This window comes from Nomascus leucogenys, chromosome 21, assembly GCF_006542625.1.
Source record: "Nomascus leucogenys isolate Asia chromosome 21, Asia_NLE_v1, whole genome shotgun sequence".
Lineage (NCBI taxonomy): Eukaryota > Metazoa > Chordata > Mammalia > Primates > Hylobatidae > Nomascus > Nomascus leucogenys.
In genome coordinates this window covers 8859559-8912551 of record NC_044401.1, presented here as the reverse complement: position 1 = coordinate 8912551, position 52993 = coordinate 8859559, and the positions used below count along the sequence as shown (strand labels likewise).

Below are 52993 nucleotides of genomic sequence, written 5' to 3'. Positions count from 1 at the left end.
CACTGGGAAACATATTAAAATTGGTTGGCATGTCTTTTAAAGATGACTATTAAAGAGCCATTTTCTAGACCTCCTGAATCAGAATTTCTTAGTGCTGCAAGTTAATAGTCTGCAGTTTAGCAAGTTATTCGGGTCGCTTTTATTTGTCAGGGGGTTTAAGAATCAATATTCATGTCCACACATTTTGGGGTACAAAAGCAGATGCCAAATTAATTTCAAATAAGTTTTAATAACTTTACCTTCTTATTGAGCACAATCAACAAGCTTAAAATTTGTGAAAAACCATTAAATTATCTACATATTCTTTTTCTCAAACCATCTATAAATTAATGAAATAAGCCATGTAAATAATAGTGAAATAGATTCATTTGGGAAAATGCATCTATGTCTCTGACACCATTTTGAAAAGGAATAAAAACATAATTGATTTGTGATTTTGGCAAACAGTACAAATATATTAATACATCTTAGAGATGAAATCATTATCAGCATTATCTTTACTATAAGACGTACTAAGAATATTCTAAATAAGACGGAAATATTTTGCTTTTAAGTTTGAGAGAATCATCAAGGAACTGTTCAACTTGTGTGTTCATCTGATAAGAGGACAGCTAAATGTATCCTCCCCATATTTCCTGTTTCTATTTTTAAGAATACCACAAGCAGCTATTCTAACATGTCTTTCTTACATAAGTTGTCCACAAATGCAGCCTGGCTAAAGCAGCCTATCTCGAATTGGTTGCTTAAAATTCTAGATGTAATTGGCAAAATAACAGTGACTCAAAAGAATATCTGCACCCCCAAATCTAAGGAGCTAAAACTTAATGCCAGTGTTACTTAAGAAAATCTCTCCACCACAAAACCTCAGTTTTGTCTTTTTGTATATATACCCCACTTGTACTCTAAACTCCATAATTTCACATATTATTTTCTTTAATGACTCATTTACTCTAGTATTTTGAGCTTCATAAGCAAACTGAAAATATAATGTCAATTTGATCAGTTTCTCGTGTACCATTTCTGTTGTTACCCACCCCACCTAACACACACACACACACACACACACACACACACACACACACACAGATCACATTCATTTGTGCAGCAGCTCAGCTCACATATTTGTTCAAATGGATTTTAACCTTTGCTATCCACTTTGTATGAAGACTATTACATTATTCAGTAGCAGTACCTGAGAATTCTAATAGCCTCAAACTGTTGAATAAAATTATAGGCTATTTTTGAAATAGTTTAACTCAAGTACTTTGGAAAGTCCAAAAATCTGAATCCATCTTTTGCTATACTCTTAAGTGGCTGCAACCTCAGTATTTTAAAATAAATGATTAGCAAACTAAAATATGTCACTACAGATGATTTGCCCTGATTCCTTAGTAAGAAGAACAGCAAGATGCAGATGTGGTGAATGAAAGCAAATTGACCCCTAAAGACCAATTAAATATTCTGGGTTTTCCTCCATTCCATTAATTGCACTTTAACTTGCTATCAAGTCAAGCATGAAGCAGTTTGAGCTATCTTCACTTGCCCAATGATACCTATTCTGACTAACTTTTAAACTATTCAGATGCCCATAAGTATGTTAATTCAGCAGCATTATGTCACATTCCTATCCATTAGTCTATGTGACCCAAACAGTGAGTCTCTACTTTGCTCATAAATGTGCTATACCTTGACTGCTCCATTAATACCTATATTTGCTTATCAATCTAACAGAGTAGATATAAGCATTTGTTTGCCAGGTATGTGGAACATCTACCCTATATCCAATTGGTATATTCTATATTTTTATTGCACCATTTATTATTTTCATTTTCTTACATCAAGCCTAAAATGATTTCTCCTTTGCATTTAAGAAGCATCATTCTTAGACTGACACAGGAAAAATTTCTTATTATGGAAGACTGACTTGAAATATACAATCATTACTGTATTTATGGTTGGTTAGTCAAATTGGGACATTTTGTTTTCAAGAGTGTGTAGTGAACTGATCCAGATAACACAAACCTCTTTTCCCTACAAGTGTTTCCAATAGCTTCAAAGGCAAGATCGAGTTTGTATATTGGGTAAAATGTAGCTAAGTTTAAATGTTCTACTATTCTGCTACTCATGATGTCAATCAGTTTTGGAGAGATTTTGTTATTCAAGGCTATAATATAAAAAGCTCCCAAATAAGTTTCTGAGAGAAATTTTAATCATTTGTCCTATGGACCCTTAAGACCCAAGCACTAACATGAACATTTCTAAAGTAAAAATTCTCAAATTGAGAAATATTATTTGACGTCCTGTTGGGCCCAGACAATGATGTCAACATGCTGATCATTCAATGGTCCCTGTTGGAGTCAGAAACAGACTTAACTCCTCACACATATGGATGCATATTCTGTTGGTGCTTCTTTTACATTTCTTGCCAGTCTTGAGTTTGGTCCAATGACAGAATGGTTCAGGGAAGCATAAACAATGCCCGGTTTGTTTTCTTCCAGGCATGGATTAGAATAAACTTCAGACCCTTCCTGCATCCTGAAACAAAGGTCAGGGTCATTATCATAAATTCCAGTTTCTGATAGCAGTACTTGGGAATTTTGCCTGGTGCTTGCATCTGTTTGCTCACTCTTAAAGGGAGCATCAACCTATAATAGAAAAAAAGATGGTTTTAAGTGACACTTACGGCCATGGTAGTGCATATTCATTAGCAAACTATGAATGAAAGGCTTAAATGGAGTCATGTCCATTGTGAGAAATAATCTACTGTTCCTCACATACTCTGCTGACATCTACATTTTCAGCTAAATCTCAATTATTAAAGGACGAAAGGCTTGAGAATCACTATGTCACCCCTAAATAGTTATTTTGCGCTTTATTACTGGTCATTTTTGAGGTCATAGAACATTTTTTAATCCCTCTTCAAGATAAAAAGCATAGCCCAAATTGATGGAAAAAGCAAAAAAAATCCTACGAAAACTTCAGGCAGTTTATAACATGACGAATAGTATTTAATGCAGTTTAGAATAAAAAGATTAAGGATAAAGCAGAACAGATAACCCCTAAGAGAGCAGAAAGAATAAATATTATGAGTTAGCCAAGATATATTATTACAATTTGAGATGTTAAATTAAAAAATTGATGTCAGTTTTGGAAAGATAAAGCTTAGAAAAAGTTCTAAAACAATATTCCAGTTGTTATTCCAATGAAAAGAAAATTCTTTGTTTTTTTTTTTGAGACGGAGTCTTGCTCTATAGCCCAGGCTGGAGTGCAGTGGCGCGATCTCGGCTCACTGCAAGCTCCGCCTCCCGGCTTCACGCCATTCTCCTGCCTCAGCCTCCCGAGTAGCTGGGACTACAGGCGCCCACCACCCTGCCAGGCTAAATTTTTTGTATTTTTAGTAGAAATGGGGTTTCACCATGTTAGCCAGAATGGTCTCGATCTCCTGACCTCGTGATCCGCCCGCCTCGGCCTCCCACAGTGCTGGGATTATAGGCGTGAGCCACCGCTCCCGGCAAGAAAATTCTTACCGTTTCAAATATAGCCAAATATCTTAGAGCTTCTGAGAAAGAGGTGAATTTGTAAAAACAAAAAGTAAAATTAGTCCTGATGTTTTCTCACTCTTCAGTTATTTATTAGCCACTGCTACCTATACAAAGGTTCACCTGACAAAGAAGATGTGTTCATTCTAGGGGCTATTTCAGTTTTTTAAATTCAAGTTTTGCCCATCAGTTTATGCTCTTGACGTCTGGCCTAACTCCTTTAAGGTATCAGGTCCACAGTCTTTGAAAGTCTACATAATTTATCTGGTCCTTTGTCATCCTCATTGTGATGTGTGCAGTAGGATGTCTATGGCAGATTTCCTTGGCAGAGCTCTATCATGCAAGCATGTCTGGCTTTGCTCTGAGAAGCTAGGTAATACTTACTGATACAGTGCCACCCTCTGATGTGGTGGCTGCCCAGAAATAACAGTAAGGCTGAGCGACTGAAAGGGGAGGAGGTTGTTTGGCTAAGATAAAAAGTACTCCCAACTCCTGGTTGAGGTCAGTAGGTGGCACACTAAAGAAGACTGTCAAGTGAACTGAAAAATAGCCTTTAGTCCTCAGTATATCAACAAGGATCCTGTGATACTTTTCAATCTGTTTAAGCCTGTCAATTCAGTTACCTGTCTCTCATCCCAAGAAATGGCTCATTTCCATGAAAAATTTTGTTAAAATGAATGGAGCAAAAGAAAATATAGTGCTCTGCAGCATCCCTGCTGTGGCACCCCGTCAAAGTGGTTGGGTGTCACAAAGCCAAGGCACCACAATGTGGTGGATAGAGATGATAAAGCCAGAAACAGCAATCCCACCTTACATTCCTATGGCAGGTTACAGTATACAAAGCATTTTAAAATTTGTATTTATAGTATATGTTTAGATATAATTCACATGCCATAAAATTCACCCTTTGAAGTGTACAATTCAGTGGTTTTTATTAGGCAAGCACTTTATACCCTCAAAGGACAGTTTTGGATTAAGATCAGAGCTTTGGCTTTTGTATGTACCTGTTATGTTTGTACCAGTTCCTTTCCTGTCATGTTTATACTAGTTTCTTTCTGTACTTTGATTTCTCCACAGTTCCCAAACTAGTTTTATATTAAGAAATATTTAGCCCCAAGGATCTAATATGGTATTCTTTTGATTATTTTCTGAAATGCTGGACAACTGAAATGGGGCAAAAATCTTCAAATTCCTGCTAATAGCAAAAACACTTTAAAACAAACTTCCCAAACAATTACACATACAGAAAATACCCTTTTAAATTAAGCTTCAAATCATAATTTATCCAGCCTACACAGGAAGAAAAATGTCCACAGCTTAACCAACCTGGGTTTTACTTGCACAGTAAATTATTTAGATTTTTATCTTAAATAATTTCATAGCTCTCTGGCCTTATTGTAATCAAGTGAAATTATTATTATTTACTATAGAAAGAAAATAATATTTAAGAAAATTTCCCTATTTGAGGGAACAAAGTCTTCGTACCCAACACAGTGCCTACTGATGCTCATGAAAACTTAATAGAAGTTTGTCAAGTTGAGTGTATTTGGTTTGGTTTAAAATTAAGCAGCTTGGTGGGGAATGTTGAATGCCATTTAATATTATATATAGAATTATTGGCTGTATTGATTTTGTCTTTTGTGGAATTTTTAAGAGGGTTATTACCTCTTTATCACTATTCTTCCTTACTGAAACACACACACACATCAAGTTCCTTTGCAGTATCTCATTTATGACTGTTTAGTTTTAATTAGAGAGCTTCAGAATGCTTTTCCACAAATATACTGCCTCATCTTGCATTCTTTTTTAGTTCTAATATCTCCATAGCATTCAACTCAAAAGAAAAGCCTACATTTACATTCCAAGCCTTGTAGGAAAGATTGACTCCAAAATTCCCTTCCTTTAGTCTGAGTGGTCCCTTCCTTGATGAGCCCATACACATTGCCAGGGACCTCTGTGTAATAACTAAGCCAAAGATCATGTCTCTGTTTTGCTGCTGCTATTTATGAAGATATCTAATCATTTTATGAGGTTATTTATGGGTTCATTCTTTCATTAGCTCCCTACTCTCTTCCAGACAGACCTTAAGGTGTTTACATAAAAAATAAATGAATAGCCTGAAGCCACGTAACAGGCAAGAGCAGAGTCAAGTGTCAAGTTTGTATGGTTCAGTCTCTGACTTTTCTGTCTTGGATCTAGACTGCCTTCCACAAACTTCCAAAGAACTACTTATTATGAGACTTGTTAACCCTAACGAGTCTTTGCTGCATAGAGAGCAGAACGCGAAATTCACATTTTTAAAAATGGGTCTATGTATGTATGTATATATATATATATATATATATATATATTACATAGAATAATGCCTGTCACATGGTGTTATATAAATTCATTGAATAAATAAATAAACACAGTATAATACAAATTGCATTTGTTTCAACAGATAAATCAAGCTTACCAGAGTAATTTCCCTTCCTGCTGTGTCAGAGAGTTCATTTTGCTTTCCTGGAAGACAAAAAGAAAAAGAGGTAATCAAAAGGAGTAAAGAAAGCAGAAGTAAACCACCTTGCCACCCATGCTTATCCTGTTGAATGCCAGGGATAGTGTTGTTAGTTTTGGCTTGTTAATTTGCTTTGCCTAGCACACACTTGTTTGTGAGAATTCACACTGACCAGCTCTCTCTCTGGTTTACCACTTTTCAATCCACATAGCCCCATGGCATATCTAAGAGGAAGGGGAGGGATCTAGTATATCACTTGGAAGAGACTAGAAGTCCTTGCTCTGGGGACATTCCATACTCAATGCCAGAAATGCTGCTGTCCTGTCACCTATGTAGCCAAGATCTCCGGCTACCTAGTTCACTTTGGATGTGGTAAATCAAAAGATTTATCCCTGATTCCTTTTCTGAAGTTCTGAGAGAGGTTCCAGCAGTCTCAAGAAAGATGATGAAAGATACAGAGAGGCCATAGAAAGAGCCATGGAGTTGCAGATGAAGAATTGGGGTAAGAGAGAATTCTTCAGAATCCAGTGAAGGTTCTGAACTCCAGAAGTTCTCACTCCAAAATACCAGAAGCACTTTTGCCCAGTCAAAGGTTATTCCTGTGTCACACAGAATAAGGGTTGCTCTATCTAGCTCAGTTTCTATAGCTACACTGTAGCTCGTGTTGTGAAAACAGGAACGGGAGAGGATGGAGGAGAAGAAAAAGGAAAGAGAAAACTGAAGTAGTTCAGGCCAAAGCTAGATCAGAATTCTCTATGCTTTCCTCTCTTACTTAACATGTTTGGTCATGACATTGAGGGAGTTCTTGCCAAAGTAGAAAGGAATTATTTTCAAAATATCACACCATTCCCATCATAGCCAAACCCACATTTTTCATATGCATTATTGTTGGGTAAGGATTCAGGTCAAGCATATGTTTATAATGGCAACAGAAAGTACAGACATATTAATTTTCTCTGGGGACATTGGTTCTTCAGTTAGATAAGGGTGTGTGTGGGACTGGCATGATGTGGTGTGGCTGTGAAAAGAGGATAATACAAAATAAATCAGATATCTTGATCTGAGAGATTGTTTCAACTTCCAATCCTGTCAAGGTTTAGAAGAGCTCTTTCTCACACAAACCTAAGATTGATGCAAAGAGAATGATGAAGTCTCAGCAATGTGCTATGCTCGCCACAACTCTAGCTGGAATACTGTGCTATGGTGAGCATGCCTCTCTCACGACTCAAGGGAGCCCCAACTAACCCATTTAGCTTTTTACCACAAGTATGAGTTGTCTTCTAGGAAATCATTATCTGTGGTTTACAGGATTGGGAAAGAAAACAACAGGAAGAAACTAAAAATCCTTTAGCCCCAGAAATAAGAATGGCCCCAAATATGTGGTACTGGGGGCGGAGGGAAAATAGAACCCACCTTTGTGCCTTCTCAGGCAGCAGAACAGGCAGAAACAGGTAGTGATGAGTAGAGGCAATCCCCCCAAAGGAAGTAAACTATACAGGAGCCATGGTCTGCTTGCCATTTCGTCCTTGGAGGGTCGTTCTGAGGCACTTTTTACATCTGGAATGTTAGTAAATGCTAAAAAGAGTTAGGAAATCTGAGATATATTGGGATCAGCGGCACCCCTCTGCATTGTCAGAACTTGAATGAAGGAGATTTCAGGCCAATGCCTCCATTTCCCCAGAGGCATTCCTCAAGAATCCCAGTGCCCTCAGCCACCTCTTGCTTTCTTGCTGAGCAGATGTGGCTCTGCAATAATTTATCTTTTGCAGAAATTCTTTATTCTGATAGAGTTAATCTTCCACAGAACAATCTTCATGATAGCTGTCAGAAGGTACTTCATTAAGCCTTTCTATTTACAGTATCTAACTCTCATATTCATCACTTAAGTAGGAAAACCATTGTCTTTATTTTGTCCCGAGAATTGCTCCAAGTCAGATAGCTAGTGAGTGGCAATGGGAACTCAAGCCAACATGTTTGTAACATGAAATTCAAGTTTCTTCAACACAATGTCCTTTCCTTGTCTCATAACTTATCAGAATCTCCAAATATCAAATACTTTTGATATCCTCAAAAGTGCTCTGCATGGCACACAGCTAATGCGCATTACTATTGATCAATGTTAATATGCACTGAGGCTCTGTTTGTCTGCAGTTGTTCACAGCTCATTAGCAGGTTGTGAAACAATTTAGTAGGTCACAAATAACATTTTAAAAAATGAAACAGAAGAGGATAGAAATCATCAGAATGCATCATACACACTAGAGCAGTGGTTCTCAAGCAGGACAATTTTGGCTCCAGCGAACATGTGACAATGTCTGGAGACATTTTTGGCTGTAACAAGGTGGGGGGAGGGAGGCTGGCAACCAGTGAGTAGAAGCCGGGGATTCTGCTAAACACCCTACACTATACAGGATGCAACCCCCACTTAGTGCAACAAAACATTATCCAGACCAAAATGTCAGTGGAGAAACTCTGTCTTATGGTTAAGTATGACCTTATGAAACTTTTTTATATTTGTGTGCATTATGGGTTGTGATGTAAGATCTAGTTTTTTTTGTTTTGTTTTGTTTTGTTTTAAATTTTGGGTTACTGTTAACACAGTATGAAAAATACTGGAGTAAGATATTCTAAGGTCTGGCCTGGTGGCTCACACCTGTAATCTCAGCACTTTGGGAGGCCGAGGCAGGTGGATCACTTGAGGTCAGGAGTTCGAGAGCAGCATGGCCAAAATGGTGAAACCCAATCTCTCCTAAAAATACAAAAACTAGCTGGGCGTGGTGTGCACCTGTAATCCCAGGTACATGGGAGGCTGAGAGAGCAGAATCGCTTGAACTCGGTAGGTGGAGACTTCAGTGAACCGAGATGGTACCACTGCACTCAGCCTGGGTGACAGAGTAAGACTCCATCTCAAAAAAAAAAAAAAAATTCTATTATAATGTTATTTGGTTTGGCTAGATGCTTGGGTTTGGGGTAAAAATGATTAAAGGCAACTGAAGTTGCACAAAAAGTGGTTTGGTTATTCAGAGTGGTAACAAATGTTGTCTATTGATGCTGCAGCTGATGTTTAGGTTAGCGAGCAGCCAAACCACTGCCAGGAGTGCCAGAAACAGCTGTCTAGGGGAGGGTCTTGGATAGCAATGGGGACTAAGGTTTCTACAACAGATACCCTAATACAAACAAATCTGCTGGATCAAGAAGATCCAACTTCTGTTATTTCTTTAACCACCAAAAAAAAAAACTAATTTCCTTAATTTTACTTGATTAGTTTGATCAAATAAAACTAATTCAGAACAAACTGTTTCTCTATTTCAGAACAAACTCAAAACTCCCCCTAACTTATTTTGAGTTTGTTCTGAAATAGAGAAACAAGATAAATAACTGAAATTGATTGAGAAAATGATGAGGGTGTACACTCACGTGTATCCAAAACCAGAGCTAGCCTTGGGGAGGATTCCAGTGTTTGCACACTGCCGGAGAATCCAACAATCTATCTCAAGATCAGTAAGCACAATTTGTGGAACATCATCCCAAGATCATTGACACAAAGTAAATATCTGGGCTTATTTTGAAGCTCACTGAAAGACTGTAAATACAACACAATCTTCATCTGTCTGCTTTGATCTCCTCTTCCCCATTCCTTAAGCATAAGGACACAGTATAGCCTGCACAATGATATCTCTGGCACCTGGAATAACAAGAGGCACATTCAGCAGGTGCTCCAAATCAGGGTGGAAACCCACAAGGACTTCCTGCCCTCTCACTCCACACCCACTTTCCTGCCACAGATAATGATCACATTTTGGGGAAGTTCTCTTTTCTTTTTTTTTTTTGAGACGGAGTCTCGCTCTATCACCCAGGCTGGAGTGCAGTGGTGCAATGTCGGTTCACTGCAGCCTCCACCTCCTGGGTTCAAGTGATTCTCCTGCTTCAGCCTCCTGAGTAGTTGGGAGTATAGGCGCCTCCCACCATGCCCAGCTAATTTTTTGTATTTTTAGTAGAGATAGGGTTTCACCATGTTGACCAGGTTGATCTCAAACCCCCGACCTCAAGTGATTTGTCCATCTCCGCCTCCCAAAGTGCTAGGATTACAGGTGTGAGCCACCATGCCCAGCCTTGGGGAAGTTCGGAATCAGAAACAGACCAAGGGAAGTTTGGGAAGGGTGAAGTGGCAGGCCAATGGATATTTCAAGGACTATTCCCCAGCTCTGTCAACTTTTCCCCTAGGACTTTGGCTTGTTTTGCAAGGTGCTTTTCTTCATTCTGGGAGAATAGTGCTTTCCTAAGAGCATCTAAGCCCCAACTCTGTCACAGTCCTGTTCTTACATGAACTTTTAACTTGAACATAAACAGCAAAAGAGGGTCACTTATAAAAATAAGAAAATGTCCAAAATCACTTCGGAAATACATTTCACAGAAAAAAATAAAATATTTTTTATCAGACCTCCAAAATTTCTTTATGAAAAGCGTGGTCCTTAAACATATTTCCAAAATATATTTTTCTCCTCACCTTATACTTAGTTCACTGAGCACTTCCAGGTTCAGAAGGAAAAGGAATTGTTGTTTGACCCTTCCTGTTATTTTTGTTTTCACCACTTTACTAAAGAAAAATGCACACCTAGATTAAATTAGTTTTAAATCCGCACAGAGTTTAAATTAAAGTTAATTCCTAAACGATTTACCTTTTGTGAAGGAAGTAGAAAAAAAAAAAGGAAATATTACACAAATTCCGGTCTTCCAGGACTTTATAATCTTTCATGGGACCTAAAAGACATTTCCACACATTACTACAGTGAAAGGAAATGATAAATGAGAGGGACAGACCTTAAATGGCGTAAAAATTGGTGAAAAGGAGTGATCCCTTCCCCTCAGGTGATCATGAAAGGCTTCCTTAAGAACTTGGAAAATGAGCTGAGATTGAAAGGAGGGGTAGAATTTCCACAGGTGGAGACAGATGAATGGGTGCTCTACAAGTGGCAAGAGCAGCATACACAAAGCAATGATGGAGATGTGGTTATGGCAAGTAAGGCCGTTAGGCTACAATCGAGAGGCTCTATATAGAATCCAGAAACAATCTAGAAAGGTGGTGGGATCAAATTGTGGAAGACTTTGAATGCTGGTTAACAAAGATGAGCCCAATATTGTGACCACTGGTGATGCTATGCAAGAGAGTGTTGTTATGAAGGAAGTGTGTGAGGTAAACTAAGTGTATTTGGCTGAAATTGACCAAAATGGGGAAATACTAAAGACAAAGAGTCCAATCAGAATTAATTGGAATTATTTAGAAGGAAGATAATGATGGCACGAGATGCTCATAGAAGCAATTGGAGGAAACACATCACGGAGTGGAATGTTGTGGAGAGACAAGAGTAGGAAGCCAGAGAAAATTCCTGGGATTTTCCATGAGGATCAAGAGCATTAATTAACAAACTGATAAGGAAGGGAGTGATAAGAAGGGTAGGTGAGTAGGAAACTAGGAGAGTAGAAATGTTCGAAAAGAAACTGACAAGGCCCTTCATGTCTCCTATTTAGCTCTTAGACTATCTCTTTCACCACTTCATACTTCACATACTTTGTTCCATAAAACCCCCCAAGGCACAGGATTTAGGAGGGAATGTTATTCCCTTTCACCTAAAGTTGGGTTCTTTCCTCCACAAAATAGATAGATTGTTGATCCTAATCTCAGCCCCAACTTGATCCCTAGAACAGGCACCTTTATGCACTTTACAAACTATAGACTATCTTTAGTCATCATGAATGACCCAAATAAGCGATAGAGCAAAAATTGTAATGCTACTTTTGTGTAATAGACTTTTGTATAACAATTAATTATTAACTTCTGACCTTGCATCTGACCTTGGCTAAATTCATCTCTCATATAGAAGTAGAATAGTTCCCATAAAGAAAGACCAAATTACACAAGGCTTCTCTTCCAAGGAAGGTGGACTCAATGCCTCAAAATTTAATTTTATTATACATTATGTTAATATATAAATTAGCTAATAGCACTTACTAATTCCATAGTATATATCGTTCTAGAATTAACATTTTGCAGATTTTCCTTATTTTTGTAATTTATTTTGCCTGTTTAAAAAATAGTATTTGTTAAAAATTAAATATTTTGTCTCATTAATGTGAATTAATAATGCAATTCTTTCCAGAAAGTATTCATTCCATACATCCTTAATATAGGCTTCTCCAGGTTGATGAAGACAATTTTTGTGCTTTGCATATACTATATTCTTTAATTCATTTACAAAGAAATATTTAGTGAGCCCTTACCATGTGCCAGGTACCCTGCCATCCATCATACAGAGCAAAGATGTTTAAGACACAGTCTCCATCCTGAAAAGGTTTATAAGCCAGTGCATGGATGGTCACAAGTAACTAGCACCGAGCTTGACACTATATTTGCAAAAGCAGAGTGCCTAACTCTGCCATCGATTTCTTCTACATTTCTACATTTCATAATTGAGGGTTGTAGCTACTACTAAAGTGCTATGCATTTTTTCATGGGGCTGCTGTAAGAAATTTTAAACTGACTTAAAGTATTTTAAAAGAATTTCAATGGATTCTTTCATTGGGCTACTTTAAGGGAGTTGAAAGACACTCAAAAGTTGGCCGGGCGCGGTGGCTCACGCTTGTAATCCCAGCACTTTGGGAGGCCGAGGCGGGCGGATCACGAGGTCAGGAGATCGAGACCACAGTGAAACCCTGTCTCTACTAAAAATACAAAAAAATTAGCCAGGCGTGGTGGCGGGCGCCTGTAGTCCCAGCTACTCGGAGAGGCTGAGGCAGGAGAATGGCGTGAACCCGGGAGGAGGAGCTTGCAGTGAGCCGAGATCGGGCCACTGCACTCCAGCCTGGGTGATAGAGCAAGACTCCGTCTCAAAAAAAAAAAAAAAAAAAAAAAAAAAAGACACTCAAAAGTAAGCATATAAAGTAACAAATTAATTTTTAAAAGAACAGTTGTAAAATGTATGCATTCAAGTGAATGATGTCCATAAAGGAACTAAACTGTATGAGGCTGCATCTAGAGTTCAGCCATGCTGCTATTGCAATAACCCTCTTTTGAAATTTCTCCTTCCTAGTAACGTTGAGGTCAATTTATGAGCAACAAAAGAAGCTCCACCTTATTTCTTATAATTAAATGGCGCTCTTCTTTGATCCAAATATATTTTTATTGTGGTAAAATACATATAACATAAAAATTACCAATTTAATCATTTAAAATGTACAATTAAATGGCATTTAAGATATTCACAGCATTGTGCAAACATGACTACAATCTAGATTCAGAACATATTCATCACCCCAAAAGGAAACCCTCTACCTATTAAGTAGATGCCACATTCTTCATTTCTTCAGCCCCTGGCAACCACCAATCTACTTTCTGTCTCTATGGATTTGCCTATTTTGGATATTTCATATAAACAGAATCACATTGTACATAACCTTTTGTGTACATCTTCTTTTACTTAGCATAATGCTTCTGAGGTTCATCAATGTTGTAGCATACATTAGTACTTCATTCCTTTTCATGACTGAATAATATTCCATGTGTGGATAAACTACATTTCCTTTATCCATTCATCAGCTGAACATTTAGGTTGTTACTACCTTTTGGCTATTGTGAATAGTGCTGTGATATACATTCATGCACAAGGTTTTGTGTGAACATATATTTTAATTTCATTTGAGTATTTACCTAGGAATAGAATTACTGGGTACTGTGACAACTAGGTTTTATCTTTTGATTTTGAGGAACTGTTAGACCACTTTCTAAAGTGACTGCACCATTTTACATTCTCATCAGCAATGGATAGTGTTTCTATTTCTTCACATCCTTGCTAACACTTCTTATTTTCTGTGTTTTTTTTTATTCTAGTCATTTGATGGGTGTGAAGTGGGTTTTCATTGTGACTTTGATTTGCATTTCTCCAGTGACTAATGACATTGAGCATTTTTTTCATATGTTTATTGGCCATTTGTATATTTGATGAAATGTCTATTCAAGTCCTTTGCTCATTTTAAAATTAGGTTGCCAGTCTATTTGTTGTTGAATTTTAGTGTCTTTTGATGCACAAAAGTGTTTAATTTTTATGAAGTCCAATTTATCTCTTTTTGGTGTTATTGTTGATTATGCTTTTGTAATCATATCTAAGAAAGCACTACTAAATCCAAGATCAGAAACATTTATCCCTATGTTTTCTCCTAAGAAACCAGAGTTTTATTGTTTTATATAATGTAGTTTTTATAGTTTTAGCTCTTCTACTTAAGTGTCTGACTTATTTTGATTTCTTAAAATATGGTATGAGACGGGGGTTCAAATTCATTCTTTTACATATGAATATCCAGTTATCCCAGCACCATTTATTGAGACTATTCTTTCCCCACTGAGTAATCTTGGTACCCTTATCAAAAATCAATTGACTACAGATGTATGGAGTTTATTTTGGACTCTCAATTCTATTTACATTGATCTCTTTGTCTATCCATATGACAGTACTACTCTTTTTTTTTTTTTTTTAACTGTCATTTTGTAGTAAGTTTTGAAATAGGGAAGTCTTAGCTTCAGTTTTGTTCTTTTTCAAGATTGTTTTGGCAATTCTGGGTCTGTTGCAACTCAATGTGAATTTTAGGATCAGCTTTTTTATTTCTGCAATAGCGACAAAAAGCTGTTAGGATTTTAGTGGAACTGCATTGAATTTGTAGATCACCTTGGGGAATATTGCTATCTTTACAATATTACATCTTTCAGTCCATGAATACAGAATGTCTTTGCATCTATTTACATATTCTTGAATTTCTTTCAGCCATGTTTTCTTTGTTCAGTGTACAACTTTGCCGGTTAAATTTATTCTTAAATATTTTATTCTTTTTGATGTTATTGTAAATGGAACTGTTTCCTTAATTTTCTTTGTGGATTGTTTATTGCTAGTGTATAGAAATATCACTGATTTTTGTGTGTTGATCCTGTATCATGCGGAATTGCTAAGTTCATGTATTAGCTTTAATAGTTTTAAATAAATTTTTAAGAATTTTTCTACACATAAGTTCATGCCATCTGTGAACAAAGTTTTACTTCTTTTTTTCTAAGTTAGATATCTTTTATTTCTTGTATTTGCCTATTTGCTCAGGCTAGAATTTTCAGTTTAATGTTAAATGGAAATGGCAAAAGCAAGGATCCATGTCTTGTTCCTGTTCTTAGGGGGAGCCTTTCACCATTGAATATGATGTTGGCTATAAAATAAACCAAGTATTTTTTACTCTCACCTACTCCCCACTCTATGTATTTTTTCATGTTTAATTCAGCTTGGTTTCCCCGAGCTTAACTTCTATCTGTCCTTCCTCAGTTGTCAAAGCATATTAAAGGCCTCTTCCGGGGAACAGGGGAGAGAGATGAAGTTCTGAATATTCCCAGAAAATCACTAGGAAGTCAGTTAGTTGTTTGCTGTTTTTCCTCTAAACAAACTGTGAACTATTAAGAAGTGTATAATTGCCTAAGCATCACAAACATAACTTCAAGAAATTGTAATGAACAAAAGTAAAGAAGAGAAAAATGGGAAAAAGAGAAAAAAAAAAACCAAACAAGGACAATCACAGAGCTATTCGCAACTATAGGTATTCACTTTATAATTTTTTCAATATTTCAGTGGTTTACTTTTGGAGTTATCAAATAAATTTTATAATCCCTAAAGTCAAAAACAATAATTTTTATTATCTATTTCTCTAATCTCCTCTATCTCACTCACCTCAAACACACACACATGTACACACTGGCACATAATCTGTGAGGTGTAGCAGATTTCAGATGTGCTATAGGAGTTGGCTTTCTAACATAATCACTTGAGAAACTGAACCCCCCTCTTCCTGGAAACATTATGAGAAAAACGTCAGATGATCTAGGTGTTGAGAACTCACCTGTCACATAAAGAGTTGTTGAGTGGCTTTCAATGAGATTAGACTGAAAATTTGCAGAACAGCGGTATGATCCATTGTCATTAGGAAGCACTGGTTCAAAATGTAGAATAAAAAATGAAATGTTCTTCTCTTCTTTCCAACTTGTTTGTCTATCTTCAAGTTTTACACATGTTGTTCCATTGAGCTTGCACCAAGTCACATGAGGCCTGTTGGCACAGTATTTCACAGGGCATTCTAGTTCAAAGGGATCTCCTGCTAAGATGGAGTGTTCAGATTGTCTCTTTATATAAAGCTGTACATCACATGATTCTTTCCCTAAAAGATAAAAACAAAACTAAAATCAAATATGTTCTTCTGGAAGTACCGTATATATGTGACTTCAATAGTTCTCAAGCATTATTATTTGGTAATTTTCAAAAACAACCCCCCAATTGCTAGTAATTAAGCCTCACTAGCAGAATGTCTCATACATATTAGGCACATAATAAATATGTTTAAAAAATGAAATAAATCATTTAATCCTCTGTCTGTCAGGCCTCTGAGCCCAAGCTAAGCCATGATATCCCCAGTGACCTGCAGGTATACATCCAGATGGCCTGAAGCAACTGAAGATCCACAAAAGAAGTGAAAATAGCCTTAACTGATGACATTCCACCATTGTGATTTGTTTCTGCCCCACCCTAACTGATCAATGTACTTTGTAATCTCCCCCACCCTTAAGAAGATTCTTTGTAATTCTCCCCACTCTTGAGAATGTATTTTGTGAGATCCACCCCCTGCCCCCAAAACATTGCTCTTAACTCCACTGCCTATCCCGAAACCTATAAGAACTAATGATAATCCCATCATCATTTGCTGACTCTCTTTTCAGACTCAGCCCGCCTGCACCCAGGTGAAATAAACAGCCTTGTTGCTCACACAAAGCCTGTTTGGTGATCTCTACACGTGGACATGTGAGACACTGTCTTAGTCTGTTTTCTGCTACTATAACAGAATACCTGAGATTGGATAATTTATGAATCATAGAAGTTTTATTTGGCTCATGGCTCTGTAGGCTGGAAAATCCAAGAGCATGGTGCCAGCATCTAGCAAAGGCCTTTGTGCAGCATTATCTCATGGCAGAAAGCAGAAGGTGGAAGGGAGCACACAAGACAGACAAAAGTGGGGGCGAAAATTTATCCTTTTATCAGGCACCCACTCCTGTGATAACTAATCCATTCCTACAATAACGGCATTAATACATTCATAACCTACTGATCTCTTAAAGGTTCCACCTCATAATACTGTTACAATAGCAACAAAATTTCAACATGAATTTTGGAGGGGGCATTCAAACCATAGCATTCTGTCCCTGGTCCCCCAAAACTCATGTTCTTTTCACATACAAAATTTATTCCATCTCAATAGCCCCAAAAGTTTTAATTTATTGCAGAATCAACTCAAAACACCAAATTCAGAGTCTTATCTAAATCAGATATGGGTAAGATTCAAGGCACGATTCATTATGAAGCAAATTCCCTCCAGCTATGATCCTGTAAATCAAAACAAGTTATCTACTTCCAAAATATAGTGGTAAGACAGATATAAGATAGATATTCCCATTCCAAAAGGGAGAAATAGGCAAAAATGAGAAAGTAACAGGTCCTAAGTAAGTCCAAAACCCAACAGAGAAATGAAATGGCATTGCTGGGCTTGGTTGATGCTTCAGCACTCACAAGTTGGAGACTCCTACCTGCAGCTCTCCCAGGCTAATGCTTCAGGCTAATAGCTCCACAGTTCTGGGGTCTCAGTGGCGGTCCACTCCCAAGGCTCCACTAGGCACTGCCATGGGAGCAGACTCTTCCTGGGCCCTCAGGCTGTCCACAACATCCTTTGAAATCTACATGGAGGAAGTTGTGGCCCACGCCTCTTTCATTCTGCTAGCCTGCACACTTAACAAGTGGGCACCACCAAGGCTTACCAATTGCGCCTTATGAAGTGGTGGGTTGAACTGCACCTGGGCTCACTTGAGCCATGGCTGGAGCAGCCAAGGAGCACAGTGCTGGAATTCAGAGAACGGAAACCTGAGGCAGATCTGGGCAGCAAGCCTGTAAAGTGCATTCCAGTTTCCCCTGAAATCAATTTGCCCTCTGAGCTCTGAGCCTATGATGGGAGGGGCAGCCTCAAAGGCTTTGAAATGCCTTCAGGGCCTTTTTCTCAACTTCTTGAATAGTACTTCACTCCCTTCTATCCATATTAATCTCCTTAACAATGGTCGCTAGGCCACACCCTTAGTATTTTCTCCCAAACATGCCTTTTCACTTTTTATATGGCTAGGCAGTGAATTTTCCAAATCTTTCTATTCTGCTTCTCTTTTAATTATAAATTCCATTTTTAAGTCATTTTTTTCCCTCCTGCCTCTTACTGTATGCAGTTAAAAGTAGCTACACAGCAGCCTAAATGCTTTGCGGCTTAGATATTTTTTCCACCAGATATCCTAAATTATTGCTTTTAATTTCTGCTTTCCATAAAGTCGTAAGACATAGATACACTTCCACCAAATTCTTAGCAACTGTATGACAAGGATGGCCTTTACTCCAGTTTCCAATGGCTTGTTTCTCATTTCCCTTTAGTTATGCACTTGGTGTTGATTTGTATTTTTTTATTTTCCAGTAAAGTTAAGGCTAAGCTCATGATCCTAAAAGTATTTTCTTTTAAATTATTTTTTTCTCCACTCTTACAGTTCCTTCTTAGCCTTTCTTTCTGTTTTGAACTACCCGCTCTCTTAGCAATGTCTAATTCATCTCCTTCATTTATTTATTTCACTCATTTTCATGCATTCTTCTGAATAGATGTACAGTATCATACATTATAACGACATAAGCGTAACAGAGATTATAGTCAAAACTCTCTTAAAATACAAAGACAGCTAAAGGCCTTGCCTGTGATCACACAGCTTGTCAGATGTTGAACCAAGGAGCAAATTTTGACCCTGAGCTTCACATACATGTCTATCCAGAACAAGGTTTCACCTTATTTCTACACCCTTGCCAGCATAAATATTCTCATTTTATCTATTTCCTCACACCTAATATACCTTTCACTCACATCCTACTTAAAAACCCTTCCTGCTCACATCTCATTAATCCCTGCTCAGAATAATAGAAACTTGATTGAGTTTCCAGGAATCAGAGTGAGAAAAAGGACCTGCAGAAAACTTTTAGAACCTCTTAATATTTATTTATTTATAACTGCTCTGAGACCTCAAAGAAGTTCACTTTAAGACTTCTTAATTCAGTTGCTTCCAAAAGTTTAGAACTAAAATGAAACCAAACTGAAAGGTAAGTTATAAGGATGAGGTTTTCAAAAAAATGAAGAGAAAGGGTAAAATCTTTTACCAAAAGGAAGTGTACCTGAATGTGGTTAGACTTATGACAAAAAATTAAGAAGGCCAGAGGCAGAAAGTTCAAGTGAAACTCTTGTTTCCAGAAGTCCGTTCCTCTCCCTGAAGTTAATAGACTCCCTCAGCCTCCTAACTTCCCTTTTCATTTTCTTGGATAAGTCAGTAATGGTTTATGGAGCCTATAAGTCTGTGCTAGAATTATGAAAAACAATGAGATAGTTATAGACAAAGATCTTTTACCCTCAAGAGTTTACCATTTAATTGGTAAGGCAGGAGTATCTAACGATGAAGGGCACCTTTCTTTTCTTTCTTTTTTTTCTCTCTCTTTTTTTTTTTTTTTTTTTTTGAGACAAGAGTTTCACTGTTGTTGCACAGGCTGGAATGCAATGGCACAATCCTGGCTCACCGCAACCTCTGCCTCCCGGGTTTAAGCGATTCTCCTGCCTCGGCCTCCCAGGTAACTGGGATTACAGGCGCCCAACACCACGCCCAGCTGATTTTGTATTTTTAGTAAAGAGGGGATTTCTTCATGTTGGTCAGGCTGGTCTTGAACTCCCAACCTCAGGTGATCAGCTCATCTCGGCCTCCCAAAGTGCTGGGATTACAAGCGTGAGCCACCACACCCGGCCAGAGGACACCTTTCTAGAATCAATGTACTATATACCACTCTTTATTTCTTTCAGTTTACTGAGCTGAAAGCAAAGCTTGAGGGACCTTGCATGCTGGTTGTTAGGAAGCCTAGGAATACATCAGATAGGATGTCTGCATTTGTGGAGCTTGCCTTCTAATGGGAAATAAAAATGAATGGCAATTGGAAGAGTGTTATATAACACTGTAAAGAGGTACAAACAAGGCTGGGCATGGTGGCTCATGCCTGTAATCCCAGCACTTTGGGAGGCCGAGGGAGGTGGATCACCTGAGGTCGGGAGTTTAAGACCAGCCTGACCAACATGGTGAAACACCGTCTTTACTAAAAATACAAAAATTAGCCAGGTGTGGTGGTGCCTGCCTGTAATCCCAGCTACTCAAGAGGCTGAGGCAGGAGAATTGCTTGAACCCGGGAGTTGGAGGTTGCAGTGAGCTGAGGTCGTGCCACTGCACTCCAGCCTGGGCAAAAGAGTGAGACTCTGTCTCAAAAAAAAAAAGAAAAGGTACAAACAACTTTGCATGGGTCTGCAGGTTAACTTCAGCCGGGGCAAAGCTTCATGGAAAGGCTATACTTGAGCTGAACCTTGGTGAATGAGTAGCCCTTTGGGAATCAGAGCAGTACATGGGACAGGGGAGGTATTTTAAGATTGAGGAAATGGAACGGAAAAGTCTTAGAGACCAGGAATGTCATGATAGATTTAGATCATTGATACACAACTGGATCATGGTTTTCTGACTTAGTGACATGGAGACCAGTGGTTGTTTCAGAACAAATGGAATAAGCATTAGGCAGGAGTTTAAACTTTGCTTATCCACCATGAGAAAATACAGTGCCTAATTTGGGGGGGATATTTATAAAGGGCATGGAAATAGCTACAAATGAGACTATTCATTTGAACATGTCTGTTTCAAATGCTAACACATTGAGCGAATTTGAGATAGTCCCCCAGTTTTGCTGGTCCTCAGCTTCTTCAAAATAAGATGAAAGGATTGAACTGTAAAAGTAGGAAAGTTCTAACTCACCATCCCCTGACCACACAAACACACACAACTTCACCTTCCTCAATGTGTGACTGAAACTATGAAACCACTTCTGGCCTGCAATTTCTATTTCTATCACAATATATTACCTTTCTATTTAGCCATAGGACTATCACTTGATGTTAGTGGCACAATTAGACATCACTTCAAGTTCTGTCTTTTGTGACTGTATGCTCTGGAGCGGTGTGCAAAGTGGGTTAGGGGTAGAGAAAAGAGCTAGCTTTTTGTGTTGGTGGCATCACTGATTCACAATAGGATTATGGAAACATTGCAGTTCCTAAATATTCTTATCAGCAGGATAATGATCATTCGCAATCACACTGACTGGCACAGGAATTTTTCTTGAATGGAGGAATGAACTGATGATGAATGTCGGCTTGCAAGCAGGCATTAGAAATCAAGAGTACTCCCTCTGTGCACAAACAAGGTATTATAATACTTCCTATCTCTCAGAGGCTAACACTGATGTTTGTAGTGTAAAAATGACCCACTGAGACGAATAGCACAATTCTATTTTTTAAATTTATTTATATTTTTTGAGGTGAAGTCTCACTCTTGTTGCCCAGGCTGGTGTACAGTGATGCAATTTCGGCTCACTGCAGCCTCTGCCTCCCAGGTTCAAGTGATTCTCCTGCCTCAGCCTCCCCGGTGGCTGGGATTACAAGCACCCACAACCATGCCCGGCTAATTTTTGTATTTTTAGTAGAGACGGGGTTTCACCATGTTAGCCAGGCTGGCCTCGGACTCCTGACCTCAAGTGATCCACCCGCCTCTGCCTCACAAAGTGCTGGGATTACAGGCGTGAGCCATCGGCCGGGCCGACAAATAGGACAATTCTAATTGTCCATCTGACAAGCTTGTTAATACCCCTTTTCTGTCTGTTCTGAATTATGCATATCCATCTTATGATACTTAGGACACACAAAGCTATCCCCCAAAAGTTTGTCTTATCAAATAAATATTTCCTGAAGAGGAATAACTATCACAGTTGCTTTTGGCTGTTACTCAACTTCCAACTATCAGTTATTTTATTTCATCTTTTATTTATGTATTTTTTGAAATGGAGTTTTGCTCTTGTTGCCCAGGCTGGAGTGCAATGGAGCAATCTCGGTTCACCACAACCTCCATCTCCCGGGTTCGAGCAATTCTCCTGCCTCGTCCTCCCAAGTAGCCGGAACCATCAGTTATTTTTATTCCTGCTCTTATTATCTCTGCTGTTTTTCTCAAGCATTCATATCTGATGATAGGAAATTTTCAATGCTAAAAATAATTAAAATAAATACATGCAGTAAAAGAATAAAAACTTCTGGCCGGGCACGGTGGCTCACGCCTGTGGTCTCAGCACTTTGGGAGGCCGAGGCGGGCGGATCACGAGGTCAGGAGATCGAGACCATCCTGGCTAACACGGTGAAACCAGGCCGGGCGTGGTGGCTCACGCTTGTAATCCAAGCACTTTGGGAGGCCGAGGCGGGTGGATCACGAAGTCAAGAGATCGAGACCACGGTGAAACCCCGTCTCTACTAAAAAAAAATACAAAAAATTAGCCGGGCGTGGTGGCGGGCGCCTGTAGTCCCAGCTACTTGGAGAGGCTGAGGCAGGAGAATGGCGTGAACCCGGGAGGCGGAGCTTGCAGTGAGCCGAGATCGCGCCACTGCACTCCAGCCTGGGCAACAGAGCGAGACTCCGTCTCCAAAAAAAAAAAAAAAAAACATGGTGAAACCTCGTCTCTACTAAAAATAAAAAAATAAAAAATTAGCAGGGCCTGGTGGTGGGCACCTGTAGTACCAGCTGCTCGGGAGACTGAGGCAGGAGAATGGCATGAACCCAGGAGGCGGAGCTTGCAGTGAGCCAAGATCGCGCCACTGCACTCCAGCCTGGGCGACAGAGCAAGACTCCATCTCAAGGCCGGGCGAGGTGGCTCACGCTTGTAATCCCAGCACTTTGGGAGGCCGAGGCGGGCAGATCACGAGGTCAGGAGATCGAGACCACAGTGAAACCCCGTCTCTACTAAAAATACAAAAAATTAGCTGGGCGTGGTAGGGGGCACCTGTAGTCCCAGCTACTCCGAGAGGCTGAGGCAGGAGAATGGCCTGAACCCAGGAGGCGGAGCTTGCAGTGAGCCGAGATTGCGCCACTGCACTCCAGCCTGGGCGACAGAGCGAGACTCCGTCTCAAAAAAAAAAAAAAAAAAAAAAAAAAGACTCCATCTCAAACAACAAACCAACAAACAAAGAATAAAAACTTCTACTCCACCCAGGCTCTTATATAATGAAATATCCCTTGTTAAGTCACTATAGGTTTAGAAATTCTTCCATTTTTAAAATTTTTATCAAAACTACTAGTGGTATATATATTCCATGATCAGGTGGTACCGATGATATTTTATTTTAGGTCCAGAGTACATCATTTTGAGCAACCTCTTTCTCTATACGTAAAAATATTTTCAGAAATAATCATGAGATGAAACAAGTAATAAAATGGCCAGAAAAGAAATATAGACAATGAATATTTTCTTATGTTGAACTTCATGTATAAAACCATGCAAATTAAAAAATGTTTAAAAAAATATTAAAATACAAAAAAAGGAAAAATGCACAGGTATTTATTCAATCATTTTTATATCCACCTAAACAGTATGAACTTTGATTCTTTAGTTATAGTCTGATATAATAGTTTATGTAAATAATTGCCCAATAACTAATAAATGGATTGTATTAAAACTGAAATTCTGCAAAGATACAATTTAGGTAACTACTAAATTGTAACACTAAAGTTTTATTTTCTAAAGTTAGTTTTAAAACAACATTAAAAAAATTTCAATTGTAAAAATATTAATCAATCTAATATTTCAGGCATGAAATAAAGTTGCCAAGCCAAAAATTTTATACATCACAATTTGTATCCTTTTCACTGTTTTAAATTTTAAACACAAATAAACATTTAAGATGTTTGCACCAAATGACAAAAATGAAACAGCTCCTGTTCTGCTTCTTTGTCTCAGCATTCTCTGTGGTATTATTGTTTATTTAAAATTGAATGTTGAAAGGCCGGAGTATGCAGTACCACAGAGACTGAGGACACAAAGTGTCCCTGGAGGAAACTGGAGTGATCCTGGACATTATAAATTTGCTATCAAAATGAACACAAGTAGCTGAATTGTATATGTCCAAGGCCAGCTCTATAACTGGGAAGTACTGTGAGTTAACTTGCAAGTAGAATGCAATGTTTGTCAAATGACATATACTACAAATGTGCTAATTTGAAGTTTACATATATATCACAAAACTCAACAGTAACCATAGTGTTTAGAACTTAGACCAAAAATATTTTGAAGGATAAATATTTCACCTCTGACATTGTTCATATTTGCTAGTATGTGGTGACAATTAAAAGGAAACCGGCCGGGAGTGGTGGCTCATGCCTGTAATCCCAGCACTTTGGGAGGCCAGGGTGGGCGGATCACCAGAGGTCGGAAGTTTGAGACCAGCCTAACCAACATGGAGAAACCCTGTCTCTATTAAAAAATACAAAATCAGCTGGGCATGGTGGCACATGCCTGTAATCCCAGCTACTCAGGACGTTGAGGCAGGAGAATCGCTTGAACCCAGGAGGCCGAGGTTGCTGTGAGCTGAGATTGCGCCATTGCACTCCAGCCTGGGTAACAAGAGCGAAACTCTGTGTCAAAAAAAAAAAAAAAAGGGAAATCAACTTTTAGTTGTTTTTAAATTCAGTACAGACAATGGACCCACTTGTTCACACCCAGGGGTGTGGATATCCCATTGTCCTTGACACATTAGTAACGAGACAGTTTCTAGCACAAAGAAGAGGCTGAAAGTCTTACACCACTTTTCAATTTTCCCATTAGATTTTTGTTTTATTATTTTGGATATGATATAATCTCTCAGAGCTTTCAGGTCCCTCAAGAGGAAGACAGTCTTTCTGGCTGGGTCAATCAGGAAAGGCTTCATGGGGGAAGATAAATCTCTTTCTTCCTCCAAGCCAACCTCCAGGCAAACTTGGTCCTCCTCTCATTATCACAGTATAATACCATCATCTACCTAATCACATTAGCCAGAACCTGGTGAGCCATCTTATTCTCCTTCCTTGTCACCGTCCCATTCCATCAGCCACGAAGTTCAATTGATTCGGGATGGAAAATGTCTTCCATATTTGTTTCCATGACACTGCCTTAATTTGGATCTCATTCTGTTTCATGTGGATTATTGTCACAGCCTACCAAATGGTCTTCTACATTCCAAACTTGGCCTTGTTTCCCTCTCTCCACCTCAATCCATTCTCCACATCACTGTCACAGTCCATTTTTATTTTTTTTTTTGAGACGGAGTCTCGCTCTGTCGCCCAGGCTGGAGTGCAGTGGCGCAATCTCGGCTCACTGCAAGCTCCACCTCCCGGGTTCACGCCATTCTCTTGCCTCAGCCTCCAAAGTAGCTGGGACTACAGGCGCCCGCCACCACACCCGGCTAATTTTTTGTATTTTTAGTAGAGGCGGGTTTTTACCGGGTTAGCCAGGATGGTCTCAATCTCCTGACCCCTCGTGATCCACCCACCTCAGCCTCCCAAAGTGCTGGGATTACAGGCGTGAGCCACCGCATCGGCCTAGCCCCTGCTTCTTTATGCAAACTCACCATACCCTCATATCCCCACTCCCTAGCAAGTGTCTGATGCTATTTTGTGTGACTTGCATCACTCTTTTTTTTTTTTTTTTTTTTTTTTTTTTTTTTTTTTTTGAGATGGAGTCTCGCTCTGTCACCCAGGCTGGAGTGCAGTGGCGGTATCTTAGCTCACTGCAACCTCCACCCACCGGGTTCAAGCAATTTTCCTGCCTCAGCCTCTGGAGTAGCTGGGATTACAGGTGCCTGCCACTGCGCCTGGGGAATTTTTATATTTTTAGTAGAGATGGGGTTTCACCATGTTGGCCAGGCTGGTCTTGAACTCCTGACCTTGTGATCCACCCTCCTCGGCCTCCCAAAGTGCTAGTATTACAGGCATGAGCCACCGCGCCCAGCCGACATGCATCACTCTTTATAATTACATATGTGTTCATGTTTCTGTCTTCTATCTAGTCTGCTACTTCCTTGATGGTGTGTTACCTGTCTCTACCTGAGGAGTTGGACTTAGAAAAGTATAAAGGTGAGAAAGCATGATGTGCCCTGAGACTGAACAGAAAGACGTTAATGGAGCAAATAATCCCCTGTTCACAGCTCTAATTGTTTCTATGTAGTACTGGCTGCACAGCAGAGTCAGCTAAGCCCTTAGAGAGGTGGGCTAAAAGGCACTGAGGTGAAGAACATATGCAGCTCAACATACCTTACAGCGGTTAACTTGTAACTACTAAAGAAAAGCTAGACTTTACAACTATTCAGTTTGAAAAGGCCTGATTTATGTCCACTCAGGGGTGGATATTAAAAATATTTAACAAGTGACACTCCATGGCCATCCAGCTACACAGACCAGCCGATCAGAAAGGAGTGCCAGCCACAAACAACTGTATAGTCTCGTAACTCCCAGCTGAGGAAGTGTAGTTGCTGAGCTGAAGAGAGTAGGTAATTTTTGAAACCAATTAGCCATTAAAAAAAAAAGAGGGTTATGATTATGAATATTTTGTAACATATCATTATTTCTTATTTTTAAATACCATATGGTTTAATTATAACCATTATCATGAGGAAAATCTCACCTGAGTTTCACTATGTCTCCACTGAAAAATTCTTACAAATTTATGGAAACTTCAAAGTGGTTACAACCATTGAAAGAAATGAATGACTGTAATGAATGCAGATTGCCTTAACTTGAGCTAAGAAAGTATCAGAGTTTAACATAGAAATTAAACAAATGATTTTTTGAGAAACTAAAATGATTACTAACGGTATAATATACCAATAATTTTCTGTGACATCAACCAGGATTTTAGCTTCTATCAGAAGATACTATCACAGACAAACAACAAGCAAACCAAAACTTCAGACACATGCTGGGGAGGCTACAGAAGGAAAGAAGTCTTTACACTCAGTAGCAAAAAGGCCTCCGGATGGTATGTTCTGCCTTACTTTAGAAGGCCGGAATGGTAGAGAGGAGGGGAGAGATGATGGCCACCAGGGAAGGGAAATAATCTGTCTTGCAAATCTTCCCTTGAAATTAGAGTTTAGGGATCCCATAAGGCAATGGTTTGCACATAGTCAGGGCAAATCCACATACAGCAATAGCACCCATGGAACCATACTTCAAAGATCTTGGGAGGACATTGACTTGCATACCTTGGGAAATCACACGGACGACATCAGAAAACCCAGATAGCATACTTTCCCATCATAAACTTGCTGACATACACTCACAAAATCAGAAATGTGGTGACATGAGGTTAGGGTGGGGGAGTTCCACCTCATATAGAAAGTATTCCTTTAATGTATTACGTAATGTCTATTAAATGTATTATGTAATGTCTATTTAACTCTATGGTAAATAAACCACTCCATAAGTCATTTATTCTCAGAAGTACTAGGAATACCTGGAGAAAATTAAATAAGTATGATACACACACACATATATTAAAATCAGAGCTTCTATTATAAAAGTGACTATTGTTACTTTAAGGAAAACCCTGTGATTGTCCTCATGAGTACAATGAAAACTGACTGACCCTCAGTCCCTTATGTAAAATGAAAGTATATTTACATATGTCTTACCTGAAAAACAACACTAAAGATACAGATCACAGACAATACAGATCACAGACAAGGATGTAGTGTGCAATAGTAGATTCAACTTATTCTCTGTGGATATTACCTAATATTGGTCTTTAGACAAGAAAAGCCATTTTCTCCCTGGGTAAACACACACACGCACACACACACACACACACACACACACAATGTAAAATTTCCTTCACAAAAATGGAACTGGAAAGTATTAGTGCCAAGAATACACAGGGCATAAATCTACATTTATGTCCATTATTAAAAAAAAACAAGAACCATGAAACAAGAAAATTGAGAGCATTTTCACAATCATCTTTTATTATTATTTCCTCTTAAAAATCTCCTTCTTATAAAAACATATCTTCTTATATTCATATATGAAACTTTTCCTTAAATTTACTTTCATATGGTATTAGCACACTTTAAAGCAATTTCTTCTACAGTTAGAATTTCTCACTGTTAGTGTAGTATGACTATTTGGCAAGTAAATTTGAAGACTGATCTCTTCAATGCAGTTGTATTGAGCCACTGAAGACTTTAAGCCATATATCTCTTGATTTTATCATGTTTGAAATAATTCTGAACTTGTTTTGTCTAAAATCAGTCATTCTACTGTTTGTCATTGCTTTTTCCGACATTTAGCAAAGCTTACAAAGTCCCCATGTCATTTCCTGTCCTTGAGATATTTAAGAGTAGAACAAGAAGAGATCTTTAGAGGTCATGAGGTCAGGTGCCCAATAGAAAGTTTAAGTTACATTTAGGAGATCACCTCTCGAATCACTGCTACACATTCCTTGCCACTTGCCCACAAGTACCCTCCACCTCACATTATCTATACGCTGTAGACCCAACCTAGATCCATCTTAACAGGAGGAAAAAAAGAATATGACTAATATTTTCAAAGTTCTTATTATGAGGTAGGCACTTTTAGATACCAAACATGTATTGTTTCATTTGACTGTCACAATGATTTTATGAGGGAATTACTATTATGGCCTTTAAGTTGAGGAAACTGGGTATTAGAGAATATAAGCCACTTGCCCAAGGTCACCAGCTGGTAGGAGGAAGAGTCAAGACTAGGACTTTAACCTAGGCCTGGCTAACTCCAAAGCACAAGCTCTTATCCAGTAGGGTTGTTGTGAAAGTAAATGAGAAGATATAGGAAATATTCTTAGCACTATGCTTGGCACATAACAACAACATTAAGTACCAGATATTATTATGTTTTCTGATAGGATGAATTTAGGGAAATCACACAGAAGTTGAGTCATTGTCCTGAGGTGTAAAGCCTATGAATGGTAAAGACAAGATGGAAACACAGAAGGCTCTGCTGTGAAAAATTACTCCCAACAACCATTCTAGGGATCAGCAGTGGTGCATAATAACTAGTATATACACCAGGCAAAAATATATATATATATAATAGAAGAAAGGCAGCACATCCAATATAAGCATGCTCTTCTTTTATGTGGGAGAGGAAATTCTATAGAAATATATTAACCAGCAAGGCTTGCCTTGGTCAAAATTAGAAAATTGAAAAAAAACTTTGTCCTTTGATAATTTTCTAAGCTTGCTTTCAGGACTTCTTCATTACATCTCTGCCAAGTCACAAATGTCCCCTTGCAGTTCTATACCGTATTTGTCACTGACTTTGCTTCTCTAGGCCAGAGGATTCATATGCATTGCACTCCTTAGAGCCCTCTCTACTCTATGTAACAAGGATGAGTTTCTGGTGGTTTTAGTTGGTCAACATGTAATTATCACCCTTGAATAGTAAAAGCTTCTAGTCAACTTAATGAGTCCTAAAGAACAATGATTTATGTTGACAATGTAGAGAATAGCTCTGGTCCAGAGAGATTTTGATTGCCTGTTACACATAGGCCTTGTCCTTCAGAGAGGCTAAGTTTTCCACCTTGGTCACAGGGACTTTAGGAAGAAACACAGGGCAGCAAATGCAGACAGCATACCTGAGAAGCTGTTGACAGTAGCATCAGTGAGCACCTCTGGCATTTGATCAGAAACCAACATGAGTATTTCTAAATATTGACTTCAGTGGAAGGGTGGTTACTTGTGATGTTCAGATTAAGTGTGGCTTATGTATTATGATTGGAAAGGGAAAGTCCATCTCTTCTTTCTTCCCAGATACTTCCTCACATCTCTAATACATCCTACCACAGACATCACACTGAGATTCATTGGCATTTTCAAAGCCCTTGAAGATACTAAACAAACTTATGTGGACAGAATCTGCTAAATGTCTTCCAATATTAATTCTCATCTTCTAATAATACAGAGGAAAATGAAGTGGGGCCATAACCCCCCAGATAAAAATCTCAATGCCCCAGCCTCCCTTGTAGCCAAATACTGGATAATAGGCCATTTGTGATGTGTGTGAGTTCCAGGTTGTGCTTATGAGATGAACATGGTTATCAAGAAGGCAGAAAAGATAAATTAAAGAGCTCTGCCAGCTAAACTTGATGTTTTCCTGGGACTGATCTAACACTCTTCTGGACTCTGTTCTAAGTGAATCTCAAATTGTATGTTTAGATTCTGAGCATATTAAAAATGATATCTCTGCATGCATACACACAGACACATGCAAATAAGCCACTTCTTCCATTGAGATAAACATGTAAATCAGGTTCATAACCATGAGAGTATACTAGAAAGGTACAAAATATTGAGCTTATTTTGAGGTAAGAGAATGGAGAATATTAGAAAAGTGAAGCAAATCGCATATGATACAATTCACTGACACAGTACAATTCAAGCGCATGATTCTCAAACACTATTAGCATTTCTTGGTGACCAAGGATAAGAGCAGATAATGCTTTTGGCATTTTTCTCACAAAGTCTTCATGACAAAAATGCCAAAACAATTGCAACAAACTGAAGAGCTTCTGCACAGCAAAAGAAACTCTCATCAGAGCAAAAAGGCATCCTACAGAATGGGAGAAAATTTTTGCAATCTACCCATCTGAAAAAGGCCTAATATCCAGAATTTACAAGAAACTTAAATAAATTTACAAGAAAAAAACAAACAACCGCATCAAAAAGTGGGCAAAGGATATGAACAGACAGTTCTCTCTCTTTTTTTTTGGAGACAGAGTCTCACTCTGTTACCCAGCTGGAGTGCAGTGGTGCAACCTGGCTCACTGCAACTTCTGTCTCCTGGGTTCAAGCAATTCTGCCTCAGCCTCCCAAGTAGCTGGTCTTACAGGCGTGTCCCACCACGCCCAGCTAATTTTTGTATTTTTAGTAGAGATAGGGTTTCACCATGTTGGCCAGGCTGCTCTTGAACTCCTGATCTCAAATGACCCACCCTCCTCAGTTTCCCAAAGTGCTGGGATTACAGGCAAGAGCCACCACACCCAGCCTAAACAGACACTTCTCAAAAGAAGATACTGGCTGGGTGTGGTGGCTCACGCCTGTAATCCCAGCACTTTGGGAGGCCGAGACAGGCAGATCATGAGGTCAGGAGATCAAGACCATCCTGACTAACACGGTGAAACCCTCTCTACTAAAAATACAAAAAATTAGCCAGGCATGGTGGCAGCTGCCTGTAGTCCCAGCTACTCGGGAGGCTGAGGCAGGAGAATGGCGTGAGCCCAGGAGGCAGAGCTTGTAGTGAGCGGAGATTGCGCCACTGCACTCCAGCCTGGGCAACAGAGTGAGACTCCATCTGAAAAAAAAAAAGACATTTATGCAGCCAACAAACATAAGAATAAAAGCTCAACATCACTGATCATCAGAGAAATGCAAATCAAAACCACAAGGAGATAACATCTCATGCCAGTCAGAATGACGATTATTAAAAAGCCAGGAAACAATAGATGCTGGCAAGGCTGTGGAGAATTAGGAATGCTTTTACACTGTTGGTGGGAATATAACTTAGTTCAACCATTGTGGAAGACAGTATGGCGATTCCTCGATCTAGAACCAGAAATACCATTTGACCCAGCAATCCCATTACTGGGTATATACCCAAAGGAATATAAATCATTCTACTATTAAGACACATGCACACATATGTTTACTGCAGCACTATTTACAATAGCAAAGACATGGAACCAACCCAAATGCCCATCAATGATAGACTGGAAAAAGAAAATGTGGTACATATGCACCATGGAATACTATGCAGCCATAAAAAAGAATGAGATCATGCCCTTTGCAGGGACATGGATGAAGCTGGAAGCCATCATCCTCAGCAAACTAACACAGGAACAGAAAACCAAACACTGCATGTTCTCACTCATAAGTGGAAGTTGAACAATGAGAATATATGGACACAGAGAGGGGAATAACACAAACCAGAGCCTGTTGGGGAGTAGGAGGAGAGGAGAGGGCACTTAGAGGATGGGTCAATAGGTTAAGCAAACCATCATGGAACACATATACCTATGTAACAAACCTGTACGTTCTGCACATGTATCCTGTTTTCCTTTTTTAGAAGAAATAAAGAAAAAAAAAGAGTAGATAATAATATCAAGAGTAATTTATAAGGCCGGGCACGGTGGCTCACGCCTGTAATCCCAGCACTTTGGGAGGCCGAGGCGGGCGGATCACGAGGTCAGGAGATCGAGACCATCCTGGCTAACACGGTGAAACCCTGTCTCTACTAAAAATACAAAAAATTAGCCGGGCGAGGTGGCGGGCGCCTGTAGTCCCAGCTACGCAGAAGGCTGAGGCAGGAGAATGGCGTGAACCCCGGGGGGTGGAGCCTGCAGTGAGCCGAGATCGCGCCACTGCACTCCAGCCTGGGTGAAAGAGCAAGACTCCATCTCAAAAAAAAAAAAAAAAAAAAAGAGTAATTTATAGAAGACTTTTGTGAACTCCAAATTTTTATTTGTGGTTGATTCCCAATTGTCACCCAATGTTACTTTAACGGGACTATTAAACTAATGAAATATTGGACTAAAAGAAAAAAAATTAGCTAAATATACACAGCACTTAATGGCATGCCATGCACTATTCTAAGTGTTTTACGGAATTAATTCACTTAATAGTCACAACAACCTTATAAGATTATTCTCCCATTTTTTTAGATGAGAAAACTGAGAACCAGAGATTTTATAGTCACAAAACCATTAAATGGCAGACATAGGATACTAATCCATGCAGTCTGGCTCTAGAGTCCCTGATCTTAGCCACTATACCACACAGCTTCTCCAAGGAACAAAGAAAATGATTATTTTTTGGACCTCATTACAAATGCCTGTAAATATTTTTCTTTTAACAATTCTGAACTCTATATAAAGATGAAACTCACAAATAATGGAAATTAAGTAGGAAAGTCCCAATGAGGCGAGATAAATAGTTTTGACCTCAACTTTACAATAGAGGAAACTTTGGTAGTAGGACAGAGGAAGCAAGAAATTTAAAAACTTCCCTGTGATAGGAAAAGTATGTTCAAGGCTGCAATGAGCACAAGGTTAATCTTTTCATGCTTTAATTCAAGAAGTCCTGTAACCACAGAATGCATTCCTAAACATTTATTTAATATATGGCAGGCATTGTTGTAACAATACATAGGCACTTGGCAGAAGACAGATCTCTATCTCTAGCATTCCTCCATATGCACATTTCAATAGGAACAAATAGCTGAAGCCATAGAAATATGCATTATAAAGATACTGTGCTACAAAACCTGAACATCAAGGAATGATTTTTTTTGACCCAAAGATATGGCCAGTTTGTGGTAGAGCAAAACAATCTGTGTGGGATGTGGAACATGGTGTTTAAAAGCTGGTCCTTTGAGAATACCACTGTATTCTCAAAAGAGCCAGAATACAGGTGTCCTTCCCTTACTGAACCAGACTAGGATTGCTTTTTTTAAAAATCACAATAACCAGTAATCAATCAAACAGTTCAACTGCCTTTATTCTGGATCATAAATGGTGCTAGGAAATACCCAGACATTAACTGCAGTGTTCTTGCCTGCCTAAAGGTGGAATCCTTGGTTGATCCTCAACTGAACTAGGGTCTAGGGCAGCCTCAGACAAATGGTCCAGGACAACAGGGCAGACAATGGACAGAGACACTTCCACTTGCAGTCTAGTTCTTGCCAGCATGATCTACCCATGAAGGGAATGTGTTGACATTTTTATTACTTCTATCAGGACAGAAACTGTATGCCACATGCTGAGGGGCAAGTTTCTCTAATCTTTTGGAGAAACACAAAAAGTAAGCAAGCATAGTTTTGTAATAAAGAAGGACCTTAAACAGGAAGTTTGTAGAGAACATTACATTTTTTCCAGCCTTATTATATATGCAGCCTCACTCCTAGGAACAAGGACAGGGATCTCACATTGCTTTGAAGTAGGGGGAAAAATCTTCAAAGGCTATCTTTAAACACTTTGAAAATGTGTTACTGTAAAGAACTCAGCAATTAAATAAATCACAGGAAATCCCCAAGATATAAGGTAGTTAATGTGGTTTTAAGAAATGGAGCCATCAGCTCTGCCTGGGAGAACAAATTTCACCAAATGTTCCTTCTCTTAACCTATAGCTTTAATGCAACTGCTGCTGCAATCCATTATATCAACTGGTATGTATCTGACCAGCACTTCACTCAAGTCTTTCCCCTTTTTTTTGAGTGCAGTGGTGTGATCTCAGCTCACTGCAACCTCCGCCTCCTGGGTTCAAGCTATTCTCCTGTCTCGGCCTCCCAAGTAGCTGGGACTACAGGCACCTCCCACCACGCCCAGCTAACTTTTATATTTTTAGTAGAGACAGGGTTTCACCATGTTGACCAGTCTGGTCTTAAACTCCTGACCCTAGGTGATCCACCCATCTTGGCTTCCCAAAGTGCCGGGACTACAGGCGAGAGCCATGGCTCCCAGCCATATTTCATTTTCTGAATAATTTGATTCACTATATTTTGGGCTAAATATATTGCAAGACATATTGTACTTATTTATTTTATTTTTAATTTTAAAAACTCAACTATTTTAAATAATAATGTTAAAACATAATTCTCATTTAATTACATGGAGGTTCCATGGTGAAAATAATTTAGGAAAAATACCACTAACATTTATTGCGCTTTAATATGTGCACTTACTATGCTAGGCACTTTACCCATATTATTGCATTTACAGTCTTCACAGCAGCCTCATAATTTAGGTACAATTATTATCTCTACTGTACAAGTGAGGAAACTAAAGAGAAGAGAAGAGAAGAGACTTAACGCCATACAGTAAGTGGCAGAGCCAGTAAATTAACCCAGTTCTAACACCCAGGTTCACTTTTGCAAATGCTAGGTTGCACACTGGGAGAAATAAATGTCATAACCCACCATCAATGTGGTTTAGCACTGAAACTCATCGTTCTTCATTTCATAGAGAGTAGTTTATGTATCCTTCAAATGGGGAAGAAATCGATTTAATAATATTTGACTCCAGTTGTAGCTATGTGACGGTAAGCATCTGATGGAAGGTGGAAAATTCAGTCAACCATCTAAGCACCTAGTTGACTTAATACTAGATACTTACAAACATAAAGATGCTTGGGTAACTAAAGACTTTTTGACTTCGCATTTAGTTGTGTGGCATCCTGGCATCATAGAGACATATTCCAAACTACACAGTTTAAAATTATAGATGGACTTACCATAGAACCTCAGTGGTCAGATTTTCTAATTTAAAATTGCAGTAGCCAAACTGATAAATGTGTGCTTGTAGGGAATAATAAGACAGAATATTTAAGACCTGAAAAATCACTGGGCATGGTGGCTCATACCTGTAATCCCAGCACTTTGGGAGGCTGAGGCAGGTGGATCACTTGAGGTCAGGAGCTCCAGACCAGCCTGCCCAACGTGCATTGCATCCATAGCTTGGCTGACTTTCTTAAAAAACAGGTTGATGGCAAGAAAAGAGAACTGAGTAGATGTTATAAATAGTTAAGTACAAATCTATCACTATCTCTTGCAAAAATGCTCTGGCTGCCACACTAATGATGAATAGATAGCTCATTCTTTCCAAACTGAGTGCAGTGGAGTGTTGCAGTGCTCAGTTGGGGAGGACAGATGTTGGATAATTGGGGTTATCCAACATCTCTACTAAAAATACAAAAATTAGCTGGGCGTGGTGGCAGGTGCCTGTAATCCCAGCTACTAGGGAGGCTGAGGCAGGAGAATCAATTGAACCCAGGAGGAAGAAGAATCGATTGAACCCGGGAGGCAGAGGCTGCAGTGAGCCAAGATCACGCCATTGCACTCCAGCCTGGTGACGAGAGCAAAACTCTGTCTCAAAAAAATAAAAAAACCTGAAAAATCAGAAGCTTCTGATGAGCCACTCATAGGTTTTTCCTCTTGATAATATGTGGGTTCCTATGTCAATATAAGGTAGGAAGCGACTTTACAACAAAAAAGAAATTGCCTTTTTTTTTTTTTTTGCCTGCATAAAGTCTTTGCAGGGGTGGCTAAATATCATCTTTGCAGAATCCAACTTATTTTCTGTGTTCAATTGACAACCAAGTAGGAACCATTCCCTTTCAACAAAATAGAAGCAATGACGAAAAGTTCTGCTCCTATATTTTGTAGCATTTTCTCAATCGGTATTCTCAAGGTATACATCCCAATGAAGCAAGTATAGAGATTTTATTTAGAGGCAATATTATTTGAGGGTAACCATGGAGATATGTATAACTCCGATTATCCAACAACTGTCCTACCCAACTGAGCACTGCAACACTCTACTGCACTCAGTTTGGAAAGAATGAGCTATCTATTCATTATCAGTATGGCAGCCAGAGCATTTTTGCAAGAAGTAGTGATAGATTTGTACTTAACTATTTATAACATCTACTCAGTTCTCTTTTCTTACCATCAACATGTTTTTAAGAAAGTCAGCCAAGCTATGGATGTGATGCCTATGATTAGGCAGGTGAATACTATATTCTAATTTGGTTTATGCTCTACGATGTCTTCGGTAAGCAAATGTAACTGCTTGGTTTCATCTACGATTACCCACTTAGTATAAACGTTACACCATACTAAGTTCAGCAAGGGCAAATGTTGCCTCCAAGACCCCCTGAGAAATAAAACCAGAAATAACCTAAGCAGGTGCCTTACCATGGATGTTCCAGATGTCCAGATATGGGATTAGGAAGAAGACCCAAAATAATTTCCCATTTCCAAGCATGGCAGGCAATGTCTTCATTTCCTGCACATATCAGGGATGGAAAAACGGCTCAAGTAGAAGGCTTTGCTTCGTCTTCTGAGTGCTGCAGAGTTGGGTCAGTTTACCTACCCCAGTGGCATCTGTGAAATAACTAAAAAAAAAAGAAGAGAGAGGTGGTAAGAGAGGAGAGTAGGAAGAGCCTGGATGATTTTGTGAAACAAAGTGAACAGAAAGACGATGTGGTACTCTGTTCTGTGGTTTTGCTTCTTGTCAGGTTGGCTGTTCACTTTCAAACACTCTGATCTACAAAGCAGCTCAGTCCTTAACTTCTCCTTCCGCTCTACCATGTTTTTGCCCCAGCTTGAGGTTTTTCCTGCACTCAGCGTTCAGTGAAATGAGCAACTAAGCTTTAAAGAAATCTATATTGTTGCAGTCTTTAAGTTGAGATTTTAATCAAATTAAGGTCAGGAAATTTATGGTAAAACTATCAATGGTAAGTATACATTTTCCCCTTTGTGACAGCTTGTGATTATGAAACTTCTTTTATGTAAAAGATTTTAGGTTTCTTTTTTTTCCTGTACATGTCATGGTAAGATGAGGATGCTTATTGTCATTAAACCAGTGAAGATTTATCTGAGGTTATGGAGAAAATGAGTGACAGGAAGCACTTCCTCAACAGAAGAAGGAAGAGCAGCCGTCTTTAATCTGTGGATACATATCAATGGAACAAGATCATCATTAATATTGGCTACATGTTCTCTCTACATAATAAAGTTCTAATCTAAAGGAGATCTTGAATATCAATTAAAGGAAATTTCCATTTTAAACATTCTTCATGCAGTTGTTGTCTCGATGAAGTAGAATAGAAACAGTAAAGGAAGAAATGGAAAAGTTCAAGATCAGATAGCACAGGCCACCATAGGACTGTTTTCTCCACAACCACTTGTAATAATTAGCTTAGCTTATAGTCATAGGAGCTAATCAAATTCACCTGCCATTTGAGACTCCAAGTGAGAGACCTAGATTTGTGGCATTTGTGATCATTGACAGAAGTCGATTATATAAGTTTTTTCCTCAGAGACTGATGATTTTATTCCAAGGCCAAACTTCAATGGTTTTAAGTTCAAGGAAAGTTTTAAGAGCAAGGAAAGTGTATAGATTGCTGGCCATTTTGACCTGACATGGGAAACTGATGGGCAATACTTAATTCAGAGCTCCCAATTGAGTTGCCAAGGGTAAATTAAAATTAAAAAACAGTTATCATGTATTTATTGAGTCAAATAGACAATGTGCTGTCGTTGGAGATGAATGATGAATGAGTTGCTATTGCTGATTTTAAAGAACTCATTCAACCAGTATTATGACTTTCTCACATCCACCTTTAGTGTTGGTCCTATAATATAGTATAATACAGAGAGGGTACACGTAGCCTTTTAGAATTTCTGTTGCTAATCAAATAAACATCCTGGGAAATATTAATGCAGTATTTTCACACCTCCTTCCTTTTCCTGTGTTCACAGTAGAGTAAAAGCTTCTTGAGGCAGCTGAAGCAAGGCTCATTGTCCCTTTAAAATGGCCCAGAGGTCAAAAGCCATAACCTTATGGCTTATGGGTTACATAAGCCCAAACCAGAGAGAGATCATATTAACTTTATCTCAGCTTAAAACTGTTATGTCATTATTAAATATTTTTCATATAAAAAAGTCCATGCTAATTAGACAAAATTTGGAAAAAATCTTATGTGGCATCTAATGTATTTTTAAAAGATTTATATATTTCTTGCTTTTATTAGCATGCCTAGCTCTTTATCCCTCCACAGGTAGAGTCCTGAGTGTCCCACTGTAGATAAAACCTTGCCTCTGAATCTCACTCCTGTCTTTGTTCTAGAAAGAAGCCAGACTCAAAAGTTTATTATCTCAGTAACAAGTCAATCTTGCCTTAAGCTTATAACTTTTGTAATCCCATCATAATTATGTATATTGTTTGATCCCAAAATTACAATTTTCATTTATATTTGCAAATTTAAAGAGTTTACTACATTCTTGAAAGCGATTGCATTACATATTGAAACAATTTTTAAAAATGAACGTCTAATCAGTTTTGTGTTGAAAGACAAAAAGGAAATAGAATTTAGTAACTTCAAACTCTCTTTAGAAAACATCTCAGGAACTACTTGGAGGGCAAATTTTTCAGTTCACTTGCAGACTCAGTTGCTTTCATGAATGACGAAGCAGCTATACTTTCTGCAATATTTCTCCCCCAGATGATCAGAGAACCAGCAATCACAAAACACGACACAGGATCCTGGAAAAGTCTTGCCCCTGATGTTAGACAACCCCAAAGAGATGAATCTTGGTTCTGATCTTTTTAACTTTCCCCAAAAACATTCCATAGCTTTACTGTAAAAGTAGTCCAGCATTTAAAATCTTTGACATTTTTCTATTTGATGTCATTTTTTCACTAATGTTATCGTAAGCAATAGTTTCTATACATTACTGTATTTTATAATCAGCCTGGACACTTTTTATAAAATTGGTGGAATTTTTTAATCCTATCCATTTCCATTGAATCAGAATCTCACAAGGTGAAGGCCAGATATCCCTATTTTTAGAAAGCTCCAAAGGTGATTTTGATATACTAGTTTGAAGGAATATTTAGAAACCAATTATGAGTTGGCAGGGGATATAAGCTTTTGAATCACATATGTGGTATCAAAGCTTTTTCAGTTACTAGCTATAGAAACTTTCATAGAATTTCTATGTTCTTAGAGTCTGCAGTAGACACAGAAATGCACTTCTCAGATCCCCTCTTCAAGGATGTGTTTGCTCTTAGATGGGGGGAATGCAATAGGCAGAGTACGTCCAACTGTAAACTTCTCCCAGGTCTGCTCAGTTGAGACACACCTTGGCCAAGGTCATGCTTTCCCATGACAGCTTGCATCCAATGATGGAGCAAGGAAAGTGTACAGATTTCTGGCCATTTTGAACTGACATGGGAAGCTGATGGGCAATACTTGATTCAGAGCTCCCAATTGAGTTGCCAAGGGTATATTAGGCCTACATCACAGTTTCTTCCTCTGATCCCTTCCTTTCACAGTTGTTGATCCCTAATCTATCTATGTTTGCTTCCAGAGAACCAAATCTGCTCCACATTTCATTTTCCAGTTCTTTAAAACATAGTAACAATACCTGTTTTGTTGGTTAACTGAGGTGATATATGCAGAGTAATCAGTAAATTGCAACTATAATCATTCTGGAACCAAGAAACCCTGTATTAATAAGCCAAAATTTAATGATGGTGGAGCAAGTTGAAAATGTCTACTTGCTAATGGGAGTCATTGTTGCATAGAGATCAAGACTCTAAAGTAAATGCCATAATAAAGATTTGATTAGCAGAGGAATGGTGTAGCTTAAAGATGGTCCAAATTACAAAAACATTTGCAAAGGGGCCTTAGGTCTATATGTAGCATCTCATGGATCCATGTCTTATGAACTAAAAATCAAGTAATATGCACCCAACATTTCCATTATAGTGTTTAAAAAAATTTCATAAGCAATGTTTGATTGTTGAGTGAAGTATTATTTGCAATAATAAAACATAATAAAGTGAGGAAGCCTCACTTTTAGGACAATTGGGCTCCCCAGATGAAGAAATAATACAGTATTCATAGTTCAAATTCTTATATAACAGTAATCAATTCCAACTGAATAATATTTAGCCCATTTTGATAAAAACTGCTATGGTTTGAGTGTGGGTGTCTCTTTGAAATTCCTATGTTAGAACTTAACCCCTAAAATGATGGCATTAAGAGATAGGGGCTTTTGGAATGTGATTAGGTCATGAGGGCTCTGCCCTCATGAATGGAGTTAATGTCCTTATGAAAGAGGCTTCAGGAGGCCGGGCGCGGTGGCTCACCTCCCAGCACTTTGGGAGGCCGAGGCAGGCGGATCACGAGGACAGGAAATCGAGACCACGGTGAAACCCCGTCTCTACTAAAAAATACAAAAAATTAGCCGGGCATGGTGGCGGGCGCCTGTAGTCCCAGCTACTCGGAGAGGCTGAGGCAGGAGAATGGCGTGAACCCGGGAGGCGGAGCTTGCAGTGAGCCGAGATTGCGCCACTGCACTCCAGCCTGGGCGACAGAGCGAGACTCCGTCTCAAAAATAAAAATAAAAAAAAAAAAAAAAGAAAGAGGCTTCAGGCTAGGTGCTGTGGCTCTCACATCTGTAATCCCAAACTTTGTGAGGCCAAGTCAGGAAGATCGCTTGTGGCCAGAAGTTCGAAACTAGCCTGGGCAACATAGTAAAACCCTGTATCTACAAGAAACTTCAAAACTTAGCTGGATATGGTGGTATGTGCTTGTAGTTACAGCTACTTGGGACGCTAAGGCAGGAGGATCATTTGAGCCCAGGAGTTCAAGGCTGCAATGAGTTACGATCGTACCACTGCACTCCAGCCTGGGCAGTGGAGTAAGACCCCAACTCTAAAAAAGGCTTTGGAGAGCTGCCTGCACTTCCGTCTCTTCTGCCATGTGAGGACACAGCATTCATCCCTCTTTGCCCCCTTCCACCTTGCTGTCAGAAGGCAATAAGAAGGCACCATTCTGGAAGCAGAGAGCAACCCTCACCAGACACTGTATCTGCTGGAACCTTGATCTTGGACCTCCCACTCTCCAGAACTGTGAGATATATATTTCTTTTCTTTCTAAATTACCCAGCTTTCATAGTAAGCTATGATTGTGCCACTGCTCTCTAGTCTGGGTGACAGAGCAAGACACTGTCTTTAAAAACAAAGGAACAAACAACAAACAAAAATTACTGTTTAAGGTATATTGTCTTACCAGCACAAATGGAAGAAGATAGTCACATAAGTTTCTGCAAAGATGTTTTCCAGGCCATGGTGCATCAATGGTCCCTATTAGAAACTTACTTTAAGCTAAGGGCTAAAATGTCAATATGACTAATTTTCAGTTGTTAGGGAAATAATACATAGACACACACACATGTTCCTATTCAGAAAAGGGAATACAAGAAACATAGGTAGCCACTGGTCAATAGCCAGGGTGCCCTGCTGCAGCAGTGGGTGAAGTTTCTTAGCCCACGCAATAGCCCCAGCCTCTGATCCTTGGAAGGTCTTTCTAGTTTTTGAAAATAAAGCTCAATGGGAAGCAGACTCTGAGGCAGAGACTAGTATGCAGGAAGTTTATTAGGGTGTGCACTGGGGATCATTAAGCGTGGAGGCAGAAAAGAGAACCGAATTCAGCAGAGGGTAAAGGGAGACATCAGGATGTCATACAGTCTCAGCAAAGGCCTCAGCAAAGCAGAATAAGGTCTGAACCTGGGTTGATCCTTTATAGTTTGAGTTTGGCCAAGGAGGTTGGGACTTTATATACCTGCAATGACCAGTCATTGGATGCAGGCTGTCTCCAGGAAAGGGGGTTTACTTTTGGGCAAAGAACTTCTCTTCAGCAGTGGAAAATTCCCATACAAGACTGACGGCTGAGGGCTGTTAGCCAGGAACACTCCCCACAGCTTGGGGAAATAAATTCTTCAGTCCTGAAGAGGATCTGAATGGTGCATCCATAGCTTCCACTACACTAGCTCCCTTTCCTTGATGATCACAGCTGAGGTGGGCATTAGAGAAGATGGCTTTGGGGGATACACAGCTTCATCATTCTATTTCCTGGTTGTGCAAGTTAGGGTCCAGGTAGAGTTTTGGTGTTTAACATAGTCTATTACAAAATAGTCATAGAGTTCTCTCAAACATCTGGTAGGATTTCTGTCTATTCTCTTTCAGTAAGTTTTGTGCACAAATAACCGCAGTTAAAGAACTTGTGCAGTCGTGGATTTTTCAAGCCAAAGAGATTTACTAGCCATTATGCTCTGCCCAGCCTCCAGTTCACGTTATAATGATAGCTATCCTGAGACTATTTAAAATAGGACTTGGTAGAAAGGCAATTCTGAATCTTCTCTTTATGAGTGAGTTCCCACTGTCAGGCAAAGAACTCTTATAGAACTTTTTGGAAGAGAACTTGAGGTCAGAAACTTATCCTCCTTCTAAGGCTACAGTTTTACAATTGGGGTAAGGAAGCAGCTGGTAAAATAAAAAAATTTTATTTTTTAGAGTGGCTTTCACAGCAAAATTGAGTGGAAAGTACCGAGTTCTCATATAGTCCCTGCCCCCACACATGCACAGCCTCCTTCACCATCAAAGTTGGCATTAGTGTAATACATTTATTACAATCGATGAATCTATGTTAACACATGAGCATCACCCAAAATCCATGGTTTACATTAGGGCTCACTCTTGATGTTGTATATTCTATGGATCTTGACAGATGTATAATGACATTTATTCACTGTTATAGTAACATAAATAATAGTTTCACTGCCCCGTAAATCCTTTATGCTCTGTCTAATCATCCTCCCTCCACCCTAACACCTGGCAACCACTGTTTCCATAGTGTTGCTTTTCCCAGAATGTCATATAGTTGGAATCAATGTAGCCTTTTCAATTTGGCTTCTTTCACTTAGTAATATGCATGTAAGTTTCTTTCATATCTTTTCATGGCTTGGTAGCTCATTTCTTTTTAGTGCTTAATAACATTCCATTATCTGGATGTACCATAGTTTATTCACTTATCTACTGAAGGACATCTTGGTTGCTTCCAGATTTTGGCAATAATGAATAAGCTTCTGTAAGCATCTTTGTGCATGTTTAGGGGAGACATATGTTTTTAATTCATTGAGTAAATATCATAGTTGAGTTTTTTAACTGCAAGATACCAAATTACTGAAGGCTCAGCCTACTTAGATTGTGGACCACAGGCCCATAGCCTCTCTTAGCCAAGTCCTATTCCTTCTACCTCTAGTTTGAGTTGATTTTCATCTTCATCCTAACATTTTGGTTAATGTTTCAGGCTTAGTCAGCATGGGTTCTGCCATGTAAGGATTGTTTAACACCATATAACTATGTTCACTAGCTTTCCAGGCTGAAAATTCAAACTCTTAGTATCTTTCTCCCTACTTCCTCCATGAAACCAAAGCCACAATTTAGATTATGATATACTCTGTACACAGTCCTGATAAAAATGACTAGTTCATACAGTAGTCTCTGACTAGTTTAATGAGAAAGGAGTCATTTTAAATTTCTCGAAGTGCCAGAAAATGAACTTAGATGCTATATAGTGAGAAGTAATACAGCAAGGAGAAATGTCCAACTATCCAACAGAGTTGCATTAGCAAAAATCATGCTGCTGCCTCTGTGCTCAGTTCCTATGAAGTCAGAGACTAAACCTTCACCCATACTGTTCTAGAAAAAATTACCTCCATGACAGTGCTGTCAGAAAAGTCACATGCCTCATGATGTCCACACCATATTCTAAGTCTTACCCAGCTGTGTGCTCAAAAGCTGTCACATGCAGACTCCCAATTGCAAGGGAGGCTGGGGAATGTGATCTTTAACTTGCCTGCTTCCAGAGTCCCAGAAGATTTGAAGATAAAAAGGAGTTGGAGTTGGAGTGGCTCTCAAACAAGGGTGGTTTTATCCTACAGAGAAATTTGACAATGTTTGGAGACATTTTTACTTATCACACCTGGTGTGGGGGTGCTATCAGCATCTAGGAGGTAGAGGCCAGGAATGCTGCTAAACATCTTACAATGCACAGGAGAGACCTCACACCAAAGAATTATCCAGCCCAAAATGTCAACGGTGCAAGGTGAGAAACCCTGGTATAAAGTGAGCAGACCTACTGTATCTATCTCAAAGTCCCTCCCCTGATTGATTGATAGGCCTTGTTGGCAGTGAAGGCCCTAAGATTCATTTCTGGAGACTCACAAAGCAGAAATCTGAACTCCACAGTTTTATGCTCTCCCCGCTGCCACCTATCCCTCTGTCACACACATACACACACACACACACAATCACTTATTTTTTATTATTTTTTTTATTTTTATTTATTTATTTTTTGAGATGGAGTCTCGCTCTGTCACCCAGGCTGGAGTGCAGTGGCACAGTCTCGGCTCACTGCAAGCTCTGCCTCCCGGGTTCACGCCATTCTCCTGCCTCAGCCTCTCTGAGTAGCTGGGACTACAGGCGCCCACCACTATGCCTGGCTAATTTTTTTGTATTTTTAGTAGAGACGGGGTTTCACCGTGGTCTCGATCTCCTGACCTCATGATCCACCTGCCTCGGCCTCCCAAAGTGCTGGGATTACAAGCATGAGCCACCGCGCCCGGCTACAATCACTTATTTTAAAAAGCATTGAAATAAAGATAGAGACTATGTTTTATGACCACCTGAGTTTCAGTCTTCCATCCCACTTCCCACCTGCCCCTGTGTTATTGCATCTTGAATCTAGAAAATCTTATGATAAATATAAAACTCTTCTTCAATCCAGACTTGAAGAAATTGAGCACGTAGCTACATCAGTCTCTCACCAAACTCATCTCTAGTTCCGTTTTAGACTGGGTTCCCTCAGAAGCAACCCCCAGTTCAACGATTTGAGTGCAAGTAGTTTATCTGGAGGTGTTCCTAACATAGAAGAGGGGTGAAAGAGTTAGACGGGAAAGAGAAGGAAGCTATTAATTGGTTTGTTCTCTAGCTATGGATTACCATTGGTGGATAAGGCATTTAATCCCTACCTCTAGGACTCTGAGAGCCAACACGGAACATAGGCTTCAGTTATCCCACTCAAGGGCTGAGAGAGTTGGCACATTTATGCATTTTACTAGTTTCTTAGAGTTCCTGTAACAAACCACCACAAATGTGATGGCTTAACGCAAATTTATTATACAACAGTTCTGGAAGTCAGAAGTCCAAAATGGGTCATACTGGGACAAATTCAAGGTGACAGCAGAGCTGCATCTGAAGCCTCCATGGGAGAATCTGTTTCCTTGTCTCTTCCTCTTCAGCTTTTAGAGGCCATTTGCCTCCCTTTGCAAATAGAAGGTGTGTCCCCTTTATCTTCAAAGCCAGCATCAGAGTATCTTCAAATTTCTCTCTGACTATGACCTCCTTCTTCCACTTTTAAGGAAGAACCCATAGGATAAGATTGAGCCCATCTGGAAAATCCCTCAGCCCTTGAATGGGATACCTGAAGTGTATGTTTAATGTTGGCTCTCAGAGTCCTGGAGGTGGGGATTAAGTGCCTTATCCAACAATGGTAATCCACAGCTAGAAAACAAACTTATTAGTAGCTTTCTTCTCTTTCCTGTCTAACCTTTTCACCCCCTATTGTGTTAGGAACACCTCCAGATAAACTACTTACACTCAAGTCCTTGAATTGGGGGGTAGTTTCTGGGGGAACCCAGTCTAAAATGAAACTTGATATGAGTTTGGTGAGAGACTGATGGAGGTACGTGCTCAAATTCTTCAAGTTTGGATTGAAGAAGAAGAGTTTTACATTTATCATAAGCTTCCATCTCAAGATCATCACTTAATCACATCTGGAAAGTATCTTTGCCATGTGAGGCAACTTATTTAGATTTTGGGGATTAGGTTGTGGACATCTTTGGGTGAGTCTTTCTTTACTCTGTCAAGTGCATACATCTCCTCTCATCAGTCATTAGTTGAAGACCGATTCCAAGGATAGCATTAGCACTTCAGCCTGCTACTCAGGTAAGTCAAGCAAGCTCTGGTAGTCAGGGAAAGCTCACAGGAAAAGAAATGCCGGTGCCAGCAACTGGAAATTAGGAAGTGTGCAGCAAAGTGAGAAGGTGAGGGATAGAGGTGGGGATCAGCCACCATCTGCTGCAAAAGGCACAAACACTTTTTTTTCTTTTTTTTTTTTTAGCTTTTGTTTTGTTTTAAGAGAGGAAGGAAGGAAGACAGGACAAGAATCACAGGGCCTATGCGAAGTTAATGTTTATATACAAGAAAAGGTTATATAAGTGTGGAAGGGAGATGCAGAGTTCAACAAGCAAGCCACTGTATTTTTTAACTCTATAGTAAAAGAGAAACACAATTCTGAAGAATCAGAAAACTTTCTCCCTTGGAAAGCGATGTATTAAAAGAAACAGAAAATATTTTAGAAAACTTTCATATTCTTAATATGATTCAATAGTTCACTGTTCATTTTGAGAAGATGATGGTGGCAGCAGCATAGTTTTTAAATCTTGCCAAATACTCACATCCAAATAAATAGGGTAACTATATAACAAAACCAAAAACTCATGAATAATTTTTACAAAAAAAAAAAAAAACAGGTAATGAAGTGTGTCACAGAGCACAATATACAAGTAGATGAAGACAAATTACCAATAGGCATAAGTCTGCATACAACAACTTCTGTGCAAAAGGAAGTAGAGGGATGCAATGGGATATCTGACAGAGCTGAGAACAAGAGAACCCTCAAAATAGCTAAGAGGAACTCACTGCAGCACACAGTGGGCCAAATGGGTTCAGCAGCTGAACCTGGGAGGGGTGTTCCAGCCTCTATAAATTTTCAAAACTAAGCCACCATGGCTTCCTCCCAGGGAGCCAACACTGTATAGAAATTGCTGGGAGTGGCATCAAAATAGAAAAGAATAGTAATAATAAAGATAAAGAAAAGAAAGAGTTATTAAAAGGTAGAAAAACCGTTCAAAAAGCAAGCTACTATATTTTTTTTAACTCTCTAAAGAGAAAAAGCAAAACATAAAACAGAGCCCTCTCAAAGTAGAAAAACTACCCTGTGTCGTTCCTCCTTCTAAAAGTTTGGAAAAAACTAAGAAACAGGAAAGTGGTGAGGTCAAATCCCATACAAAGTTATTAAAAGAAAAGAGAATAAAGAACAGAATAATTTTCCTACAATGAAAGCATGCCAAAAAGACATGTCCACAGAATAGATTCTTAAGTAACACAAGATATGAAAGAACAACATAAGTTGTTCCAACATAAGTTGGAATCCAGAAAACTCAAAATGAGGCAACAATTCAGAAGAGAATTAGAAATAAAGAAACTCATTTTACAAACAAAGGCTAAACAATAAGGAACACAAGAATGACTCAACTCAACAGATAATGCCTTTATAAAAAGAGAAGGTGAAAATGAGACTTTTAAAAATGCACAATAAATGAATAGATAAAAAGGATTGAAAGTAACAAATATTGAAAGTAGACCAAGAAGATTTAATATATGGTTAACAGAAACTCCTTATGAAGAAAATCAAAGCAGGAGAATACTAACAAGTATAATTTTTTAAAAAGCCTCAAATAAATAATGTTCTGCTAAGACCACTATGTGTGTAATGTGGAACAAAGTAATTGTGAAATCATCTACTTCTACCAATTGCTATGTCTTTGAGAATTATTATTTTCCAATTCTCTGTGTAAAGAAAGGAAATACACATAAAATATAAAGTTAGGTCAAAGACTCTGGAGAATTAGATAGAATTGGAGACCATTATGCTGAGTGAAGTAACTCAGGAATGGAAAAGCAAACGTCATATGTTCTCAGTCATAATTGGGAGATAAACTGTGAGGATGCAACAACAAAGATATGATACAATGGTCTTTGGGGACTCCAGGGAAAAGGTGGATGGGGCATGAGGAATAAAAGACTACACATTGGGTACAGTGTACACTGCTTGGGTGATGGGTGCACCCAAATCTCACAGATCACCACTAAAGAACTTACTCATGTAAACAAGCACCACCTGGTCCCCAAAAACTTATTGAAATAAAAAAAATAGCCATTTAACACTGACGAGTTTCCTAGTATCTATATCCAGCTGAACCACCCTGGGTAATGAAAAATGTCTATGTGTTCCTTCTATATCTGCCCTGATTCTTCTGACTTCAGGGAAAGAAAAGAGGTAGTACAAAAACCAAGGTTTTCCGTGGTAGTAGTAGAACCACCTTCTAAAGAGGACCCAAACAAGACGACAATTGTCCAAGGATGACAAAAGGTTTTAGGGCAGCCATAGTCAAAGACACAATTGACAAGGAAATAAGTTACCTCTGTGGCACACGATAATTTAGCATAACAATTATAACTGTTACTGATAATGTATACCAAGTCATATCAGAATTATAGGAGTTTCCCATGATCTTGGAACACATATCAATAACACAGTTATACAACTACAGCCCAAACGAAACCAAACACCATTTCATATTTGACAACACTTCCTGTGTAATTTTTATACTAAATATGCCAAATTATGTCATTTTTGGACTTTAGGGAACCTAATATCTTAAAGGATTAATTAGGTCAGAAAAATACATAATTTTTAATTTGATTTTGGAAAGTTTGTCAAATATCAAAGGTTTAAAACACTTGATATCACAGGTCATTGTAAAATAAGTCATTCATTTGACCAAAGTGATAAGGATTTCAAAAAAAAAAAAAGATAAGAACCTTTATTCTTTGGGAGAGGAGACTTAATTTTCAAAACAATAAACCCTAATGAAACAGCATGAAGTCTATTAAACTTGTTTTTCAAATTTTTATAAAGTCTATAAAAGTTTAATCTTGACCATAAGATATAACTTCCATAAGCCTTTTATAATCTTTATAACATTTATTAAGGAGTCAGTTAATGCTTCAAGAAAACCTTGTTAATCTGACTAAGAGCCCATATGCTGGTCTTGCATCAGTGTGCCTTTGACATTAATGATTAACTTATAGAGAAACTGAACTTATTTTATCTCTCAAAATTGGCCATTACAGTCTTACACACTTACCTCTTCTACGATAGTCCTGGGGCCTCAAGGAGTTGAATAGCTTTAATTTCTGGCCCTGTGTTTCAGGAATACAGTTTATTTTGATTGGCATCTTCTACTGGGTGTGAAAATGAGGCTTTCATTTTGGTCAGTGTTTAAGATTTAGCAGGACTTGGTGTCCTTTTTAGACCCAGGAGTCAAAGCCCTGTAACTCAATGTCACAAGGACTTTAAAAGCACATACAGAAAGATACATGAATGTAATAACCTTAATTAAATTTTTTTTATCTCATTCTTTTTCCTAAGCACACCAAAACTTAATAATAATGGCACAGGAATAGTTTTGATAAACCATAAAACCTGGTAGGCCAGTTACCAAAAGGCAAAAGAAAAGACCTTCTGCCCTCCACAGAACATTATGTTGGAAGAAAACATTTCCTTTAGATCTTTCAGAAAACATTGTTAGCATCAGGCCACAACAAACAGAACTCAAGGTAACAAATTTATATGAACTGAAAATGAGCTGAAGGGGAGTATTACTATTTTGCACGCTTTAAAAGGGAAGAGAAAACTGGAAATGGTGAGATGCAATAAAAATTGAACTTTGAGCTTAAAAAATTAAAATATATTATAATTTATTAAGAGTAAAACAATCCCTTGGCCGGGTGTGGTGGCTCATGCCTGTAATTCCAGCTCTTTGGGAGGCCGAGGTGGGTGGATCACGAGGTTAGGAAATTGAGACCATCCTGGTTGACATGGTGAAACCCCATCTCTACTAAAAATACAAAAAATTAGCCAGGTGTGGTTGTGGGCACGTGTAGTCCCAGCTACTCAGAAGGCTGAGGCAGGAGAATCGCTTGAAACTGGGAGGTGGAGGTTGCAGTGAGTGGAGATCACACCACTGCACTCCAGCCTGGGCAACAGAGTGAGACTCCTTAAAAAAAAAAAAAAAAGAAAAAGTAAAACAATCCCTTAAGAAAATTCCATTGTTCTAACCAAATATTTAGTGTATAAGTGTTTTTTTCTTACATCAAGCCTAATCTCTAGAAAGACCATTATAATTTCCCTTTAATTATAGACAACTTTAACATATAAAAGTTTTTTGTAATACATAAATTCTCTTATTGTGACTTACACAGACTGTTCATGACATGCTTGGACTTTCTGGTTTGTGCTGAACATCCCTTTTCTTTAAACAACCTGTCATTTTATTCTAGGACTAAACTTACCATAAATGATTCTTTCTCATATAAAATTATGTCTCTTTAAGCTTTCTTACAGAAAAAAAAAAAACCTCTTTATTTTTAAAACTTTCTTTATATCTCTTTTATTTCCTGGTTCCTTTTGCCTTGTTTTATACATAATCTTTAAATAAGCTTTGAATTAGACAAAAATCGTTCACCTTTTAAAAAAATGACACACTTTGGATTTCAGAAAGAATGCCTTCCTACAATATATTATTGGAAAATACCCAAATAATGGAATATCTGTTATTTAATATAACTTTAGATTCTAAATTATAATGAGTTTGTCTACAAGTATTTATCCCATTACATTTGCCCAATTATTTTATTTTAGTCATTTACCTAGATTGTTTATGAAAATTGCAATAGTCATTATTTAAAGTTATGGAACGGCCATTGCAAAATTATAACTGAGACAGTGAAAAAGATCTGACCTAACTGACTCCATCTTGCTTCTAACCTCCAACCTGTTCTTGTTTATTCCTGTGTATAGGCCAAACTAACTTTGGGAGGAACTTAGTTTCTAGTTTAGCTTTGAAACAAAGATGGTAACAGTCCTTTTCCAAAACATACATTACTGCCTGTGGACTAGACCTCCTAAAACCACAAGATAAGAAGTTATGCTAATCATACTAAATTCAAGATGTAGCTATTTTCATTAAACCAATTTCAATGTCTTATTTATTAAAAATTACATAAGCAAAGATAATTCTGTATTAGGTTGGATTTATAGTTTTGTAACCCCTGTGCCAAATTTTGACACCTTATAGAATTGGGCAGGGATAAGTAGGAAAATGCTTGAATAATAAACACAAACAAAAATGTATGCTGGCAATTTGTAAGACATTTCTAATATTTAGCAATAATTTTAAAGCTAGCTTATTTATTAAAGATTTTACTTAAGTTATGTAAACTTGAAAAAGCATTTGACTAGTCCTTTTCCTGATAACATATTTGATTCAAGCACTTTTATTTTCATAAGCCAATTAATTAGAGGTCCTTTTATATATTTTCAGTAATGAAACATTGTGTACACAACGCATAAATACATAGATGTATTAGGTATGCTGACAGAAGTACACTTTATAGATTCTTAAAGATCTTTTTTCCCTATCTTAAGACTTTCAAATTTTTTTTGTTTTTTTGAGATGGAGTTTCACTGTGTTGTCCAGGCTGGAGTGTAGTGGTGCAATCTCAGCTCACTGCAACCTCTGCTTCCCAAGTTCAAACAATTCTTGTACCTCAGCCTCCTGAGTAGCTGGGATTACAAGCATGTGCCACCACGCCTGGCTAATTTTTTTGTATTTTTAGTAGAAATGAGGTTTCACCATGTTGGCCAGGCTGGTCTTGAACTCCTGACCTCAGGTGATCCACTTGCCTCAGACTCCCAAAGTGCTGGGATTATGGGAGTAAGCCACTGTGCCCAGCCTCAATTTCTTGATAACCTGTTTTACTACCCTAGGCAGTTGTCAGCTAACTAGCCTTAAATTTGCATATTAAAGGAAACAACTCAGGTGAAAATCAAACAGCAAAATTTACATCATAATGTACTGAAAGAAAAAGTCTCATGTGCTAGAGGGAAATTAAAATGGATTTAATTGCCAATTCAACATAAAATTACATAAATTATAAAGGCCTTTTAAATAGGCACACACACACACACACACACACACAATCTTATAGCTTTTACTTCAGAACTTCAGCCATGAGGCAAACACAAATTCACCCGCTTGCAAACAAAAAGCTTGCTGAGTCCAAACAGTGCTTTGTATCTTAATAGAAAAATAACAGCAGATTTAAAGCTGGCAGAAAGGAAAATAGGGAAAAAAGAGAACTGAGGAACTCTATAGTTTGCAGGTTGACCTTAGTGCTCTTTTTCATTAATGTATATGTGCACAAATACCATATTACTTCCATTTCACATAAACTCTGGCAAGTGGAGGTGCCATAAAACCTATGGAGTGCTTGAAAGGGGATCATTCTCCTTGTTTTCTCCTCATTCTTAGATTATTACTTTCTCATTTTTTTTCTTAAAATAACTGAGTTGTGGTCTAGCATTTTTGTGTGGTGATGTGTGCTGCTTGCGGGCAAGACTCCACAGTGTGTTACCATTGAGTCATTTTCACCCTCTTAAGTGTTTCAGTTTCTCTCTCCAGAGGTCTATGACCTGTGAGAGGACTCAAAACGCCAGGTGACCAGCCCTTATATGCGTTTCCTGGATGAGCCTTTTTAAA

At 38.6% G+C, this 52993-nt stretch overlaps 1 protein-coding gene across 2 annotated transcripts; it reads right to left on the bottom strand.

Annotated features, from left to right (window-relative positions):
• Window positions 1–209: 209 nt before the first annotated feature.
• BTLA (B and T lymphocyte associated) lies at window positions 210–37084 on the bottom strand. 2 transcript variants are annotated; one of them, XM_003261812.3, is made up of 5 exons: window positions 36824–37084; window positions 15961–16275; window positions 7453–7596; window positions 5998–6044; window positions 210–2645 (listed from the first exon to the last, which is right to left on the bottom strand). In XM_003261812.3, the coding sequence occupies exons 1-5, from the start codon at window positions 36909–36911 to the stop codon at window positions 2370–2372; spliced, it is 870 nt and encodes a 289-aa protein (XP_003261860.1). In that variant the 5' UTR covers window positions 36912–37084; the 3' UTR covers window positions 210–2369. The 2 variants fall into 2 exon arrangements, with proteins under 2 accessions (XP_003261860.1, XP_003261861.1); XM_003261813.3 differs by lacking the exon at window positions 7453–7596 and having other exon boundaries at window positions 36824–37025.
• Window positions 37085–52993: the final 15909 nt, after the last annotated feature.

Coding starts and splice junctions, on each gene's coding strand:
- BTLA (XM_003261812.3), bottom strand. CDS start 36,911: ATGAAGACATTGCCTGCCATGCTTGGAAATGGGAAATTATTTTGGGTC. Junction 16,276..36,823: donor GGACATCTGGAACATCCATG/GTAAGGCACCTG, acceptor TTTATCTTTTAG/GGAAAGAATCATGTGATGTA. Junction 2,646..5,997: donor CAGGAAGGGAAATTACTCTG/GTAAGCTTGATT, acceptor TTTCTATTATAG/GTTGATGCTCCCTTTAAGAG.